The sequence below is a fragment of the Metopolophium dirhodum genome, chromosome 1 (assembly GCF_019925205.1).
Source record: "Metopolophium dirhodum isolate CAU chromosome 1, ASM1992520v1, whole genome shotgun sequence".
Classification (NCBI taxonomy): Eukaryota; Metazoa; Arthropoda; class Insecta; order Hemiptera; family Aphididae; genus Metopolophium; species Metopolophium dirhodum.
Window position 1 is genome coordinate 35,774,600 of NC_083560.1, and position 72,089 is coordinate 35,846,688.

At 28.2% G+C, this 72,089-nt stretch overlaps 2 protein-coding genes and 2 pseudogenes across 2 annotated transcripts; 3 read left to right on the forward strand and 1 right to left on the reverse strand.

The window, feature by feature from the left end:
• Window positions 1-2,355: 2,355 nt before the first annotated feature.
• On the forward strand, window positions 2,356-7,759 carry LOC132937250 (uncharacterized; annotated as a pseudogene).
• A 16,714-nt stretch (window positions 7,760-24,473) lies between these two features.
• LOC132937259 (uncharacterized) lies at window positions 24,474-29,876 on the reverse strand (annotated as a pseudogene).
• Window positions 29,877-43,830: 13,954 nt separating this feature from the next.
• On the forward strand, window positions 43,831-48,465 carry LOC132937264 (chitobiosyldiphosphodolichol beta-mannosyltransferase-like). Its single transcript, XM_061004109.1, is given in 8 exon segments — window positions 43,831-43,851; window positions 44,798-44,963; window positions 46,761-47,103; window positions 47,180-47,394; window positions 47,605-47,766; window positions 47,836-47,950; window positions 48,272-48,367; window positions 48,369-48,465. Coding segments are annotated over 8 exon segments (1,215 nt in total).
• Window positions 48,466-57,749: 9,284 nt separating this feature from the next.
• Window positions 57,750-58,196, forward strand: LOC132934121 (uncharacterized). Its single transcript, XM_061000395.1, has one exon. The coding sequence runs from the start codon at window positions 57,750-57,752 to the stop codon at window positions 58,194-58,196; it is 447 nt and encodes a 148-aa protein (XP_060856378.1).
• Window positions 58,197-72,089: the final 13,893 nt, after the last annotated feature.

Here is a 72,089-nt window from a genome sequence, read left to right on the forward strand (position 1 = left end):
GGCGTAGATAATTTAAGTTAGGGGTGTAGGGTTCCATCCCGACTCAGGACTTCGTGAAGTCAAAGTCGTAAACTTGTTTTGTGTAATTGTCATGCTTTTTTTTTTTTATCGTGATTAAAGGTCTTTGATTACAAAGGTTATTAGCTTAAACGTTTAATATTCTCATTTATTTTACAAATTGTTTTACATTATTTATGAGATTTAAGAGGTATATTATACAATATTTTTTTATTTTTAATCGTTTTTTTTTTTACAATAGGTTTATGAGATCGGTGAAGTTAAAGAAATTTAAAATATCATTTGTGTTGACTTCACTTAGCGCTTCCTCCGTGTATGTGGGGGAAGCCCTAAGCTTGTGTCGTTATTTATCCTACACGGGGCAGTAGAGTTTGAGGTGTTCTATTGTCAGTGATACTTCACATTGATGGCAAGTTGGCTGTTATTCTCGGTAAAATAGATGGATTAAATACAGGGACTGGAACCTTGATGATTTTTACAGGATGGTTCCTAGAAAAACTAAAATTTATTTTTCAGTTTCTTTTCGGTTCTTAAAAAAAAAAACTAATTAATCTATTTATGTATCTCATTGTGTAACAGATTCAGAGGACGAAAATATATAATTCATTAATAAATACATGCAGGTTCTTAAAAAACAAAAACTAATTAATCTATTTATGTATCTCATTCTGTAAAAGATTCAGAGGACGAAAATATATAATTCATGGTCAATACTATGGTTGAATAATAGTGGCCCAAGTTGAACTAAAAAGGTAAAACGTAAATTACAGAAATGCATGCAGGATTATAATAATTTATAATATAGAGTACCTTCAAAGGCCAAACATGAGGCAGTTTTTAAATTATATTGTAAACAACTTTAAGATTAATTAACCTATACATATTATTTTAAATTTAAAATTTTTTTTTTTTTTAGTTAAGTTTTGAGTTATTGATTTCTGTTGCATTTTGACCATACAAATTATTCTTTCCAATGTTTTTTTTTTATTTTACTGCTTAATGAATTTCAACAACATGGGGCATTCATGTTTTTCTTATGAACAACTTCTTACTCTATTACTCAAAATAACTGGGGGGGCACTAAGTTAAATTTTTAAAAATACCTACTAGACTATTTAGTATATAATATCAACATATAATAAAAAAAAAATAAAAAAAGTCTTGATGACCAATTAAATAATTATTATGTAAATAACATTAAAAAATACAAATAACAATAATACATTCTTGTTATGTATTAAATAATAAGTAGGTAACTTTTTTGTTTACCAATTAAATAAGTAGGTAGGTATTAGAATATGTAAACAACATAGAGTAGTCAATTCAACACACACCCGAACATACAACAGAATATTAATTGTATCACATTAATTAATTGATAAGAGATTTTTATGATGGTAAAACTAAAAGATAATATTTTTGGCCCAAGTTGACCTCGAGTTGGCCCGTTTGACGGTGGTAAATATTACACACATTCAAACATTATTTTTTAGTACTCATCAATTTGTACATAAAACATCTCCTTCTATGAGTATTAGTGTAAGTTTTCGAATTTGACCAAATAAATAGATATTAAACATAAAATTAATTAATAACAATTAATAGTTACGTTTAAAATTTGATGCTGCGACACTACCCACTAAAATGATTTTAAATGTTGTTAACAACACGTGATTTGTTTCACATTAATTAATTGACAAGAGACTGTAAATATACTGTAATATTGTGTAGCTAGTAGGTAGGTACATAATATTATTTTAACGGCATAATACCCTCGACAAGCGACTAAATAAGGTAGATAGGTAATAACATATAAGTGATCTTCTCTAGTGCCTCTGGCACCCAATTGAGTACCCACATAGTACATAATATATTATTATGAATTTGGTACATATCATTCCAGTGAAGTATTTTTCCAGCGTTATATTTTCTAATGTAAGGTATATTTATGTTATTTTGTAAGGTTTTTTTATTACCTACATTCCCGTATAATATTTTACTGTGTACCTAATAATTTCTGGATTATTACCTAAGTACGCAATACTTTCCCGATTATTTTTATTCCGGTTACATACTTTCCAGATTTATTAATTACTGCGTAATAATTATTGTTCGTTTGTAATTTTTCTCGTGTTAATGTGTAATGTTTTAAATCATAAAATCGTACCTACGCCATACGTGGAGGTGGAAAAAACAAACTTCTAATATTGGGGACCATTTGGTAATTTGTAACTATGAACCGATGAAACGAACAAAAGTATCCGTTACGGATTTATAATAATCCAAGACCGTGATTTTATAGTTATATATAGTTATGTTGTGTCTACCGGTGTTGTTATGACCGTGACCGTTACGTGGTACGGGATGCCGGTAGGACACTACTTTTTACCAAGATCAGAATTTATATATAAAAAAAGGTAAGTAAGCAAAGACGCACGTTGTGTAGATAGTTAGCCTTATATTTTGAACATGAACAATAAAATATAATAATTCGGGGAAACAAAAATAAAAAAACAGTGAATTGTAATTCTCTACCTTCAACCATAGAACATTATGAAACTTTAATATTCTAAGCTTTAATACAAGCTTGTCTTATACCTTTATAGAAGGTAGATAATTAATTGTTTATAATATAATAAGAACTTATACACTAAAAAATTAATATCTGAAAAAAAAATACTTACAATAACATTGAATAAATATCTTAAAATATATACTATCCGTGATCCGTCTATCCATTATACATTCATATCGTACAAAATTAAAAAATAAAAAACAAAAAAAATTGAATTTAATATTATATTTATATTTTATAATACTTTTGTCGCACCATTATCAACAAGAATGATGTTGTAAGCTTGGCGGTAAGACAAGGAGTTACGAACAATTTCAAGGCCATGAACAATTCTGGACTCATTAACATTGGACGCCCGAGAGTGTCGCTTCTATAATATTCTATGGTGTCACTTCTATAATATCATAATATTCTGTGGTTATATAGTTCCGCTTATCGCTAGTCGGTTGTCTTATGTTTTTGTATTTTTCGGGATAGAATATTATTTTTTTTCATTTTTACCGTGTGTCTGGCTAAATAATAAAAAGGTTATTTTCAAACATTAATTTTTAATATTATAAATAATATCTCATCAAATTTGTGACTGTGAAATCAAAAAGCTATGTTTTTCTTGGTTTTGTTCGTGTGCTTTGTACAGTACTCGGCGAGATTGCAGTAGACATATTATATTATATGTATTATACTTTAAGCATACTATACCTTTGAAAAATACGACACGCGATACCTAACCACTCTACTATTCTATGGGAATTAATTACCACGAGAAAACTTACTCCTCGAAACAAAATCATCGGTCTATAGGAGACAGGAATACAGTGTGTCGTATACATTCCAAAACTGAGTGATCGAGGCCACGTCCATTGATCGAATTCTTTTTTCTGAGTTCCAACTGCATGCAATACAGATAAGTATCTGCTGATAAGGCTAACTTCAATATCTGACTTGTCAAATTGGTCTTGGCGGTTGCACTTTTATATTAATTATTTTTAATTTATTTTTGATAATAATATATAACACTCTACGTTTTGAAAATGCATAAGTGTATAGTGTGGGATAATACATCTAATAACACCAAAGCCAATAGTCCAGTAGTTCTTTACCATGAGTATCAATTGGTTCTAGAAATTTACTAGCTGATTTTTTTATAATATTATTTACGTGGTTCATTATCCTGGTGCGGGATATTGTAAAATATTTTTGAACCTGTTTAGCCTAATAATTTCTACTTTGTGTTTATTTTCCTAATCTGACATTAGCAATTTATTGTTTTCATTGATATTATATGTTATAGAGAATGGTTTAAAGTTTTAGGAATTGATCGTTGTCATGAATGGCAACATATAATATGTAGTGATCATTTTTTAAAAGAAAACTATAAGCCAGGAAAAAGGTGATTTTTATTATATAATGCTATTCCCCAACCTTATGATCGAAATGGATTTCCTTCTAAGTAACATTTCTTGATCACTATAATTAAATTTTTCATCTTCAATAGTATTTTTATTTTTATATATTTATGCTACTCAAAGTAATGATGTTGAAACTGGAAATAATGTTATTTTACCAATGGAACAAAATATTATAAGGTGAGTTAATGAAAATTGTATTTCACTAGTTTTGTTTTTACATTTATTTAAAAATCTAGAAAATAGGCTTATTGTGATGAAAGTGATTACATAGAATCTGAATTTTACAAAGAGGAACATATTGAAAATGCTTTTGTAAATAATTTTAAATCACCAGGACGGTCTTCTAGACTGACTAAAATCAATGAGGATAATGTGTCGGTCAGTAAATAAGTATTGATATTTTTAATAAACATGGTCAATACAGTCTGATATCTTTATACTTTTTATGATTTTCCATGCTTTCCTTGTTGAATATGAAGGGCCTTGGTCTTCAACGTCCTGGTATCTCTTCTTTAGTAATTTTTAGTGCTTCTAATTAGACATCAGTAATATTTTTGTCCACTTATATTTATAAAAGAGTTAGTAGTTTGACCACCAATGTGTGTACTCTTTTTGGAAAACTCTCGTGATATAATTCTAGTGTATTGTTTGGAAATATCTACTATAAATAATCGGAGATTTGTGTGATTGTAAAATTTAAAATCAGAATGGTCAACTAATAACGCCCAAACAAAGCCATGTGTATATTTACTATAAGGAAATAATCATCTTGTAAGCTGTTAATTGTATCATAATATAAGAATAAATATGTACACACAACTTGTTTTGCATCATAGGTATACTGTACGGCCAAAGAGGTACTGAGAATTATTGATTGTAAAATATCAATAATTATTCTTAGCTAACACCTGAACAACAGTTGGGAAAGGTTAGCTGGGTTATCAAGTATTCTATAGTAGCGAGTAACATTCTGATTCTATGTTATTCACAACCAGTACTATGTAGTTCATTATTTTGGTTACAAAGACATAGAGGGATATATACCCTCTAGTTTCTACAAAAAATAGTCTTTAGACTATCCTAAATATATAGACTCCATACAAACCAAACTATTGAATGTTATATCACTAAAATATATATTTAGCTCATATTATATTTTAATTTGTACTTTATAATTGGCAACCTACCTGTTCCCAATATAAATATATTTTTTTTAATATGAATAATTTGTTTAAATTTTAAAGGACAATACTTTAGGATCTGTATTACGATGTTCCGTTAAAAACTGCTTTAACAGGCATTCAGAGAATCTTAGTCTCTTTGTCTATCGTTTTCACGTCTTCACGCTAAGAAAAAAGTGGATAGAAAAATGTTGAATAAAAAAAGATTCTACTAAAATAGTAAAACGTGGTACAAGAGTTAGTAGTACTTATATTGAATTACAATGTTTCATGGATACTGCATTAAAAAACAGATTAAAACCAGGCGCAGTTCTATCATTATTTCTAGATTATGGTAAGAAAAAATTAATTATTTGTTATTTTATTTTGTATTAACTTTTTAATTATTGATTAGCATTCTATTATTATAGTTGAAGTAATGTGGTATCACCCGTATTAGACAATACGCGGTAAACCAACTATCCGCCTTACCCTCGTATTCTCTAGTTAATGACACTGTCTAAAGTTAATTAGAATGGCACTGTTAAGTCGTTGAGGTACGATGGTATGCGCTTGTCAATTCTTAGTTCGTTCCTATCTAGTTGAAATGACTCAAAGATTACATATACCTTGGCACTATTCAGTTTAATAATATTTCATTGACACATAGTACGTATATCCCGGCGCTGTTCCTATAAAAGGTAAGAACGTAAGAATGACTAAAATAATGTTTAACTCGGGTTTTCAGGTCGGAAACACTTTTATTGTATTAAAACAAACATAAATAAAACACTTAACAAATTCAGATCGCCTAGCCCGTACTACGATCGGCGTTTCACACGCACGTCGTAGCTACGTCCTCGCCGAATCACTCGGCGACATCGGGGCCGTGCCTGCGCGTACGGCGGTGTTATATAGAAAATATTATTGTCGCCTCAGCACATTATTGCTTCGCTGGCCTGACCTATGTCAATAATTTACAATTTAAAATATTCCCACCTATATTACATATATATTGAATAATATTATTTTGACGACTGTCTGCAATATACGACAGTAAATACAAGGTTTTATTCATTTATTTATTTTGCTATATAATGTAATAACAAAAAGAAAAAATGAACAATATAATAAACTTTTTAAGATTTAATATAAGAAAGAAGATCGAATAAAGCAAATCCATGCAGTAAAAACACTAGTTCATAACCACAATTCCCTTTTCTTTTTGTTGGATAAACATGCTTAAAATAGTTATTGTTCCTCTTAAATCAGTTAATCCAAGATAATGATTTGGGAATGTCCTTTTAAATAATCTTTCTCTGATGTCATATTTCTTTTTTATAATAAAATTGTATTTGAAATCTATATAATAATTTAAAATTTAAATTCATTTTTTCAATACATTAGCACCTGATGCTTCGCCAGTGTCAATTAATGAGGTGTGTATTGAGTACATGTGAAGATCAATTCATAAGTCCAATAGATAATGAAGCTGCTGAACAGTCGTCGTCAGAAAAAAAAGAATGTACAAGGTAATATGTAAAAATTCTTAGCACATAGTCATAAAGTGAGTATGCATACGGGCCTTAATTTTATTTTGTCAATTAGCTATTAAAGGTCTGAATATAATATTAAACCTATCTAATCTACCAACTAAAATATATCTATCTACAAAATTATTTTATCAAGAAATTTAACAGAAATATTAGTATTATGATAGTATAATTCTATAAATGTAAGACATTATATACTCAACAGTCAATTTTAAACAAATTTTTATATAGCAATCTTCTTATTTTGTTGTTCTTCGAAAACTATTAACCGTAGGTACTAGAATTTTTCATCAAATGTTTATTTAATAATTTCTATACTTGAAACAGTGGTTGATTAAAATCATCCATATTTCTGAAGTTTAAATTTATATTTTAAACAGGATCTAATTAGAATTAAGTTTGAGTAGTTACTTTATAGAAACTAATTGATAATAGAAAACTAGGTATGTGGCACAAAAATATCAATGTGCAACAGACAAATAAAAAATAAAACTGTGCGTTACATAACTAAAATAAATTTTAACTTATAATTTAAATCCAACATTGAAATCAAATACTGAAAATATAATAACCTTTCAGATAATACAGCTTAAACTTCCATGAGAATTGAAGATTTTACATTGGATATACACGGTTTTATATTTGAAATGTCCAAGGAAGTTGTACTTCATAGACTAATAGTTTATATTGGAAGAGTGAACATCTTCATACACAAAACGCAACAGGGTTTTATCAACAAGACACTAATAATGTATCTGTGAAGAAAGTTAATTTTTATAATAATCTTGTGCCAACTTTACAAATATATGGCAAGAAATACGAACATAAAACGGCTATTACAATAAAGAAAGAGTCATGTGATCTTTTAGAAAAATTCATAGTATTGAAAAATGTTATGTTAAGGGTGGATTTGTCTTTCAACAATGTATAGAATATTTTGAAAATTGTTTACTTAATATGTTTACTGGCTGTCAAGGGTTGGTAAAAGATCGAGATTTGCAAAGAATTTTCAGATTGAGTTTACTGGAGGATCTTAATTCCTAAAATAAGACACTTGTTCTTTGAAAAACTATTAAGGTTTTTAAAATATATTTTGTAAAATATTATACCATATAGGTACACGGTAATTCACCAAGCATACTAACCCCGTTTTTTCTTTGCCGATGCAGTTAATCGAAATAGCATTTTTTGAATCATTAAATATATTAATATATTATAAACTTAAATGTTATTAGGGTAACCTCGTCATTAACAACAATAATAATATAACTATTTACTTTACACGTTTGTATACGCGCCACTTCCAATTTTTATTTTATCAGAGGCTAAAATGTATATAGGATTCAAGACCAACACCATATTATAAGCCCGAGGGTAGTTTACTGTTCAATGTTGATATAGGTATTGTTCCACAAGATCACATTTAAAAATTTCAGTAAAAATTTTAAATAAATAAATATGAACACTAATTCCTTTCCATTGGAAATCAAAAAAATCTAAAAAATATTATATAAATCATTCATAGTAGTCAGTTTTACATTATTAATGAGAGGCTAACATTTGGACTAGCTTATAGTCTGTTAATTGTTATATAATATCAAATATTGTACCAAGTATAATAAAATATGGATTTGCATATCAATATAATTGATTTATAAACACCACATAGGTATATTGAATAGATTTGGAACTGAAAAATAATCACACTCAGTACACCAATATAGTGTTACGACATGACACACACAGTCGACATATTTTTATTTTGTATTATTTTCATTATTTGGTATAGTTTGTTTTAATATGTAAGATTAATTATAAAATTCAATGATAATTTAGGTACTTTGAAACGTACCTATTTGTGTGAAAAGTGCATGTCGCGTTGTTACTAAATTAAAATGTATTAAAATATTTGCGAAAAATTTTCACGCCAGTAAAAAAAGTTCACTTGGGGTGCCAAGTTCATGTTCGACTTAGTCGTATCGTCTCCAAACTAGTGTCACCTTTTTGAATATGAATTGCAACAATTACCAACACTTTGAAATGCCAAAACGGCCAAGTTTAGTGGTTTCAGCCGGTTTAGTGTTTTTTGTCTGTAATCGTTGTTATTATATCAAATACTTGATATAATAATTGAGATAGGTTAGGCTTATACTATTTATACTATATACGTACGACAATTCAACGGATAAACCAAAACTATCGATTTCGTGAAATAAACACAATTTCAAATTCACAATAACTTATAATAATTTAAAAATTTGAGTAAAAAAAAATCGAATTCTCAAAAATCCATGAATATGCAATTATATGCACTATGTTCAAAATATGCAAAAATGTGCAGAAAAAAATTTGTTCTATTTAAACGAGAATAAGCCAAATCGTGGACAAATCCGGCAACCAATCAATTTGGACTTAAGGAAAAAAACATACAAATGCATATAAATCCTAGCCCTAATGATCTCTATTCATTCTCTTTACGGTTTTACACTACTAACTACTGTAACTGGTTAATTTATAGAATATTGTGCATCGCCAACAAGAATAAATCTTTTTCTTTTTAAAATTATTTTTTTATTAACCTGTACGTTTTTGATTTGTATACTTGTTATACTTATAATATAAACTTATCTGTACATAGGCCCTCGACGTTTCTTTAATATATTTATTTAAATTACTCCATTTTAAATGAAATGTGTCCCTATTAGCAAAGATAATTGTTAATATTTTTATTCAAAATTTCAGATAATAGATACTATACAATATTGTTATAAAGTAATATTAACAGTAACCCTTATAACATTTCCGTCTATAATATTGTTGTATAATATTTTCTGTGCATAAACAATATAATAACTATTTTTATAAATTATTATTTACTAATTATAATGTTTAATATTTGTGATTTTTTTTTATAAAATTAATTTTTACAAAATAGAAAAAAAATTTACTTAACGTGGCAATAAAATTAATTAACTCGTAAGTTACTGAATAATATAAGATAAAAAGTAACTCGTTAATTAGCTTGGTTAAAAGTAACTTAATTTTAACTTATTAACTTGTTAATGCCCAGCCTTGCTTTTTGGACTACAAATAAAATTGTATTGGTTTTTATAGAAAAAAAAAAACTAAAAAGGTGGTTAAGTGGATGTTGCTCTGCTGTACAGTTAGTTACATGTGGGCCACTGTCAGAGACGTATTTAAGAATTTTACGCACCAGGTAAGAAAAAAAACGCCCCCTCCCAACCTGTGTGTAAAAAACACATGATAGTAAAACCACTGCATTCTTCGCTACACTCATAGTCGGAAAGGTATATTAGGTATACATAAAAAAATTAATTTACATCGAAGCAAATATTACAGAATTATTATAATAGGTATATTTATTATTAATTCTACAAAAAACCTCAATATAAGATAATTGACAACATTTTAATAAAGAATATTATTATACATATATATAAAATAATACATTTTTCCATGTATAGAAAATGATAATATAAACAACAGTGAATAAAAATACAGCCAATTGGGGGGGGGGGGGGGTCCCACTTCCCCACGAGTACGCCACTGGTACTTTAGGTACTTTGATAAGTACCTATTTATGAGAACTTTACATGTCGCGTTGATAACTAAAATACAATTTATTAAAAAATTTGCAACCACTTGTTTATTTTCTGAAACATAATTTATAGAGTTTCGTTTTAATATTGCCCTTTTTAAAATCAAATTGGTATTTGGTATTTGATCAGGTATAATTGGATCATCTCTTAGAATTTTAATTCGTCTAGAATTAAGACAAATTAATTCTATTATTAATAACAATCAATTTTATAATGTAATTGAAAGAATTCATGCTTTTATTATAATTTTTTTTATAACAATACCAATTGAAAAAAAAATATTGAATTGTAAAACGCATATGAAATAGTGAAAAAAAAATACTACTGTGGGGGGGGGGGGGGTCCAACCTCCCCAAGAGTATGCCACTGGTCTGTTAGAAATGTTTTTTTTTGCAAAATTCAATAAAATAGTGTAGGTAGACACCTAATTTGGGTCTACCTTGTTAAACGATAAAGAATTTAATGTGCTTCTGTTGGATTTGCTCTACAAAAAAACCACTATAAAGTTGGTTTATAAAAAATTAAGCTTTTTCTTTATAAAACAGAAATACAAGATTATTGGGGAAGATAGACTATGTAATATTATAGTGTTATTTACTACGTAATACAAGTTTTGGTCAAAAGTTTATTAATTAATTGCCTCGGTCCTGTCATTTTCAACGCTTTGCCAATTAATGTAAAAAGAAGAATAATTATTAATGATAAAATTAACATAAAAAAATTGTATAAATAATGTTTTATTTAGGTAGTGAATTATGGCACTGTTTATTATTAGAAAAATGTATACTTTTTGTATCTAATATCCCTTTGTTAATTTTACAGTGTTTGATAGTAGTTGTTTTATTTAAGTTATTAATGAAATCACATATGTTGTACTGTTACTCCCTACACTTATGTCTTCAACATTACTAATAAGTAATTTATATTTTAATGCAAAAGGTACGGCATCTGAATTATTATAATACTTACAGTGGTAACAGTCTTACTTTTTGATTGGTTTTGTGTAAAAAAATTTATTTTTTTGTAAGCAAATGTTTAGATAAATGTTTAAATATCCTAACAAAAGGAGTGTTATTATTATTATTACTATTATAATATAATTGAATTTATTGAATTGCCTATAATTCTTATTTCTTACTTACAAATATAAAACTTTCCGTGTTTATTTGCTAGAAATAAAATTTTTTTTTATTACTGGGACTAGTTAAGTTTTTATCATGTTTAAAATATTTTACGTTTTAAATTAAAAATCATATTATAATAATAAACACACCGAATATATCTTGAACCTTGAAATAAACATATTATTTTATAATGCACGCTTTAAATCAATACCGTAATTATTTTTTTAATGGGTAAAATTAATCTATTTATTCCGTTTTTTGATGAACTAAATGCTGAGTCATTATATTTATTAATAGTAATGCAATAGAATTCACTTTTGGTCAATTAAATTACCATATCTTATATTCGTACTTTGTAATACTACTATGTATAGTTTCGACTTTTGTACCGAGGTCTGTGACTAATAAGTTGTCAAATAATTACGATCCCTTCCAACATTTTCTGACACCTAATTTAGGTTAATGTCGCATTAACACGTTCACTGTCCGATGACCCATATGTGGTTCATGGTTTATTTCTTGATTAGTCCCTATTGAAAATTGATAAACAGTACGCGCTAGTCCAATTCGATAAGATTATTTTTGATTATATTTGGAGTGCCAGAGTAAGCTACATCTATAAACAATGATAAATACAAACCAGTGATATTTAAAAATAGCATGACCTGTATGTGGTTCATGGACTTGAAATCAATACTTTTTTTTGTTTATAGTTCATGAACCGTATGTGGTACATGTTAAATTGTTACTTAAAATATGCGTATATTATTATTTTTACATGGGATTTCCTCGGATACTATTTAAAATGTTGGTTCTTGTCTTTGACGTACAGTTGTATAGTATTACAGTAGAACGAAAACACATTAGTTGTGTACGTGGTCTTATTATTGAAACAACTATATCGTCGAAATCGCATAATAATTTAAGCGTGGACGATATTGAACGTGAATTGGAGGATAGTGACACAGAAAAAATCGAAAATGGCTTCCAGTAGAAGTAAATGAAAAAAAATTGAAAAAGGGCAGTTTATAGCAAGACAGAAAGAATTTATTACAATTTTAAAATGGCATGACAAAAGAGATGTTTTGATGTTATCTACTTGCCATGAGATCAATTTCAAAATACAGGAAACACAGATAGAAAAGGAAATGTATTTATTTATTTATTCATTAATACGGACAAAAGTCCAATTCACAATATATTTGTATAGATTACAATAATATAATATAATTTAAAATAATAAAATATAACATAATAATAGATGAAACGATTAATATATAGAATAATAGGAATAATAATAATAATAATAATAACAAAAACAAAAATGATTTTGGATTACAATAACACAAAACAGGGAATCGATGTTTCAGATCAACTAAGCAGTTATTATAATCCACAACGAAAAGCCAAGAGCTTGGTACAACAAACTTGCTATGGAATTACTATTTGGGATAACAGTAGTAAATAGTATGATTATTTTCAACAAAGAAGTAAACAAAAAACTAACTTTACTTTCGTTTAATGGTCTTTATAAAACTCATTATAAATATAATGAGTCATTATATTTATTAATAGTTATGCAATAGAATTCACTTTTGGTCAATTAAATTACCATATCTTATATTCGTACATTGTAATACTACTATGTATAGTTTCGACTTTTGTACCGAGGTCTGTGACTATTAAGTTGTCAAATAATTACGATCCCTTCCAACATTTTCTGACACATATTTTAGGTTAATGTCGCATTAATCATATAATAGTCACACGGACATGTAACAGTTGCCCCCAAAAGTACCTTTTAGATTCTGAGCGAAGCGATGAATGTATTGATTTTACAATGATGTGTGTTTTTTTTTTTTATTTTTTTTTTAATTTTTTAATTTTTTAATTTTTTTTTTTATTTTTGTGTCTGTCATCACCTTTTATGACAGTAAAAGTGCTTGGATTTTCTTCAATAGTAACTTTTCTGATAGGAAAGTGAATCTAGTTGGTACTTTGAGTGGTCAAAAGTAAAAATTTCCCAGTAGTTTTCACAAGCGACGTGAAAAACAAAAGAAAAATTAAGGAAAAACGGGAATTTTTACGCAAAATCTGTTTTCGAGAAAATCGATTTTTGTTTTTGGTGTAACTCTAAAACAAATGACCGTAGGGACATGAAATTTTGACTGAATGTTTATATTAGCAGATATTTTGACTCTTTTTGAGCTGTTTACAGCCATTGTCAGTTTTCAATTTTTTTAGTTTTTTTTTCTATAAATATCAATAAAATTTTATCTGTTGAGTAAAAAAGCTTGAAAATTTAATAGAAGGCTCCTAGGTTATTGTTTCAATGGCAGATGAAAAAAATTAAAAATCCTTAGTCACAGTTTTTAATTATAAGCATTTAAAGTTAAAATTTTGACAACATTTATCAAATTTATAATTTATTAATTATTTTGTGGTTAAAAATTTATAAATTTTTAACTTTTATGGCTAAGGATTGAAAATTTAAAACAAGGCTCCACGTAAATAGGTTATATATAAATTACTTTATTCACAATAATATCATCAAATATACTTGGTAAAATCATAGGCTAAGAACAAGACATTCTAATGCAAGACATGCCATCATATTATGATGAGTAAACCGAGAGTTGAGTTATTTGTAAGTAATTATAATTAATATATTTAATCACTTTTTAAGTGATGTTTTATGTAAATGGACTAGGCCTATAGGGGAAACCATGTAAAAAAAAAACGCGCCCAGCTTCTACCTCAATGGTGGTGTGGAAACGAATGCATTTTCATTATTGTTATGTAATCGTAATTTTCTAAATGGTGAATACTGCAAGTGAAATTACATATTATAAATATTAAAAAAAAAATTTTGTAGACAATATTCTCCTCTACAATTTTTATTTGAAACATTTTTTGTACGACAAGCTCAAAGCGAGATAATAACGCAAAGGCTGTTTGTTTTTAGTGAAAAAAAACAAATTTCTTTAAAAGTAAGTACTTTGTAGGCTTTATAGCTCAAAGACTATAGCTCTTACGTGAAAATGTCATATATTCTTTTTTGTAGAGAATTACCTCCTCTACATTTTTTGTTTGAAACATTTTATCGTACAACCAGCAACAAGCGAGATATTAAAAAAAGGCTATTTTCATGACCTTTGACCTCGAATAACCTTTGACGCGCACGTGATTTCGTGGTCGACTTTTTACACATTGTTTATGACGACGTCATTAAGGTGTATGCCAAATTTCAGCTTGATGGGATTTTTTCCGCAGTGAAAGTCTAATTCGACTGGGCTAATTATATATTGTATATATATATATTTTTTTTTACACTTGATTCAGTTTATTTATTACATGTAAATATTTTTTATTACATACATTATTTTTTTTTTATAAATATAAAATATATAAATAGTGGAAAAAACATAGTCTTATTCAAAGTAATACATTATAACGCAACACAGTAAGGGTATCGAGAATTGTAGTGTCTGTTCGCAGTGATTCGAATACTAAGTTGCATGGCATTACTTGCTCATGCCCCTCTTCCTCGTTACGCCATTCTATGTATATGGATAATATTGTGTGTATTACCCCTATTCGTATCCTATTTAGGGGATACCCTATATTCCTATTGGCCTGCATGATGTGGATTTTCAGGCACGGTGGTATCTGGCTGTCCCTATTGGATGTTACTATATGAGTTGCCTCATATAGTACTAAGCGCAACTGTTCCATAAATTGAACTAGCTCTCTTAACGTGACCATGTTCTCCTACAGAATATTTTATAAAGAAGTTACTTCCACTCTAGGCACAATTATTGTATGACTACTGTATCAACGGTTAGTATATATTTTGAATAGTTTATAAGTTATTATCAGACCTAATATTATACTTAATATAATAATTATTTTAGTATGCATACCACTGGTTGATTTTAATATATTTTTATCTTTTTCCTCTTGGACAGCGTTTTTCAACTCCTCGATGGTTTTGGAAAAGTCACTAATGTCGTTTAGCTTGACTACCGGATTTTGGTATAATAATTTTTTTGACATCGAGGAGGGCTATAGGCTATATAACATTACGCTACAACCAATCAATAGAAGTGTTCAAACGGGGATTTTGAGATTTACGATGGAAATATTTGTTTATAAATGGTTGCTATTGGTTAAAGTCAAATCGAATTTTTGCTCAATTCCCACCAGGGTGGCTAAGTTGCACTTACTGCAGTGGGTTACACCAAAAAAGAGGTGAACAATCACAATTTTTTTGTTATTTCTTATGGGCCAAAAGTGCGCAGGATCAGCTATATAACATTTCTTTCTGTCCAACTTTTTTTTGGAATTTGGTTTTTTTTATTCATCGTTTTTTAGTACGGTTAGGTTAGGATTATGTATTAATTGATTATATTAATCTACCGTATTAAATCAAAATAAACTTTGTATAACTTTGATAGTTTAGAGTTAAATCATACACTTCCGTTCAAACAGCGCTGGGTCCGTGATCTACTACAAGTAGATTGCTTACCTGATAATATACTGCTTCACGGGAATCAGAATTTTTATTCCAGGCAACGGGAAAGGTAAGATACATTTTGAACACCATACACCAAATATTAAATAACGAATTGAACAAAGTTAGAGTCATATATAGAATAAATTGGTACATTTAACGGGCAACAAAGTCCACAGGATCAGCTAGTTATAAATAAAAATAATGAAAATTAAAACGTGTTAGGACTTTTTGTCCGACAGTCAAAACAAATAATGAAACATTACTTTCTGTCCAACTTTTTTCAAAACTGATTTTTTGTCCCTTGCGAAAATTCGTATAACGATATGAATACATAATACGTCTTATAAAAATATGTTATATATGTTTTGTGTGATGGGAATAGGTGATGGAGAGTAGGGGAAATGCGCAGAAGGCGCCAGATTATAAAGGAAGTAACTAGTTATGATGGCGTGCTTCTCGTAACTTTTATCCTACTACTGAATATCATTAGTTGAGTACCGAATTGATAATTTGTCTTCGATTGTAAAACATATTATGTATATTCAATTACCTACCTCGTGTTGTATTGAGCAAGACGTGTAGATTCTCGTTGGAATGTGTACGTCTCTGATTGATATGAGTCGATGCACGTTATTACGCTTAATGATTTACACAACAATAACCTGTTGTCAAAATAGACGAAATAGTAAGTTAACTTTTTGAAGAAAGATTAGTTTCGTGCCAAAAGAAAGACTGGTCGGTGTTGTGTGGTATTGCTGCGGGCGCCGTCGACGTGCGGTCATCTGTGTTGATCTGTCGTGTTCCGCTGAGTGTACTACTGTAATGAGTCTATTGTCTGTGCGTGGCGTTTATATAAGGAAGCGATTGTCTTATCCCCACTCAATTGTTATAGCGTAACGTCAGAATTGATTGTTCGCGTTTTTTTATGTGAATTGCGCGTATTCATGTTGTGTTTTCGAATATTGTCATTGGGTTTTTAGCAATATTGATACGATAAGGGTGTTTCGCACGTTGGGTGCTATCTTATTATTCTTTTTGCGCATAGTTTTAGCAGTGATCTCAGGTTGTTCGACCGAATGTCGCATAGTGAGCATGTGCGTACATTTTATGTCGTATTTTGCACATTGTCATTGGCTTTTTGGCACTATTTGTACGAATACGGTGTTTTGTTATGTCATATGTTCGCGAGTGTTTTCACCGTCCCTTTGTACAATATTTTAGGATTAATATTTTAAGTGATTGTTACATTGTGCGTATGCTCGGAGGATGTGTTTCTGTCGTGTACGTTAAACTTGCTTAGTATAGTGATGAATGAAATATTTGGTATTACGACTTTGTAAGTTAGTATAGTATTTATATAGGTTCATGTATGTAAGTGCTGTAATGAATTTTTATTGAGATGTTGTTCTGATTTGCGCCACGATATATGTTTGCTATTTTTATTCTCCCCTCGTGTAATTTCAGCATTGGTTTTCTGTTGCTTAGGTGCTTGTGTAAATATCTAGATGGTTATTTGTTCATCTTTTATCTTATCTAGATAAATAGTTACAAGGTATCTAAACGTTCATCTTAGATAATTTTTTTACTAATCTAAATACATTCATCTAGATACATGTTTTATTGATAAAAATCACGAAATCTTACAAACCCATTTTAAATATATATACAGATTCTCAAACCGAGTTTATGGTTTATAAATAATCTACTTATTTTTATTTATATCATTATTATTGTTATGTCTCTAGTGCCCAACTAAAATATACCTAAATTTAAAACCCATTTTAAATAAAAATTGTATCTTTTTTTTATGTAGATAAAAAAATATTTATCTTTATCTAAATAAATATTAGTTTAGTTATCATTTATATGTATCTAGTTACATTTGATTTGCATTATCTTTATTTTTATCTAAATACTTATCTTATCCGAACACTGCGCGTGAGAGTATTTCCTGTAAAACGTGGTTTTGAGCAAAATATCTATTTTTTACAATTGCGTACATTATCGGAAGCCGTTTTTGACTTGTGGGTGGACGCAAGGGATGGAGTCATCAACTTATTTTTAAAAAATTTAGCGTAACCCTACTACTTTTTATAAGGGGGGACGCATGGGACTCTTCATAATTCTGAAAATGTATCAAAATGCGCGAGATACCAATTACAATCATGATTTGTCTTATGGATTAGTTAATATTAACCAATTATTACTAAACAGTTAATTTATTTATTTTATTATCCTGTTTAGTTCATTATTATTGAAGACTATAATAAATATATTAGGTACCTAGACCTTAATGTCTTATATTAACTTTTATTTTTTTTATTGAATATTAAGATATAAATATTTTTGTATGATTTAAAAAGGGGAAATAGGGGATGTGGGGGCACTGCTCAATACCGTTTAACAAGAGGTGGGGGACGCTCTTTTTTTTAAAAGTAAACAAAGTCCCCCAATTTAATTTTTCCAAATCGAGCGCTGCTTGTAAATATAGGATTGGTAAGGTTAAGTTAGGTACGTTCTTATAGTTGTATAGCTAGGACAATATAATATACAATAAGAAACAACAGTGTGAATAGGGTGTTGCCCAGTTGCCCCCCACGGCTGTTATTGGGATTTTAAAAATATACCAGTTGCCCTCAACCAAATGTACCAGTTGCCCTCAATGAAATGTACCAGTTGCCCTCACTTGTTAATATACACGCGATTACAATATTACAGGCTATATATAAAGGGGAGGTAAATATACAAATAATAAATAAAATTATTTATAAAAAATTTGTAAAATAGTATAAAATGAAAGAAAAAAATGCATATGCTTGGAATTATATATACCTACTTAATAATTTATTTTGTAATAATTACTTACAAAATATTATGAATACAATAGCCAATAAAATAATAAATATTATAATTATGTGGCAATCAATGTGATAATTTGTTAACAAAAAATTAGTATACTTAGAATTATACCTAAAAAATAATATGAAGAAGTCAATGAAATTATAATTATTATAATTTATAATTAATTGAAAACCAAAAAAATGTGTTTGTGTTCGATAACCGATTTTAAAAGCACCGTTTCATCTCCACTCACAAACAGCTTTGACGTACACGACTTTAATGTATATCGCCATTTCACACCCGCTTGTGTAATGCGATCTTTCTAAAATGTAAAATTATTTCAAACTAACAAAACCTTGCCCTTTTCACTATACACTCGCGTAATATTTTCCATCATGGTAACAACGTCAGTGCTTTTCGTCTACTAAAATGTACCTATCAAAGACGTAGGTATACGTCGATTCATATAATAATTTCTAACAACCATAAAAATACTAATAAATATAGGTTTAATAAATGATAATAACTACCGTATTCCAATAAACCCTAATATTATTGTCGTTACTCGATGTCCATGAATTTGACCCACCCACTTTCTATGATAAGACCCAAAGTTAGCAAATAGTTAGCAAATAATAGCAAATTTACTATAGACGTTAGCAAATCATTATTGAGGCAGTTATAAGCATTATTTATTTGGGTGGGCCAAGTTCAGGTAACCCACCCACTTTGTCCGATCGTCTCCAAACAAACGCCGGTAGTTAGCAAACAGTTAGCAAATAATAGCAAATCAATTTTTGAAGTTAGCAAATCAAAATTCTATTTTTGGCCGATTTTAGAAAAAAAATTCCAGCCCACCCACTTTGTCCGATCGTCTCCAAACAAACGCCGGTAGTTAGCAAACAGTTAGCAAATAATAGCCTAAATAATGATTTGCTAACTTCTATAGTAAATTTGCTATTATTTGCTAACTATTTGCTAACTTTGGGTCTTATCATAGAAAGTGGGTGGGTCAAATTCATGGACATCGTTACTCGTTACCTACGTGATAAATCGGCTATCCACTTAGACGCTTCTAAATTTACGTGTTTTGGTAAAATCCTCGCTTTGCACCAAGTAGGCTATTATAATTAATACGATTTTCATTTTATCCATAATATTTGAATAATAAATTATATTTATTATTTATTACAAAATACAATATCATATATGATTGCAAATATCAAAATTTGATTCTATAATTTTACTAATTTTACGATTTTACATTATTTTTATTTGTATATTTACCTCCCCTATTTGACGGGCTATATATTGTAATCGTGTATATATTAAGATATTAGGGCAACTGGTACATTCGGTTGGGGGGAACGGGTACATTTGGTGGAGGTCAACTGGTACATTATGCTCTAGGTAGTTTGGGTGGAATTGGTATAAAAAAAGGTACTTTTGGGGGCAACTGTTACATGTCCGTGTGACTATTATATGATTAATGCGACATTAACCTAAAATATGTGTCAGAAAATGTTGGAAGGGATCGTAATTATTTGACAACTTATTAGTCACAGACCTCGGTACAAAAGTCGAAACTATACATAGTAGTATTACAAAGTACGAATATAAGATATGGTAATTTAATTGACCAAAAGTGAATTCTATTGCATTACTATTAATAAATATAATGACTCAGCATTTAGTTCATCAAAAAACGGAATAAATAGATTAATTTTACCCATTAAAAAAATAATTACGGTATTGATTTAAAGCGTGCATTATAAAATAATATGTTTATTTCAAGGTTCAAGATATATTCGGTGTGTTTATTATTATAATATGATTTTTAATTTAAAACGTAAAATATTTTAAACATGATAAAAACTTAACTAGTCCCAGTAATAAAAAAAAATTTTATTTCTAGCAAATAAACACGGAAAGTTTTATATTTGTAAGTAAGAAATAAGAATTATAGGCAATTCAATAAATTCAATTATATTATAATAGTAATAATAATAATAACACTCCTTTTGTTAGGATATTTAAACATTTATCTAAACATTTGCTTACAAAAAAATAAATTTTTTTACACAAAACCAATCAAAAAGTAAGACTGTTACCACTGTAAGTATTATAATAATTCAGATGCCGTACCTTTTGCATTAAAATATAAATTACTTATTAGTAATGTTGAAGACATAAGTGTAGGGAGTAACAGTACAACATATGTGATTTCATTAATAACTTAAATAAAACAACTACTATCAAACACTGTAAAATTAACAAAGGGATATTAGATACAAAAAGTATACATTTTTCTAATAATAAACAGTGCCATAATTCACTACCTAAATAAAACATTATTTATACAATTTTTTTATGTTAATTTTATCATTAATAATTATTCTTCTTTTTACATTAATTGGCAAAGCGTTGAAAATGACAGGACCGAGGCAATTAATTAATAAACTTTTGACCAAAACTTGTATTACGTAGTAAATAACACTATAATATTACATAGTCTATCTTCCCCAATAATCTTGTATTTCTGTTTTATAAAGAAAAAGCTTAATTTTTTATAAACCAACTTTATAGTGGTTTTTTTGTAGAGCAAATCCAACAGAAGCACATTAAATTCTTTATCGTTTAACAAGGTAGACCCAAATTAGGTGTCTACCTACACTATTTTATTGAATTTTGCAAAAAAAACATTTCTAACAGACCAGTGGCATACTCTTGGGGAGGTTGGACCCCCCCCCCCCCCCACAGTAGTATTTTTTTTTCACTATTTCATATGCGTTTTACAATTCAATATTTTTTTTTCAATTGGTATTGTTATAAAAAAAATTATAATAAAAGCATGAATTCTTTCAATTACATTATAAAATTGATTGTTATTAATAATAGAATTAATTTGTCTTAATTCTAGACGAATTAAAATTCTAAGAGATGATCCAATTATACCTGATCAAATACCAAATACCAATTTGATTTTAAAAAGGGCAATATTAAAACGAAACTCTATAAATTATGTTTCAGAAAATAAACAAGTGGTTGCAAATTTTTTAATAAATTGTATTTTAGTTATCAACGCGACATGTAAAGTTCTCATAAATAGGTACTTATCAAAGTACCTAAAGTACCAGTGGCGTACTCGTGGGGAAGTGGGACCCCCCCCCCCCAATTGGCTGTATTTTTATTCACTGTTGTTTATATTATCATTTTCTATACATGGAAAAATGTATTATTTTATATATATGTATAATAATATTCTTTATTAAAATGTTGTCAATTATCTTATATTGAGGTTTTTTGTAGAATTAATAATAAATATACCTATTATAATAATTCTGTAATATTTGCTTCGATGTAAATTAATTTTTTTATGTATACCTAATATACCTTTCCGACTATGAGTGTAGCGAAGAATGCAGTGGTTTTACTATCATGTGTTTTTTACACACAGGTTGGGAGGGGGCGTTTTTTTTCTTACCTGGTGCGTAAAATTCTTAAATACGTCTCTGACAGTGGCCCACATGTAACTAACTGTACAGCAGAGCAACATCCACTTAACCACCTTTTTAGTTTTTTTTTTTCTATAAAAACCAATACAATTTTATTTGTAGTCCAAAAAGCAAGGCTGGGCATTAACAAGTTAATAAGTTAAAATTAAGTTACTTTTAACCAAGCTAATTAACGAGTTACTTTTTATCTTATATTATTCAGTAACTTACGAGTTAATTAATTTTATTGCCACGTTAAGTAAATTTTTTTTCTATTTTGTAAAAATTAATTTTATAAAAAAAAATCACAAATATTAAACATTATAATTAGTAAATAATAATTTATAAAAATAGTTATTATATTGTTTATGCACAGAAAATATTATACAACAATATTATAGACGGAAATGTTATAAGGGTTACTGTTAATATTACTTTATAACAATATTGTATAGTATCTATTATCTGAAATTTTGAATAAAAATATTAACAATTATCTTTGCTAATAGGGACACATTTCATTTAAAATGGAGTAATTTAAATAAATATATTAAAGAAACGTCGAGGGCCTATGTACAGATAAGTTTATATTATAAGTATAACAAGTATACAAATCAAAAACGTACAGGTTAATAAAAAAATAATTTTAAAAAGAAAAAGATTTATTCTTGTTGGCGATGCACAATATTCTATAAATTAACCAGTTACAGTAGTTAGTAGTGTAAAACCGTAAAGAGAATGAATAGAGATCATTAGGGCTAGGATTTATATGCATTTGTATGTTTTTTTCCTTAAGTCCAAATTGATTGGTTGCCGGATTTGTCCACGATTTGGCTTATTCTCGTTTAAATAGAACAAATTTTTTTCTGCACATTTTTGCATATTTTGAACATAGTGCATATAATTGCATATTCATGGATTTTTGAGAATTCGATTTTTTTTTACTCAAATTTTTAAATTATTATAAGTTATTGTGAATTTGAAATGGTGTTTATTTCACGAAATCGATAGTTTTGGTTTATCCGTTGAATTGTCGTACGTATATAGTATAAATAGTATAAGCCTAACCTATCTCAATTCTTATATCAAGTATTTGATATAATAACAACGATTACAGACAAAAAACACTAAACCGGCTGAAACCACTAAACTTGGCCGTTTTGGCATTTCAAAGTGTTGGTAATTGTTGCAATTCATATTCAAAAAGGTGACACTAGTTTGGAGACGATACGACTAAGTCGAACATGAACTTGGCACCCCAAGTGAACTTTTTTTACTGGCGTGAAAATTTTTCGCAAATATTTTAATACATTTTAATTTAGTAACAACGCGACATGCACTTTTCACACAAATAGGTACGTTTCAAAGTACCTAAATTATCATTGAATTTTATAATTAATCTTACATATTAAAACAAACTATACCAAATAATGAAAATAATACAAAATAAAAATATGTCGACTGTGTGTGTCATGTCGTAACACTATATTGGTGTACTGAGTGTGATTATTTTTCAGTTCCAAATCTATTCAATATACCTATGTGGTGTTTATAAATCAATTATATTGATATGCAAATCCATATTTTATTATACTTGGTACAATATTTGATATTATATAACAATTAACAGACTATAAGCTAGTCCAAATGTTAGCCTCTCATTAATAATGTAAAACTGACTACTATGAATGATTTATATAATATTTTTTAGATTTTTTTGATTTCCAATGGAAAGGAATTAGTGTTCATATTTATTTATTTAAAATTTTTACTGAAATTTTTAAATGTGATCTTGTGGAACAATACCTATATCAACATTGAACAGTAAACTACCCTCGGGCTTATAATATGGTGTTGGTCTTGAATCCTATATACATTTTAGCCTCTGATAAAATAAAAATTGGAAGTGGCGCGTATACAAACGTGTAAAGTAAATAGTTATATTATTATTGTTGTTAATGACGAGGTTACCCTAATAACATTTAAGTTTATAATATATTAATATATTTAATGATTCAAAAAATGCTATTTCGATTAACTGCATCGGCAAAGAAAAAACGGGGTTAGTATGCTTGGTGAATTACCGTGTACCTATATGGTATAATATTTTACAAAATATATTTTAAAAACCTTAATAGTTTTTCAAAGAACAAGTGTCTTATTTTAGGAATTAAGATCCTCCAGTAAACTCAATCTGAAAATTCTTTGCAAATCTCGATCTTTTACCAACCCTTGACAGCCAGTAAACATATTAAGTAAACAATTTTCAAAATATTCTATACATTGTTGAAAGACAAATCCACCCTTAACATAACATTTTTCAATACTATGAATTTTTCTAAAAGATCACATGACTCTTTCTTTATTGTAATAGCCGTTTTATGTTCGTATTTCTTGCCATATATTTGTAAAGTTGGCACAAGATTATTATAAAAATTAACTTTCTTCACAGATACATTATTAGTGTCTTGTTGATAAAACCCTGTTGCGTTTTGTGTATGAAGATGTTCACTCTTCCAATATAAACTATTAGTCTATGAAGTACAACTTCCTTGGACATTTCAAATATAAAACCGTGTATATCCAATGTAAAATCTTCAATTCTCATGGAAGTTTAAGCTGTATTATCTGAAAGGTTATTATATTTTCAGTATTTGATTTCAATGTTGGATTTAAATTATAAGTTAAAATTTATTTTAGTTATGTAACGCACAGTTTTATTTTTTATTTGTCTGTTGCACATTGATATTTTTGTGCCACATACCTAGTTTTCTATTATCAATTAGTTTCTATAAAGTAACTACTCAAACTTAATTCTAATTAGATCCTGTTTAAAATATAAATTTAAACTTCAGAAATATGGATGATTTTAATCAACCACTGTTTCAAGTATAGAAATTATTAAATAAACATTTGATGAAAAATTCTAGTACCTACGGTTAATAGTTTTCGAAGAACAACAAAATAAGAAGATTGCTATATAAAAATTTGTTTAAAATTGACTGTTGAGTATATAATGTCTTACATTTATAGAATTATACTATCATAATACTAATATTTCTGTTACATTTCTTGATAAAATAATTTTGTAGATAGATATATTTTAGTTGGTAGATTAGATAGGTTTAATATTATATTCAGACCTTTAATAGCTAATTGACAAAATAAAATTAAGGCCCGTATGCATACTCACTTTATGACTATGTGCTAAGAATTTTTACATATTACCTTGTACATTCTTTTTTTTCTGACGACGACTGTTCAGCAGCTTCATTATCTATTGGACTTATGAATTGATCTTCACATGTACTCAATACACACCTCATTAATTGACACTGGCGAAGCATCAGGTGCTAATGTATTGAAAAAATGAATTTAAATTTTAAATTATTATATAGATTTCAAATACAATTTTATTATAAAAAAGAAATATGACATCAGAGAAAGATTATTTAAAAGGACATTCCCAAATCATTATCTTGGATTAACTGATTTAAGAGGAACAATAACTATTTTAAGCATGTTTATCCAACAAAAAGAAAAGGGAATTGTGGTTATGAACTAGTGTTTTTACTGCATGGATTTGCTTTATTCGATCTTCTTTCTTATATTAAATCTTAAAAAGTTTATTATATTGTTCATTTTTTCTTTTTGTTATTACATTATATAGCAAAATAAATAAATGAATAAAACCTTGTATTTACTGTCGTATATTGCAGACAGTCGTCAAAATAATATTATTCAATATATATGTAATATAGGTGGGAATATTTTAAATTGTAAATTATTGACATAGGTCAGGCCAGCGAAGCAATAATGTGCTGAGGCGACAATAATATTTTCTATATAACACCGCCGTACGCGCAGGCACGGCCCCGATGTCGCCGAGTGATTCGGCGAGGACGTAGCTACGACGTGCGTGTGAAACGCCGATCGTAGTACGGGCTAGGCGATCTGAATTTGTTAAGTGTTTTATTTATGTTTGTTTTAATACAATAAAAGTGTTTCCGACCTGAAAACCCGAGTTAAACATTATTTTAGTCATTCTTACGTTCTTACCTTTTATAGGAACAGCGCCGGGATATACGTACTATGTGTCAATGAAATATTATTAAACTGAATAGTGCCAAGGTATATGTAATCTTTGAGTCATTTCAACTAGATAGGAACGAACTAAGAATTGACAAGCGCATACCATCGTACCTCAACGACTTAACAGTGCCATTCTAATTAACTTTAGACAGTGTCATTAACTAGAGAATACGAGGGTAAGGCGGATAGTTGGTTTACCGCGTATTGTCTAATACGGGTGATACCACATTACTTCAACTATAATAATAGAATGCTAATCAATAATTAAAAAGTTAATACAAAATAAAATAACAAATAATTAATTTTTTCTTACCATAATCTAGAAATAATGATAGAACTGCGCCTGGTTTTAATCTGTTTTTTAATGCAGTATCCATGAAACATTGTAATTCAATATAAGTACTACTAACTCTTGTACCACGTTTTACTATTTTAGTAGAATCTTTTTTTATTCAACATTTTTCTATCCACTTTTTTCTTAGCGTGAAGACGTGAAAACGATAGACAAAGAGACTAAGATTCTCTGAATGCCTGTTAAAGCAGTTTTTAACGGAACATCGTAATACAGATCCTAAAGTATTGTCCTTTAAAATTTAAACAAATTATTCATATTAAAAAAAATATATTTATATTGGGAATAGGTAGGTTGCCAATTATAAAGTACAAATTAAAATATAATATGAGCTAAATATATATTTTAGTGATATAACATTCAATAGTTTGGTTTGTATGGAGTCTATATATTTAGGATAGTCTAAAGACTATTTTTTGTAGAAACTAGAGGGTATATATCCCTCTATGTCTTTGTAACCAAAATAATGAACTACATAGTACTGGTTGTGAATAACATAGAATCAGAATGTTACTCGCTACTATAGAATACTTGATAACCCAGCTAACCTTTCCCAACTGTTGTTCAGGTGTTAGCTAAGAATAATTATTGATATTTTACAATCAATAATTCTCAGTACCTCTTTGGCCGTACAGTATACCTATGATGCAAAACAAGTTGTGTGTACATATTTATTCTTATATTATGATACAATTAACAGCTTACAAGATGATTATTTCCTTATAGTAAATATACACATGGCTTTGTTTGGGCGTTATTAGTTGACCATTCTGATTTTAAATTTTACAATCACACAAATCTCCGATTATTTATAGTAGATATTTCCAAACAATACACTAGAATTATATCCCGAGAGTTTTCCAAAAAGAGTACACACATTGGTGGTCAAACTACTAACTCTTTTATAAATATAAGTGGACAAAAATATTACTGATGTCTAATTAGAAGCACTAAAAATTACTAAAGAAGAGATACCAGGACGTTGAAGACCAAGGCCCTTCATATTCAACAAGGAAAGCATGGAAAATCATAAAAAGTATAAAGATATCAGACTGTATTGACCATGTTTATTAAAAATATCAATACTTATTTACTGACCGACACATTATCCTCATTGATTTTAGTCAGTCTAGAAGACCGTCCTGGTGATTTAAAATTATTTACAAAAGCATTTTCAATATGTTCCTCTTTGTAAAATTCAGATTCTATGTAATCACTTTCATCACAATAAGCCTATTTTCTAGATTTTTAAATAAATGTAAAAACAAAACTAGTGAAATACAATTTTCATTAACTCACCTTATAATATTTTGTTCCATTGGTAAAATAACATTATTTCCAGTTTCAACATCATTACTTTGAGTAGCATAAATATATAAAAATAAAAATACTATTGAAGATGAAAAATTTAATTATAGTGATCAAGAAATGTTACTTAGAAGGAAATCCATTTCGATCATAAGGTTGGGGAATAGCATTATATAATAAAAATCACCTTTTTCCTGGCTTATAGTTTTCTTTTAAAAAATGATCACTACATATTATATGTTGCCATTCATGACAACGATCAATTCCTAAAACTTTAAACCATTCTCTATAACATATAATATCAATGAAAACAATAAATTGCTAATGTCAGATTAGGAAAATAAACACAAAGTAGAAATTATTAGGCTAAACAGGTTCAAAAATATTTTACAATATCCCGCACCAGGATAATGAACCACGTAAATAATATTATAAAAAAATCAGCTAGTAAATTTCTAGAACCAATTGATACTCATGGTAAAGAACTACTGGACTATTGGCTTTGGTGTTATTAGATGTATTATCCCACACTATACACTTATGCATTTTCAAAACGTAGAGTGTTATATATTATTATCAAAAATAAATTAAAAATAATTAATATAAAAGTGCAACCGCCAAGACCAATTTGACAAGTCAGATATTGAAGTTAGCCTTATCAGCAGATACTTATCTGTATTGCATGCAGTTGGAACTCAGAAAAAAGAATTCGATCAATGGACGTGGCCTCGATCACTCAGTTTTGGAATGTATACGACACACTGTATTCCTGTCTCCTATAGACCGATGATTTTGTTTCGAGGAGTAAGTTTTCTCGTGGTAATTAATTCCCATAGAATAGTAGAGTGGTTAGGTATCGCGTGTCGTATTTTTCAAAGGTATAGTATGCTTAAAGTATAATACATATAATATAATATGTCTACTGCAATCTCGCCGAGTACTGTACAAAGCACACGAACAAAACCAAGAAAAACATAGCTTTTTGATTTCACAGTCACAAATTTGATGAGATATTATTTATAATATTAAAAATTAATGTTTGAAAATAACCTTTTTATTATTTAGCCAGACACACGGTAAAAATGAAAAAAAATAATATTCTATCCCGAAAAATACAAAAACATAAGACAACCGACTAGCGATAAGCGGAACTATATAACCACAGAATATTATGATATTATAGAAGTGACACCATAGAATATTATAGAAGCGACACTCTCGGGCGTCCAATGTTAATGAGTCCAGAATTGTTCATGGCCTTGAAATTGTTCGTAACTCCTTGTCTTACCGCCAAGCTTACAACATCATTCTTGTTGATAATGGTGCGACAAAAGTATTATAAAATATAAATATAATATTAAATTCAATTTTTTTTGTTTTTTATTTTTTAATTTTGTACGATATGAATGTATAATGGATAGACGGATCACGGATAGTATATATTTTAAGATATTTATTCAATGTTATTGTAAGTATTTTTTTTCAGATATTAATTTTTTAGTGTATAAGTTCTTATTATATTATAAACAATTAATTATCTACCTTCTATAAAGGTATAAGACAAGCTTGTATTAAAGCTTAGAATATTAAAGTTTCATAATGTTCTATGGTTGAAGGTAGAGAATTACAATTCACTGTTTTTTTATTTTTGTTTCCCCGAATTATTATATTTTATTGTTCATGTTCAAAATATAAGGCTAACTATCTACACAACGTGCGTCTTTGCTTACTTACCTTTTTTTATATATAAATTCTGATCTTGGTAAAAAGTAGTGTCCTACCGGCATCCCGTACCACGTAACGGTCACGGTCATAACAACACCGGTAGACACAACATAACTATATATAACTATAAAATCACGGTCTTGGATTATTATAAATCCGTAACGGATACTTTTGTTCGTTTCATCGGTTCATAGTTACAAATTACCAAATGGTCCCCAATATTAGAAGTTTGTTTTTTCCACCTCCACGTATGGCGTAGGTACGATTTTATGATTTAAAACATTACACATTAACACGAGAAAAATTACAAACGAACAATAATTATTACGCAGTAATTAATAAATCTGGAAAGTATGTAACCGGAATAAAAATAATCGGGAAAGTATTGCGTACTTAGGTAATAATCCAGAAATTATTAGGTACACAGTAAAATATTATACGGGAATGTAGGTAATAAAAAAACCTTACAAAATAACATAAATATACCTTACATTAGAAAATATAACGCTGGAAAAATACTTCACTGGAATGATATGTACCAAATTCATAATAATATATTATGTACTATGTGGGTACTCAATTGGGTGCCAGAGGCACTAGAGAAGATCACTTATATGTTATTACCTATCTACCTTATTTAGTCGCTTGTCGAGGGTATTATGCCGTTAAAATAATATTATGTACCTACCTACTAGCTACACAATATTACAGTATATTTACAGTCTCTTGTCAATTAATTAATGTGAAACAAATCACGTGTTGTTAACAACATTTAAAATCATTTTAGTGGGTAGTGTCGCAGCATCAAATTTTAAACGTAACTATTAATTGTTATTAATTAATTTTATGTTTAATATCTATTTATTTGGTCAAATTCGAAAACTTACACTAATACTCATAGAAGGAGATGTTTTATGTACAAATTGATGAGTACTAAAAAATAATGTTTGAATGTGTGTAATATTTACCACCGTCAAACGGGCCAACTCGAGGTCAACTTGGGCCAAAAATATTATCTTTTAGTTTTACCATCATAAAAATCTCTTATCAATTAATTAATGTGATACAATTAATATTCTGTTGTATGTTCGGGTGTGTGTTGAATTGACTACTCTATGTTGTTTACATATTCTAATACCTACCTACTTATTTAATTGGTAAACAAAAAAGTTACCTACTTATTATTTAATACATAACAAGAATGTATTATTGTTATTTGTATTTTTAATGTTATTTACATAATAATTATTTAATTGGTCATCAAGACTTTTTTTTATTTTTTTTTTATTATAATATGTTGATATTATATACTAAATAGTCTAGTAGGTATTTTTAAAAATTTAACTTAGTGCCCTCCCAGTTATTTTGAGTAATAGAGTAAGAAGTTGTTCATAAGAAAAACATGAATGCCCCATGTTGTTGAAATTCATTAAGCAGTAAAATAAAAAAAAAACATTGGAAGGAATAATTTGTATGGTCAAAATGCAACAGAAATCAATAACTCAAAACTTAACTAAAAAAAAAAAAAAATTTTAAATTTAAAATAATATGTATAGGTTAATTAATCTTAAAGTTGTTTACAATATAATTTAAAAACTGCCTCATGTTTGGCCTTTGAAGGTACTCTATATTATTAATTATTATAATCCTGCATGCATTTCTGTAATTTACGTTTTACCTTTTTAGTTCAACTTGGGCCACTATTATTCAACCATAGTATTGACCATTATATATTTTCGTCCTCTGAATAATCTTTTACAGAATGAGATACATAGATAGATTAATTAGTTTTTGTTTTTTAAGAACCGAAAAGAAACTGAAAAATAAATTTTAGTTTTTCTAGGAACCATTCTGTAAAAATCATCAAGGTTCCAGTCCCTGTATTTAACCCATCTATTTTACCGAGATTAACAGCCAACTTGCCATCAATGTGAAGTATCACTGACAATAGAACACCTCAAACTCTACTGCCCCGTGTAGGATAAATAATGACACAAGCTTAGGGCTTCCCCCACAAACACGGAGAAAGCGCTAAGTGAAGTCAACACAAATGATATTTTGAATTTCTTTAACTTCGCCGATCTTATAAAACTATTGTAAAAAAAAAATAATAAATAATGTAAAACAATTTGTAAAATAGATGAGATTGTAAAACGTTTAAGCTAATAACCTTTGCAATCAAAGACCTTCAATAACGATAAAAAAAAAAAAGCATGACAATTACACAGAACAAATATATAACTTTGACTTCACGAAGTTTATGAGAAACCTATTGTAAAAAAAAAACGATTAAAAATAAAAAAAGATTGTATAATATACCTCTTAAATCTCATAAATAATGTAAAACAATTTGTAAAATAAATGAGAATATTAAACGTTTAAGCTAATAACCTTTGTAATCAAAGACCTTTAATCACGATAAAAAAAAAAAGCATGACAATTAAACAAAACAAGTTTACGACTTTGACTTCACGAAGTCGATACAGTCACAACTGTTTTTAAAATAAATACAAAATAATATGGCAGTATAGTACAACCGTATATAATACATCTATATATATAAAATGTACGCTGTGGGATAAGTGGTTCCGGAGTTATGGCCTCATAATAGTGCACACACACCCAATGGCCTATGTTGCCGCGGGTTACCCAATAAATAAAAAAAAAAAAATAGTGCACACCTGGTGACATGGCCAAAAACAACAACAACGTCTGTACAATTATTTTTCTCTCTATATATAACCCATAGCAACCATTAAAATTTCTATCGTAAATCTCAAAATTCCTGTTTGAGCATCTATCGGAGGTGATCACTTCCCTTATTAAATTAGCCTATGACACTCACAAAGATTGTGGCTTTGTATTGGTGAAAGAGTTTTTGAAATCGGTTCAGTAGTTTCGGAGTTTATCCCGAACATACAAACAAACGCTATCATTTTATATATTAGTATAGATTATAGATATAGATAAAAATGAATGTTTGTGTGTAGATTAGACCTCTGGGAAGAAGATAGGCTAATTTAAAAAGTGTTAAATATGTTTTTTTTTATTCATCGGATTTTAGTACGGATGCTTTAGGCTTTTGTATTAATTAATCATATTAATCCTCCGTAGGTGGAATTAAGTAAAAATGACAAACTTGGTACAATTTTGATACTTTAGAGTTAAATCATACACTTACGTACAAACAACACGGGGTCCACGATCTACCGCAGGTAGATTGCCTCCCTGATAATATACTGCAGCGAATTAGAATTTTTATTCCGGGCAACAGAAAAGTTAAGATAAATTTTAAACACCATACACCATACACCGAATATTAAATAACGAATTGAACAAAGTTTGAGTCATATAGAATTGGTACATTTAACGGTGAACGAAGTGCCAGCCGGCATATATTATAATATAACTAGTTGTATAGTACGACCGTGCATTGCACATATTATATACATAAGTAGGTTCCTACATAAAAGGACCGCATGCATGTTTAGACGACATATCTAAGGATAATGTCCTAATGGAATAACAGAAGAATAATCTGGAAAGTGTCGACGTAGGTGTTGCTGGAATTGAATAATGGAGGTCTATCGTCTTAAAAGTGAATAAAATAATACACGTAATGTGAGAATAAAGTCAAGTGATGATAATTATTACTAAACTGTATCCGTCATACTGACGAATTCCGGTGGTTAACAAGAAAAAAATAACCAAACAACAATCGATACATTTTGTAAACCTATAGGTATTATATGAGTAGTTTACATAATAACCACGATTACAGACAAAAAACACAATAACCGATGGCCTAACCTAACCTAACCTAACCGATGGCGTCACCATAATACTAATAATTAATAAAGAAACAAAACGTGGGTAATGAACGATCCATATTGACCATATTATCGATAAAAAATACTTAATTGTATACGATATAGGTAGTAATATTAGCGACTATTACTCCCTAGTAAGTATATAAATTATACAAAATAAGATTACCACATTGAGTTCACGTAGTTTTTAGTATCACGACTGTTTTATAGTGAATATATTATAATATTACATAGAAATATACCTCAAACGGAAAATACGTTTTATGTGCACTAATGTAATTTTTTAACTCCAAAATGCTATCGAGAATATTTAAAATTATATTATATGTGTCATCATGAGACCCACATTGACTTACGGTTGTGAAGCTTGAACGACAACTGCGATAACGGAGAGTACGCAAAGAACATTCGAAAACAAGATATGGGAAAAAAATATGTGGCATAGAGCTCATGGCACTGGTAACTAATTTCAACAAAGGTCAAAGAATCCAATGACTAGGCCATATCTTACTCATTATCTGACAACGACCATCTAAGTGTGGCTTTGAATGGAAACCTCAAAAATATAATCAAAGTTGGAAAGTCGGAAAAATTCACAACAAAATATTCTAAAAATAAACCCTAAATCACCCCTGATTATAATATGCTGCGTTTATATTACAATAGGTATTGCAAAAAAGATTCTCAGAGATGTAATATAGCAGTTGTTTTGTGAAATGTCAAGTTTAATATTAGTACCTATAAGTATCGTGGAGATGTTGTAGGCACCGTTAATATCCCTACCTGTGAAGTTACTGAATGCGATGTCGCAAAAAAATGTTCTATGTTTTATCACATTGTAACTTTCATAGCAATCCTATAGAGTAACACGAGACTTCCCTACTTCAGCGCACTGACTTCACTGAGAGTACACAAAGTGGAGTCCGGAAAAATAGGAATAAAATATTTAAATCTTATCAAATTACACCGATGACCTGAGTCGGGATGGAACCCTACACCCCTAACTTAAATTATCTACGCCTCACCTACAGGGACACGCTATCAAGATACCTCAATAGAAATAACATAGTGTATAACTCGTATAGGTATTAGGTAATAGTCAGGTGTTTGGAACGTGGTATACTTATGATTTATAGACTTAAAGTTTATACATTGTTGAAAAAAGTAGGTAGGTAGGTATAAAACTTATATGCCACCCACCTACTAAGTACTAATTATTACCAAGCAACATACAGTAAGTAATTAATCCAATCAACTTTATTTGTTAGTTTGTTATGTAGTTATAATAATATGGTTATCACTTATCAAACTAAATGTATGCAAGTTCATACAATAACAATTATTAATTTCAATTTTTTAAAAAATTAAATTCTTTATTAATATTTAGTTTAGGTTAGGAAAACTTTAAATTAGGTACAGAAATGATTAATTATTATTAGCATTAAGGAAACAGATTATTTATTATTTAGTATACCTTAGTAGGTATACCTTAAGAGCTGACATAAGAATAGTAAGTTAGGTAATTATAGATATAAGGCAGGTACTCATATCTTTTTTTATTATTCATGGAGTAGAGCGATAGCAATGGATTGGCTACCTGTTGAGTGTTGGTATATATAAACATTTATTTTTCAAACAGTCCAAGTCAATTAATTTTGAAGAAATATGATTATTATTGTTAATATAAAATTATTTAATTAAGCAAGATGGAATGCGATCTTGATCCATAATACAATAATTTTATGGAGTTACAATAAGATGTAATTATATTTATGTATTTTTATTTATATTAAATTTTTGGATGTCTCGATGATTACACAACGAGCTCCACAATAGGTTGTCGTTTTTTTATAGTTTCTATTTTTAGATTTTTTCGATGATTATCTCACAACGACGAGATGTCAAGATATCTCTGGGACATCACATTCGACAATTGCATTATATCTAATTGATAGATCGATACGACTCTGCATACAATAACACCCATAGTAGTCGAATAGTAATTTCTATTTGTTATTTCAAATTTAAATCGCATAGAAATCACTTTGTGACATCTCAGAGAATATAATTATAACCACTTTTTTTTATATCATCTATGTAAAATTAAATAGTAGTAATTATGCGATGTCACATTTGAGACTTAAAAATACAGTCCCTGAGATATCGAAATCACCTTTATGCACATAGGGATACGTTGAATATAATTATATAATTATTTATCTATATTATCTTGATTTTCTATCAAAGCTTACGCGACCACCTACATATATAGGCATTATGCGTAAAGTTTACTAGTATACCTAATAATATATTGCTAAAAAATTAATTTCAGATCGTTATTAGATAAACCTTAACTTTTAAGGTGGTCGATGACGGTTTTTACAATTTTCCATAATTCTATAAAATGTTTAAATTATATTTTATATTTTAATTTCAACCATTATTATAATACTTATCCACTTATCTTCTGTAAACATTTCGATTTTGATTATTTTTTATTTAAAAGAAGAGAATTTTCTCAGGTTGTATCAATGCCTGAATATTCATTTTACTTTAAGCAGTGCTAGAAAAATACATTTGACAAATAAAAATTTCGTGCAATATTCAAATGAATATTTTGATTTCTATAATTATAATTTTGAAAATCAGGCGAATCGACCTGCAAAATGTTCTCTTCTTTTAAATAAAAAAAACTGACAAAATCCGACTATTCTTGAAGGCATGAGAGTTTTTCCTATAAGACACGTTTTTGTACTAAAAACGCACTGGCTGCAACGCCTTTAATATACAATACAAATAAATATGATAAAAATGTCTCATAATGGTTGAATGACGGTGATCGACGTAAACAATGATTTATAGAGACGTTATTTTTATCCATGTTGTAACTAGAATGCATACCCGAGGAGTGTTGATTTAACAATTCACAATGTGTAATTTTACCACATGATAAGGCATAATAACATTAAACATTGTAAACAATAAATATTAAATTAATTTTACCCATACCTTATAAAATCTGTTATTTCCATTAGTTTACTTATTCGTTTTAACTCCATCGTGGCCTCGTGTCTTGTACCATTTTGATTTAAAAGTGCAAAAATATAGTGTAAAAAGTAATATTCGATACTTATCTACAAACTAATTTACTTATAAATTATGGACCAGGCCGATAACGAAAACATACAATATATTGAGGTAAGTACCTATATAATACAAGACATTATGAATTTAAATACTGGTTTAATTTGTTCAATTAGTTATTTTAATTTATTTGTCTCAAACCTCTTCTTAAACTTATAGCAGTTTTTTGAAGATCAAAGATATACTGATAGTATTTCTGGAAGTATACATAATTAAAATGAAGATTACATCATTACCCCTTTGAATGTAGCAAAAAACAATAATAATATAAGTGCTAGTGCAAGTAGTTCTAATAGATATTCTACATATTCTCCACATCCCAAGTGTGGTGTATATAAGCCAAGTCTATACAATTTATCAATTTTTGTTGAGTCTTTCTTACAGGTAGAGGTATAGTAAGAACTATCATCGGACGACCTTGTTCTTGAATTATGTGTATAAACATTAGTTCGTTTACCTTTAAAACAATAACCAATTATAATTCGATTCCAGCCGTGCCTACGTCTACACTTTCCAGATTATTCTTCAGTTATTAATCAGGAAATTATCTTCAGACTAGACGTGTATGCAATGACGCACTTACTTTGTGTTTTTGTTGTACTTATGCAGTGCCGGATCTAAGTCTCGGGAGGCCGGCGTGCAACTACCAATTGGAGGCCCCTTAAAAAAAAAAAATTGTTCGACAAAACACTTATCTATTTATTAAATAAACTAAAAACACAAAATTTAAATACCATTATTTAATAGGTATATTATGAAATTATACATTCACTCACTGTTCTCATACCTATACTATACCACGCTTAAATATGATGTATTAATCATTAATGTATGCTTCTATTCTAGTATAATATAAATTAAGAATAAATATAATTTATATGATAATGGCTGTATATTCTCTATATCTTCCTAAAACGAAAGGACACAAATATGATAATCGGTAACAATTACCTGAATTGAATTCAAAATTATTCATCAATCCTTTAAATTTTTTTAATTCATTGTTTTGGAAATTTTTCTCCACCTTTTAGATGCACCACTTTCAAATTGTCTGTTACAGTGCGTTCTCAGTAATTTTCTATGGGTCGGGTTCTGAACATTTACTAGAATTCAATCTGCCCCCTTTTTTATAGAAAAAAAAAACCTTAAAAAAAATGGAAACTGAAAATGTCCGTTAACAGCTCAAAATAAGTCAAAATATTTGGTAAATGTTATGGTGTATAGAAAATTCTAATATAAAAATTCAGTCAAAATGTCATGTACCTACGGTCATTTTTTTTAGAGTTGCACCACAAACCAAAATCGATTTTTTCAAAAACAGATTTTGCGTAAAAATTCCCGTTTTTTCTTAATTTTTCTTTTGTTATTCACTTCATTATAAAATCAATACATTCATTGCTTCGCTCAGAATCTAAAATTAAAAAAAATAATTATAATATAGGTTTAGAATGCTTGTTGTCAATGATACATAGTGACCTCGTAGATAATATTTTAAATAAATATAATGACTCGACATTTAGTTCATCAAAAAACGGAATAAATAGATTAATTTTACCCATTAAAAAAATAATTACGTTATTGATTTAAAGCGTGCATTATAAAATAATATGTTAATTTCAAGGTTCAAGGTATTTTCAGCGTGTTTATTATTTTAATATATTTTGTAACTTATAACGTACAACATTTTAAACATGATTAAAAACCTAACTAGTCCCAATAATAAAAAAAAATTTTAATTCTAGCAATTAAACACAGAAAGTTTTATATTTGTAAGTAAGAAATAAGAATTATAGGCAATTCAATAAATTCAATTATATTATAATAGTAATAATAATAATAACACTCCTTTTGTTAGAATATTTAAACATTTGCTTACAAAAATAAATTTGTTTACACAAAACCAATCAAAAAGTAAAATTGTTACCGCTGTAGGTATTATAATAATTCAGATGCCGTACCTTTTGCATTAAAATATAAATTACTTATTAGTAATGTTGAAGACTAACTAATTTAAAACAAAAATTAGTTAAACATAATCTTGTTTAGGTTTTGTACGTAAGGTCACTTAAATAATTATTGCAATTCCCATTAATTTTAAATGTGTGGTAAGTAATTAAATTACAAAACGTATGTTTATACCTATTTGGACGGTAATACCAATGTAACATATTTTTATAAGGCTTTAAAGAAATCCAAAATGACGCAGCAATCGTATTCTGAATGAAATAACTAATGCATTTTTAACGGTTTCAGAGACATTCCAAAGTAAAACTTTCAAGCTAATAAACATTGCACTCGGAACCTTCTTCAATAAAAATAAAAAAAAAGCATGACAATTATACAAAATAAGTATACAACTTTGACTTCACGAAATCGATACACTCACAACTGTTTTAAAATACCCACACAATATAATATGGTAGTATAGTACAACCATACATAAATATATAATACATTCAATATATATTATACGTGTATAATAATTAGTGTTTAAATTTCATAAAATTTAAAAAATTAAATATTTCAGTATTTTACTATATTTTATTTTATTTTATTTTATTTTTAAATAAGTTTTATATTTACATATAATTGTCATAAATCACCTTCATAAATGTATGGTTGTACTATATAGTGAAATATTTCATACTTCAAACACTAATAATAATGAGTCTTTGTTGTACCTATGCATAAATACAACAAGGACACAAAGTAAGTGCGTCATCGCATACACGTCAAGTCTGAAGATAATTTCCTGATTGAATAATTGAAGAATAACCTGGAAAGTGTAGAAGTAGATACAGCTGAAATCGAATTATAATGGGTTATTGTTTTAAAGGTAAACGAACTAATGTTTATACACATAATTCAAGAACAAGGTCGTCCGATGATGGTTCTTACTATACCTCTACCTGTTATTATTTAGTTCTATAAAAAACCGAAAAGAAATCGAAACCTAAATTTTAGTTTTTCTAGGAACCAAACCAGAAACGATTGCCAGCAATGAGTCTTTGTTGTACTTATGCATAAGTACAGTGCCGGAACAAATATTATTATTTTAAGATGTTACTGACAAATGACAACCATTTTTTTGGACGGTTTGGAATTTAGATAATACTATATTTATCTTTGTTATTGTTTGTATACTATTTTCGTATAATCGTTTTATTTAATCTCAGTGTCTCTCGCAGTCGCGCTACTCCAGTAGCTTGCTGGACAAACTACCTAATAAGATAACTGTGGTTATATTTATTAATTGATTAGTATAAATGGATTATGATTTACGTACATGCCTTGGTGCAGTGTTATTGGTTTCGGATATGTTATTTTGTACTTTTGTCAGTTTTATTTTTTGCGTACCTATTATTATCCCCGATAATCTTGTCTTTCTGTTTTATAAAGAAAAAGCTTAATTTTTTATATACAAACATTATAGTGGTTTTTTTGTAGAGCAAATCTAACGGGAGCACATTTAATTCTTTATAGTTAAACGAGGTAGAATAAATTAGGTATTTACCTAATATATTTTATTGAATTTTGAAAAAAAAAACGATTTTCGATTAAGTGATCAAATTAATATAATAAATAAAAATAAATGAAAGTATTGAATTTACAATGATGTGTTTTTTTTTATTTTTTTTTTTGTTCGTGTACACGATAAGTAGTCGAAATAATGCTTTGATTTTCAACTTTAGTATCTTTTTCGATGGCAAAGTGAATCTAATTGGTTTATTATTATGAGGTCAAATCCCCATACTCTAATCAGTGTTAAAAAGCGCCGAGACAAAAAAAAATAAGGACAACCGGGAATTTTCACACTAAATCGGTTTTTGACCAAATCGATTTTGGTTTTTGGTGTAACTCTAAAACAATGACCACAGATGCTTGAAACTTTTACTGGTTGTTTATATTATCATTTTCTATACATGGAAAAATGAATTATTAATATTATTTGGATTTATTTTGAACTGTTTATGGACATTTTCGGTTTCCAATTTTGTTTATTTTTTTTTTTTCTATGAATGTCAATAAAATTGTATTTGTTCTGTTAAAAAGCTTGAAAATGTAATACAAGGCTCTTAATATATTGTTATAATTACATTTGAAACATTTTAAAAATAAATAGGCACAATTTGTTTATAAGCATTTAAAGTTCACATTTTGACAAAATGTAATAATTATTTTGTTAGTAAAAGTTTATAAAATGTTAAACTTTTATAGTTTAGGATTGAAAATTTAAAACAAGGCTCCACGTAAATAGGTTATATATAAATTACTTTATTTACAATAATATCATCATCAAATATACTTGGTACCTATATTATATTTATAATAAAATGTGTTATAACGATTTACGAATGATGACAGTAAACCCAAAATTAATTAATATCAACAGTCATCGTGTGACGTTCAGTTTATTACTATAGAATTTATAATCAATTACCTAGCTAATAGCTATTGCATACTAGGTACTAGGTAGTACTCAGTACTCATTAGTCACAGAAGTCGCTCAGTAGTTTAATTAAAATAATAATAATAATAGTAAAATACAAATATTATTGCTATATAGTACCTAATACCTATTAACGACGATATTTGACAGAATCGATGAAAGCAAAATGGAAACTGATAAGATATTACATGGGCTCGTATGGCCGTTGACATGTACACAAACCACTGTCTTAGATACAATCGGTCAAATTGCATTAAGAATTTTTCTTTCATTCCCTATATCAAATTGTTCTAATGAGAGAACTTTTTCTGTATTAAAAAGGTAAAGTCCTATTTGAGATCTAGAACAACAGATAAGAGCTAAATTGTTTGTTTAACACAACAGTTAAATTATGATGATATCATTGATACCTTTTTCTAATGAAAAAGCACGACGTAAACATTTTTAATTTTAACATATATCTATAATATTCTTCATTAAAATGTTGTACATTATCCTACATTGAGTTTTTTTTAGAATTAATAATAAATATACCAACTATAATAATTATGTAATATTTGCTTCGATGTAAATTATTATTTTTATGTATACCTAATATTCCTTGCTGACTATGAGTGGAGCGAAGAATGCAGTGGTTTCAATATCATGTGTTTTTTACACACTGGTAGGGAGGGGGGCGTTTTTTTTCTTACCTGGGACGTAAGATTCCTAAATACGTCTCTAACAGTGGCCCACATGTAACCTACTGTACAGCAGAGCGACATCCACTTAACCACCTTTTTAGTTTTTTTTTTTCTATAAAAACCAATACAATTTTATTTGTAGTCCAAAAAGCAAGGCTGGGCATTAACAAGTTAATATGTTAAAATTATTTTACTTTTAACCAAGTTAATTAACGAGTTAATTTTTTTCTTATATTGTTCAGTAAATTACGAGTTAATTCATTTTATTGCAACGGTAAGTAAATTTTTTTTCTAAGCCACAGGTCTACAATAAATTCAATTTTGTAAAAATAAATGTTATAAAAAAAAAATCAGAAATATATTAATTAGTAAATAATAATTTATAATAATAGTTATTATATTGCATATTCACAGAAAATATTAAATAACTATATTATAGTCGAAAACTATATAAGGGTTACTGTTATATTACTTTCTTACAATATTGTATCGCACCCATTGTATGAAATTTTGAATAAAAATATTAACTATCAACTTAGCTAAAAGGGACACATCACATTCAAAATGGAGTCATTTAAATAAACATATTAAAGATACGTCGCGGGCTGTGATAACAGGCCGCGGGCCTATGTACAGATAAGTTTATATTATAAGTATAACAAGTATACAAATAAAAAACGTATAGGTTAATAAAAAATTAATTTTAAAAAGAAGAATTACTTTTTTATTAATTTTAATTAATTTTACTTTTGATATTCATTCGATATATCAAATACAGCTCACTAGGTACTGACTACTAAAATGGTAAAATATATAAGAACACAACATTTGTAAATATTATGACGATGGGGGGTGTGGGGCCGAGCCCCCACTATTGAATTCTAGTAAATATTCAGAATCCGACCCATGGAAAATTACTGAGAACGCCACTGTAACAGACAATTTGAAAGTGGTGCATCTAAAAGGTGGAGAAAAATTTCCAAAACAATGAATTAAAAAAATATAAAGGATTAATGAATAATTTTGAATTCAATTCAAGTAATTGTACCCAATTATCATATTTGTGTTCATATTTATTCTTAATTTATATTATACTAGCATAGAAGCATAAATTAATGATTAATACATCATATCTAAGCGTGGTATAGAATAGGTTTAAGAACAGTGAGTGAATATTGTATAATTTCATAATTTACCTATTTAAATTTTGTGTTTTGGTTTGTTTAATAAATAGATAAGTGTTATGTCGAACAATTTATTTTTTAGGGGGCCTCCAATTGGTATTTGCACCTTGGCCTCCCGAGACTTAGATCCGGCACTGCATAAGTACAACAAAAACACAAAGTAAGTGCGTTATTGCATACACATCTAGTCTAAAGATGAGCTGCGTGAAATGGCCCCCCCTGTCTTATATTTTTTATACTAGACAGGGAATTTATTTGCAAATATTAGCGAATTTTATTTCTACTGGCGTGAAAAATGTTTTGAATATTTTTCAATTAGTGTTACAAATTGTTTCAATTATTTGCAAAAATATAGTATTAGTTCACGCTCGTGGAATAAAAGTAGAGCAGATGATGAATAATATATAATATCCGCGAAATGTCAAATATCATAACATTTTAAGCATGACTATGTCACTGCATGTATTCATTAATTAATTATATTTCGTCATCTGAAATTATTACAGAACAAGATACATAAATAGAGTAATTAGTTTTTATTTTTTTTATGAACCGAAAAATTAATTTAAATTTTCTCGGAACCGAACTGTAAAAATCATCAAGGTTCCTGTCCCTGTATTTAATCCATCTATTTAACCAAGAATAACAGCCAACTTGCCATCAATGTGAAGTGTCACTGACAATAGACCACCTCACACTCCATTGCCCCATGTAAGATATATTACGGCATATCCTAAGCTTCCCCCACCAACATGGTGGAAGCGCTAAGTGAAGTAAACACAAATGATATTTTGAATTTCTTTAACTTCGCCGATCTTATAAAACTATTGTAAAAAAAAAATAATAAATAATGTAAAACAATTTGTAAAATAGATGAGATTGTAAAACGTTTAAGCTAATAACCTTTGCAATCAAAGACCTTCAATAACGATAAAAAAAAAAAAGCATGACAATTACACAGAACAAATATATAACTTTGACTTCACGAAGTCGATACAGTCACAACAGTTTTAAAATAAATACAAAATAATATGGCAGTACAGTACAATCGTATATAATACGTCATATAATATATATGACAAATGTATAATAATGAGTCTTTTTTGTACCAATGCATAAGTACAACAAAGACACAAATTATTAAGCACGTCATCGCATACACGTCTAGTCTAAAGATATATTTCCTGATTGAATAACTGAAGAATAATCTTGAAAGTGTAAACGTAGGCACGGCTGGAATCAAATTATAATGGGTAATTGTTAATAAATCTACACGGAATGCCAGAATAAAGTCGTCGGATGATAATATTATTACTATACCTGCACAGCTGTATCTATACCTAAACCAGATGATTAACAAAAAAAAGAAAAACCCAAAAACAATCGATAAATTGTGTAATTCTAATATTTTTAGAAATTTTTATTTATTAATAAGGTTGATTATAATAGATGCAATTGAAGCTGCTTAAGTCTGGTTGAGTCAGACAGGTTCATCTTCTGACTTTGAAGAAGTTATTAAACACTGGGAACTTACTTACGATATAAGGAAAACAGAAATCCATGGTTCCGACATTTCAAAACTTAATTTGTCTGAAATTTTTAAATCCTGGCCTATTTTATGTGGCCCAAAAGGATATGTTCTGGTAATTTTTCAAATAAATATAATAAATCATGGCACAAAATTAGTTAGTATCTTTATTCAAGATTTATGTTTTTAAGGATTTGAAGATTTTTAGCATTAAGAATCTTTTACATGACTGGCCAACATTTATAAAAAAGTGGACTTATTTTTCAAATAATTTACTGAGCCTACGTAGAAATTCAGTGAAGGATAACTACGGTAAAGACTTATTGAAACAACTCGATGTTGTACAACTCAGTGGAAGTGAGTATAAAATATAAATCCATCAATTAAAATAATATTTTTACATAAAATGTACCTGACTGTTTTAATTTTTAGACTGTTGTCAATTCTGAGTTTCCAGCACCATTGTACAAGTTTCCTTAAGAATTAGTCCCAGTTTGTTTTAATGCTTCTTGGCTTAAATTTAAAGGAGTTTATTATAAAAAAGGCTTACTTATGGTTATTGATGTAAATCTTGATGGCTGTATTTTTGGGGAAATAATGCTTGTAGGGAAATCTAGGAACCCTTATTTTATACTCAGTCCAATTTTAAGCATAGGTTTTGATCCACATTACCATGCATATGAAATTGAAAATACTAAAGAAATAAATATTTCAAATAATATTGGCTGTTATATTAATGAATTACCTGATTCAACACCAACTGTGGCTAGAGTTCTAGAGAATGGTAAAATGTATGCTACTTTAAAATATGCATTGTAAATTGTAAACATTATTTTTATAATTAGTATTTATTAATAAAACTATATATAATAACTATTTATAATATACTTATCGTTCTAAATTTGTAAAAAAATATTGAATTTAAATAAATGTTTAAACTTGTGTTTGTTTATTACACAGATATAAAAAAATTATAATAAGCATGGTCATAATTCAGTATTCACCACAATAGTGTTAAAAGTTGAAATTTATTAAATTTATTTTTCAAACAAATGTTTTCTATAAAAAATTAAAAATTATTTTGACTATAGAGCTTATGACTGATTTAAATGAATTTAAGGTTAGATTCACTATACACAAAATCTAATTTAACATTTAATGAAGTGTAATTTTAAAACTTGCTGTTGTCAAAACAAAACCAATATATGTCAGCTCACTCCTGTAATAAATTAATTTGACGTAAGTGATGACACTGATAACTACTGATAATGTTATTACAATGTGTTGGATGTAGTAAAATCACAAAATTCAGAGGTTAAATCAGAGGTGAATAATAGGTAAAAAAAAAAAAGGTGGGTAAGTGGATGTCGCTCTGCTGTACAGTAGGTTACATATGAATGTATAAATAAATGTATCAATAATTGTATAAGAAAAATGATTCTGAGCGAAAACGGTCAGTCAAGTATGGTCATACCATAAATTTTTAATGGTGGATAACATCTTTTGCGAAAAATCGAGAAACAAATGCAGTTAAGTTCTCCCCCGCAGTTTTGAATTTTTTTTATCATAACTTATGTAGCCATCCTGTTGAAAACTATGGTGCAATTTGTGTACTTTGTCACTCGGAATTATAATTATAGCCATTTAAATTTCATCGATATACCATTATAACGCGCACAGCCACAGCGTACTGTTGCACGTATATATATTATCGTAGTATTGGGTACCGGGTATGTTTTATTCGTATAGTATACAAATACTACGATAATTTATAGTTAATCTAACCTAATTTATATACAGCAAGACTATGTATAACATTATATATTAAGTTACCGTATAACAGTTAGTCATTTCCTACGCCTATCGGCTTCGATCGCCAAAGTTGAAGTTCTATGATCTATGAACCAAATTCTGATTGCACTATTGTTATTGACTCGCCAAGTTACAGAAATTAAAATAAAAATTCAAAATGACAAAAGGATAACTAAATTGCATTTATACCAAAATGTATTAAACTTAACCAAGTCCGTCGTTGTTTACACTTCACGTCTTTCCTCCTTTTGTGGCCTAGACAATAGTGACTTTTTTTGGTGTAACTTATATTTGATTAAAGCCACATGACTATGATATGTACGTTTTATTTTTATTCTACAGATGTTCCACGGACAATAGCATTCCTGTTCAAAGTTGTATGGCAAACACTGACTCTGTTTTGGGCCATATTGGTGAAACGCAAATCCAATATTGTTCTATTTCAAAATCCACCTGCGATTCCAACACTCACTGTTTGCTGGTTTTACTGTGTGCTTGTCAATGCAAAATTTATAATAGACTGGCATAATTATGCATACTCAATACTTGCCCTAGCTTTGGGTTCTAATGCACCCCTGGTAAAACTCTCCTTATTCTACGAGCACACTTTTGGCAGACTGGCTGATTTTAATCTATGTGTTACCAAAGCAATGAAAGATGACCTGCATAATAAATGGAATATCGAGTAAGTTTTTAAACTGTCATAATATTTCTGTTTTTGAAATTGTCAACAAAATATCTATGTTGTGCACCTATTTTAGAGCAACGGCCCTGTATGATCGCCCAGGACCACAGTTTAAAACAATTACATTATTTGAAAAACATAATTTACTTGAAAAAATGAATTTAAATGATTTTACTGAGCTATCAGAATCTGGAGAGGTGCAATTAAAACCCGACCGACCTAGTCTACTTGTATCCAGTACTAGCTGGACCCCAGATGAAGATTTTTCGATTCTATTGAAAGCTCTACAAAGTATACACACAATTACCTACATATATTACTGATTTATGAATTGAATGGATCACTATGTTAAATTAATTTGTTATTCTTAACTTTATCTTGTACTATGGAAGTGGTTCTGGGTAATTGTTGAGGAATATTTGTCCATGTGTATGTTTGAATCTCTATTTATTTTAAGAGATAACTAGGTTACCACAATATAATTTACATTTATTATTTCAGAATACGATGAAAGTAATGATATCTACCCAAAACTAATTTGTATTATCACCGGGCGAGGTCCATTAAAGTGTCACTATCAACATATGATCTTAGAATTGAAGTGGAAAAAAGTTTCAATCATTACACCTTGGCTTGAAAATAATGACTATCCACTTATTTTAGGTAAAATTATAGGATTATTTAAATAAGGTAAATTATTTTTTGTATAATATATTTATTGAATAATTTCAGCGTGTGGTGATCTTGGTGTATGCTTACATGTCTCCTCGAGCGGTTTGGACTTGCCTATGAAAGTGATTGATATGTACGGTGTTGGTTTACCTGTTTGTGCGTATGATTTCAAATGGTAATTAATAATAATTATTTAATAGATAATTTATATATACTATACTCGTGCCATTGAGAAAGCGCTACTGGGCGGCGCCCACAACTTACCCGATCTCGCGCATTCCCACCACTAAATCTGCTCATACGCTAGCCGCCGTCAGCTCTGGCCACTAACTATAGGGTAGAGTGGAAGAAATTTGGGTACGAAAACGCGGAGCTCGGTCATTTAGATGCACCAACGAGTAGCGCTTTCTCGATGGTACTAGTATAGAATTCTTGTTTTGCAGGAATAAATGTAATCATTTTTTTTTAGATCTTAAGAAATGTTTATTTGTTTCAGCTTAAATGAATTGGTACGACACAATGAAAATGGTCTTGTATTCTCCAATGAAAATCAACTTGCATTGCACATTATGACGTGGTTTTAAAACTATCCTTAGATTTTGCAAAGAAATTGATAATTTTAGGGCGATAGATTGGCATACAAACTGGATGATAAACGCGTATCCAATTTTTTCGAACAACGATAAATAATTTCCATTTGTTTTCGTTATTTTTTTTTTATTTAATAACTTCAATACATTTTAATTCCTTCATATAATGTTATACTGTATGTATAAATATATAATTAATTTCAATCATGCATTCATATAATGAATTAGTTACAAATCTTTATTCATTCCCAAGCAGTATTTCTGAAAACATAATTTCCAAAATCTGTATGTGATTGTAGAAAAAAATAAAAACAAAAAATATACCTTACATATAAATAAATATATTATTTTGTATTCTTAATAATTTTTTAATGACAAATAAGTTAAAAATAAAATAAAAATGTCCAGTCTCATGCTATTATTAAATTGTTTTTGCATAACAGCATGTTATTTTATAAATAAAGTTGAATTATTACGATAAAATATCTACTTTATGATATCTATAATTTGTATACCAGAAGTAATTTGAATATCTAATAGAGTATATCAAATTGTTGTAGGATAAGTGATATAATATTTAGTGTGAATATTTAAGATAAAAATATAAGTTGATTATACAATTTTTTAATGTATGTGTAATTATACTTTTAAGGTTTTTTTGGCTTTTACATATTTAACTTTTTAATGATGTCTGATATTAGTTAAATTATATGTGAAATTCTCGTAATGCCTATTAATGTGATTATATTTTATATATTAATAAATAAAAATATTAATGAAAATCCCAACTTAGTACTTAATTTAGTAATGAATTATATTGAAGAGGATGTCATTATTATGTTTCTTTTCTCACAAGCCTAAGCGCAATATAGATAAAACGCATTCATGTAGAATTATTTATTTTTTTATAAATAGTTTTTGAGTTATCATAGAATAAAACCACCTATTTAAAAATTATAGAGGATAATATTATTGAAGGTTTGACGTATAGGTTTTATATTTTATTATTATTAGAGTTTTTATTTAACTTAAATGTAAAAAATTTAATTTTTTAAATCTAAATGAATATATTTAATTGTTTAGAGACAATATTTAGATAAAAAGATATGTCAAATGAGATACACTGAAAAATGTTATTCTCCATAACTTTTGTTAGAAGTGATTTTACTCTAAAATAACTCAACATTTTTAAAAAAATTTTTTGTGAAGAAACACATAGTACGCTGACATTCTCTGTGAATTGTCAAGAGGATGTGGCACCCGTATGTGTTGTCTCCGTCTTACAAATGCATAACATACCAAATTTTACACTTAGCAGATCAAGTTTAGCCATTAGTTTAAAAATTAAAGTGAATTGACCTCTTATAATCATGGTCTTTTTATGATATTTTATTTTTTATGCAAGATAAGTATTTTAAAATTATAAATAATAATTTCTAGATAATTTACAGTTTATAATCTAATTTTTAAACTAATGGAGCTAAACGTGTCCTGCTGAGCGTAAACTTTGGTATGTTGCACACTTGAAATATGGAGACGATACATGCAGGTACCACGTCCTCTAACATAAAATATAATTACATATACAAAACCATTTTGAATATAATTTATCCAAACTCATTTAATATTTTGATCAAAAGTTTTGGTTTCTTACATTTTCACAAACGGTTGTAAAGTTACGAAGTTACCAAGTGTTAATCAAACCGTGTTTTTCAACAAAAAAAAAAACCCAATACATACATTTTTTTATCCGTTTTTGAATTAAAAACTATATACACTCATTTATTTTATTATTCACACATTTGGTCATTATTCTATCATTCAAATTCTTAAAAATAATTTACACATTTTATTACTTTATATTGGTAACTTTAAAAAAGAAAAAACCAATTTTCTTATTTTACCAACATTGATGTGACAATAACTACTGCAATCAAAAATTACCTTTTGACAACTTTACAATTAATTTTGTAATAATGAATAAGCATGATAGTCTATTTACTAGCTGTTGCAATGAATTTTGTAAAGGTACGTAATATGTTTATGTTTATAATCAGTTTTGGGTAAATTAATTTTAATAAGTAATGAAGTTATGTTACTCGTTACTTCAAATATTTTTATTTAAATTACATTTGCGTTAACTAAAATTATTTTTATTACGTTACATTACTTTTTCATTAATAAAGTAGTGCGTTACAAATAACGTTACTTTATTTATTTATTTATTTTTTTAAACTATTCAATTCATATGATTCAATTATTATGTATATATTTTACAATCATAGACCTAGTGATAATAGACCTATTATAGTATTATGTACAAATGTACAATCATCTCACCTATATCATATATGACTATTGACTATATAGTTATTTTTCTGGATTTTTACGCTAAATCGGTTTTCGACAAAACCGATTTTGATTTTTGGTGTAACTCTAAAATAAATGACCGACCGTAGATATACGAAACTTTCACTGAACGTTTATATTAGCATTTTCTATACACGATAAAAATATATAGTTACTCTGAACGGCAATCATAATTCTGCGAAATCTGTGAAATCGTGACCAGTTCACGAACAGGATATGATAGCGCCATCTAGCACTCCAGTGCGCGTTCTTAGTCTGACAATCGCTAAACTTAGAACAGATGTTTTCCGTTCGGCCTTATCACGGATAGGGACCGAATATCGTATATATATACATCTGGTAATTCACTTTAACTTTGGAGGTCTGCTGTGTGACAACCGTCCGAAAAAGTCGTATGACAACTATACACCATGCACTCAATTAAGACACTTTAGTCAAAACTCCGTCCGGCTGCCCCACCGACCCAGGACACCGGACCGGGTCTAAAATCGATTAACGTACGAACGTACGATTCGATACTTTCCACACATATGTGATGTGTATCGAAGGGTCTTATCACGTTTGTCCACAAAATCTCGACCTCCACAAAATTTTTGCCATTTTTATTCAACTAGGTATTAAAATGTTCGACTCTCCTTATTGTAATTAATTTTTTTTCATTCATGAAAGGTATATTAAAATGCGTTACTATGCGTTCTACTGATGAAAAACAAATGTTTATACCTTAAAAATTTAAAAATTTAACGAATCATCTGTAACGAACCCAATAATACACATGATAATATATTATTGTGATCGTTTCACCTTCGTATACATTTGGCAACATAAAAACTAGATGAACAATAACATATAGAAAGTTGGCCAAATAAATCAAAGTCATATATCCTTTAGAAAACCTATGGGAATATAATGAGAGGGCAATGCGATATTGAAACCGCATTTCAATAGATCCTACGACTTCAATTAAATCATAAATGTATGAATATAATATTTAGATATTGTTCTGAAATATACATATACATAGTATCTGATTAGTGACGGATGGCGTATAACATATATTGCAAACACGATAACAGGACACAATCCTTGAATGACCAGGCGTGGGAATGAATTGATGATTAACCTGTGACTACACAATACGACGCGGCGTACGTAAATACATACGTACGCATATGATATATAGAATAAATGATGAGAATAAATGTCGAGTTAAATAAATTAAATATTCTTAAATGATATTGGTAATTATTGAATATATATGAATAAAGAATCGGGTAGTTCAGATATTGAAAGTAGTTCTTCGGATGAATCGATAGAACAAGTTAAAAATAAAAAATTAGAAAAAGAAGTAGTAAGAAAAAATAGGAAACAAAAAAAAAATTACTATATAATAACAATATGAGGGTAATTTTGTAATGAGTATGTTATAGTAATTTAAATTAATTTAATTACAGAGGAAGAAGTAAAATTTAAAATTAGGTGGGGGAAATAGCATTATGTCAGCTGATCGATACTTTTAAATTATGATCGGTGAAATAATGTTATGTCCCATGCATAAATAAAAAATCTACGAAATAGAAAATAGAAATCGATTCAGATGGAAATCGGATTGGAATGTAATACTGTGCCAAGTAATCTAATAAAAAAAAAAAAAAATATATTAGATTTTGATTAGTGGTACAATATTATATTTCGTGCGAGATAATATCTTCGAAAAAAAAAAATATATATATATATAAACATTTGATCAATTGGTGATACATTTAATAGTTGTGAATATAAACGAACTTTTGAATGGATCATACAATCGTTCAAATGGATTTAACAAATCTCAATAAGAAAAATATACATTATTTAATATCTTGATAAAGTCAAAGAAAGGATAAATAAAGATAAAATCATTTTAATGCTGGTCTACACCACAAACACAACTTTGATTAAATAGTATGTTTGAGTGATAGGTCCGCATTAAATAAGATAAATTCAAACGATATTGTAAAAAAAAAAAAAAGAGGAATAGCGATTAACAAACTAAAATTAGATAAAAAGAATTTAGAAATATTAAAATGGAAGATATATATATAAACAAGGGGTAAAGAAAAAAAAATAAATATATGCATAAGAAATAGGAAAACATGTGGGAAATAAAGGTAAAATAGAGAACTAAGGTAAAAAAAAAAAAAAATATATATATGATATTAAATTTATTAATTAATATTGTTAACACGGTGTTGGAAATGAAATACAGAAATACATAAGGAAAGTATATATATATTATGTAAACAAAAAGAAAAAATTGTAATAACTTTAAGCATTGATATTATAAATACTAACACTAAAATAAGTGATATTGTGAAAAAAAAATATATATATGTCATTAGCATAAATTAACATAGATAATAATCAATAATGATATATTGTAATAGTAATTGTAATCTAACAAAAAGTTAACAAATGATAAATGAATTGTTTAAATACTAAATTGTACTTAATGTTGAAAATCAATGTAACAAAAATATATTGTGGATTGCACGTATATTTTTGAATACAAAAGAGAATATTTCGAAATAATGTAACCAAAATATGTAATTGTAAAATGATAATTATTGTAAACATGATTGTAATAACTTATAAATGTAAAATTGTAAATTAGGGAAGGTGCTTGTACTGAATAGTAAGAAATCAGCCACATTATAATGTTTAGACAGTAAAATATGACTTTAAGAGGGGAGGTGTAACGCACCCAATAATACACATGATAATATATTATTGTGATCGTTTTGCTTTCGTTTTGTATCTGATTAGTGACGGATGGCGTATAACATATATTGCAAACACGATAACAGGACACAATCCTTGAATGACCAAGCGTGGGAATGTATTGATGATTAATTAAACAACGTCCTGTGAAATCCGCAGATATGTCGAAAGACTAGGGGGAAGTGGGAGAGCAGAGAGCCCTATAAAACCATACCCGAAACGGCCTGTAGATTAGACGTGAAACACCACAGCACAGGCGAGCACCTTCACGAATGACCACGCAACAACTTGTCAAATTGTACTTAGAGTATTTTCAATAAACAACTAACTTTTCAACCAGTCTAAATTATTTATCAACTCTACCTGAAGAAATCCTCTACAATCAGTCTTGCTACCTGTAACTTTGTGAACTAAGCAGTTAACCCAATTGCTAGATCATAACACATCTAAATTATTGTGATGTAAGTGTAACACAATATTATATACCTAGTCTGTTTTTTTAAAAAATATTGTACCTTTTGTTTCTATTCTTTATGATTATATAGGTAATAATAATACTATTAAAAAATGGATGTTTGTCTGTCTGTCTGTAATGAATATACTTAAGAACTACTCGACAGTTTTCAAAATAAAAGTTATAATATCAATAGATTCATTAATTATTTTACGATATTTAAATTTATATTCAATATTATATTATAATATGAGCATTTAGCCATATATTATTATAATTAATATATGCGTTTACGCGCCGTAATGAGATTTTAACATAAGGGTAGTGACGCGTTTATTGTAATAATTTACACTATCATAACTTACATACAAATTAAAACATCATGAAATAGCCACAACGTTGCTACAAAGTTAATGTTAAAAAGGTAAGTAAAAGATGGTATTAAATTTGAATTCAATGATATAATATCATTGTATACGAAAAATGATTCTTAGTGGTAAGGTGACGGTTTGTCACTGTGGATATTTTATATTATATTTATATAGTTATTAGTTGTTACTTATTATTAGAACGGTTGCCAGTAAGTTGAATTCATATTATAAAATTACAACAAAATAATTAAAATCGTTATTCTTCGTTATTTAATATGTTATTTCATCCAAATTTAAACATAAAATAGCTATAAAAAAAAACTGTGTTATTATATTTTTGAGATTTTTTGATTACAGAATAACATACCTACGTGGAACCTTGCTGTAATATTTCAATCCTTAGCTATAAAAGTTGAACATATTATACATTTTTAACTACAAAAGAAGAAAAAAACTAAAAAAATGATGTACTTGAAGACATTTTTTTTTTGATTAAGGTGGATAACCTTATAAGGAATCTTGTATTATATTTTAGAATCTTAGATTTAAAAAGAAAAAAATGTATGAATTTCTAACTCAAAATAATTTGCACATTTTTGTGATTTTAATGTAATTGTCAAAATTTGAACTTTAAATGCTTATAAAAAAAATTGTGACATTTATAGGAAAAAAAACTAATACAATTGGAAACTGAAAATCAAAACAAATCAAATATTTTGAAAATTTGTTTATAGAAAATGCTAATACAAACAACCAGTAAAAATTTTAAAATGGGTAATATGGGGGAGTACATTGTACAAGTATACAAGACGGTACGGCATGATATTTATCGTTGTATTAAAACTAAACACATCTTCCAACAGTGACTTATTCAAAAACAATAGGTACCTACTACCTACACTCGATAGTCGACACCTAATAAATAAGAGAGCGGTTACGCCTACTACCCCACTTTTAGATTCTGAGCGAAGCGATGAATGTATTGATTTTACAATGATGTGTTTTTTTTAAATATTTTTTTGTGTCTGTTATCACCTTTTAGGACAGTAAAAGTGCTTGGATTTTTTTCAACAGTAACTTTTCTAATAAGAAATGAATCTAGTTGGTACTTTTGAAGGTCGAAAGTAAAAATTTCTCAGGAGTTTTACGCAAAATCTGTTTTGATTTTTGTTGCAACTCTTAAACAAATGACCGTAGGTACATGAAATTTTGACTGAATGTTTATATTAGCATTTTCTATACACCATAACATTTTCCAAATATTTTGACTTATTTTGAGCTGTTTACGGACATTTTCAGTTTCCATTTTTTTTAGTTTTTTTTTCTATAAATATCAATACAATTTTATCTGTTGGGTAAAAAAGTTTGAAAATTTAATAGAAGGCTCGTAGGTTATTGCTTCGAAGGCAGATGAAAAAATTTAAAAATCCTTAGTCACAGTTTTTATTTACAACCATTTAAAGTTCTAATCTTGACAAAAGACGGAAAATCACGAAAATTAGCAAATTATTTTGAGTTGAAAATCCATAAAAATTTTTCTTTTTAAATCTAAGATTTCAAAATGTAATACAAGATTATCCATAAGTTTGTCATAAATTTAAAGGCTCCTGATATATCGTTCTAATAGCAGTTAAAAAATATTAAAAATACATAAGCACAATTTTTTTTTATAAGCATTTAAAGTTCAAATTTTGACAAAATGTATAATTTAATAATTAATTTGTAGTTAAAAAATATAAATCTTTTGGCTTTTGCAAATACTATAAAACAATTAATAAAAAAAAATAGGGTAATTTGGTGTCGCTCTGATGTACAGTAGATTACAAGTAGGTCACTATATTTGATTGTGTTAAATTTGATTTCAATGATGTAAACCATTGTGTACAAAAAATGATTCTGAGAAAAGCCGGTCTGTCGGCCTATAATATTACTAAATATTTTTGGTAGTATGATTGTGGTTTAAGTAGGTAATTTATTTTACTATAAGTCAATGATATAACAGTTGTTTAAATTGATTTTTTCCAAAAAAATTACATTCGAAAATGTCATTGTGTGTATGAAATATAATAATATATCTAAAATTTCTTATACCCATCTACAAATAACATTTTTACATTACAACAAAAGATTTAAAATCATTACTCTCGGTTTTAATATGTAATTTTGTCTACATTTTTACATACAATTTCTGTACAGAATGACTCCGCTCGGTTTCTAAAATAGTCAGTACAAACCTCGATCACTACAAAAATAATAATATAGTAAACATCAGATTGTTATATAGCCTATAGGTACCTGCTTACCCAACTATAGTGGATTTCTATTATATTTTTAATAGGTATAAGGATAAGAAAATATAAATAATAAAAATAATAACTTAACATAATATAATATATTATATACAATAATTTGTAATAATGAGTTGACAAAAGAAAAATTTTTCGCATACATCGTTGTTTAAGAAAACGTAATTTTTATTAAACTATAATTATTATTGTAAAGTGATTGGATGTTTAAATTCACTATTTTTTTAAATTAACATATTTAAAAGAAAGATTTGTTCTTCTATATTTTTGAACTTACTCTTATATTATTGGAGGAACAACATATTGCACTTAAATAATACAATTTTATTATTATAAATTTTATGGTTTTCATCATCTACATCTCTATTTATAATAATATGTATGACTTTGTAACGAGTTTCTTAATTTCAGCCCCATTAACACAAACTAATGGTTCATCATTAATAAGATTGAATTCAGTTTTTATTTAAATAAGGTTTAAGGTCCCACACGAAAATTTATTCAGACTTAGGACTGACAACTTAAACGTAGTCTAGTATTTAAAACTTTAATAAATAAAGGTCCAAATTGGCTCACTTATTAGTACAAAACCACCGATAAGAAAAACCCAAAATACCTGATGAAATATAACATTTAAGGTGCCGATTATTTAATTTTCCCTACATTTATATGATCCATAGACCTCATGCATTGTTTGTTGTGTTCTGGTCCATTATCGAAAGCAGATATTCTGTCGTTTAATTATTTCAAGGGAAAAAGTTTTACTTCTTTTAAGTGGCTTTTTAAACTAAAACTCTTAATGTATTCAGCACAGCCATCCAACAAATCATGAATAATATATACATCATAATAATTTCATTCAAATATAATTTAGGTAATATTAATAAAATTAATTACATTTTTTAAAAAAATATTAAATTTAATAAAATATTTTGTATTTTTGGACTATATGTCCAACTTTTTTAAAAATTGACTTTTTGACAGATTACCTTATTCTACATATTTAATATGTATGCATTGCATGTTTACAGACGCTCACTCGACACATTGCGACTCGTACGAATATCAGGCGAACTGCTTGGGATATTTACACAACATGTGCTGTACCTACCTGCCAATAAAAATGAAAGCAATATATTCTGTGGTTTTTTACATATCGTTAGCTATTGCATTATGTTCACCCAATGTTTCCATGTTTTGTGGAAACGATAAACAGATCGAAGATTTACAAACGGCGTTAATGACACAGGAATCTATTTACACGGTAATGACAACACTGAGCGCAATACCTGTAACCGGTGCGGCGTTAACGTTGGCGCAAGTGATGATATCTGGCCAGTTTGCTTTGCATTTGAATGGTGTATTTGAAGAAATGGGCAGTTCATTGAATAAGGATCATATAGACTACGGACAGTGTTCAACAATCTTGGAAGAAATCGTAACAGCATCCACAATCATCAGGTCAACTAGTCATGGGTTCTCTTTCGTGTCATTGATACCGGGTTTAGGTTTGGCACTTTTACCTCCGAGGTTAGGTGGATCGATAACTGCTATGTTACTTATAAAATAAAGATTAGCATTTTGGCAAAAGACCGGTTGCCAATATGCTACAACAAGAGATTGTAATTTATAGGAGAATCAATAAATATATCTTAATAATATGATTTGATTGTAAACAATAATAATAGTTTTATCATAAAATAAATATTCTAAATTATACTGTATTATGATTGATTTAATTTATGTTAGAAGTTAGTAAATCTACTTTTCACGTGTATATTCTTAACTATTTAATTTAGAACACTGGTTGTATACAGTATCATAGTAGTCAGTACAAAACGTATATCCGTATTATTATATAATTATTTTTATTTATTATGATGTCCTAGTTGCATTTCTTGATCTGAGAATAGTTTGGTTTAAAAGTTTAGATAATATGTATAATATAAGACCATGTGGTGATTCCACTTAGGTACTGATCAGATATATATATTATTATTTTCACGACGCGAACGTTTGTATTCATAGGCAATATTATATTATAATGGTCAGGTCATTAGTCTCGGATGTAAGAATGAAATGAATGGAATATTTTATAAATTAATAGGTAATGATAATTCAATCTATTCTGTATTTGTATATTAAAGCTGTAAAAGCATAAGACCCTGGTCCAAATAGTATTTATGACTGTCGTGGTCAAACACCTTTAGAGTTTTACCACGGATAGATTTTTTAATATATTAATCTCATATAATTATTCTTCTTTCATTTACTAAATATATTTGATTTTTAGTTGTAGTTAAGTAAGTTAAGTGGTAACATCAAATTCCTTTTTCAGCTTCGTGATTGCAGACTCTTAGTACATCTTTAGGTGGGTAAGTTAATTTTCCTTTGCTCTATATGGAAATCAAACACGTAAGATGTCCAGTTGATTCTGTAAAAGCATCACAGCAGCTAGTACCTACAATGAATAACTAAGTCCGGGGATATAACTTGTAGTGTCTTCTACTAGTTGATTTGAATTGATCAGTCTATTACAAAAGTCTTCAAAATTTTTTGAATAGAATTTGATATATTTATATGTGGGCATGTGGCCGAACATAACTTTAAAATTACTGTAGTCTGTAAGCTATTAATTATTGAAAACACTCTCCTGTAGAATTAATAATTTTTGATAAAGGTACGTTCCTCTGGTACTATCAGTAGGTACTATATTACTAACACAATAGGCAACAAGAAATCTTGTCTAATTGTGACAAAATCATTGTATATCTGTTTTCGAAAATTTTCTGCTGTCCTAAATGTGCTGCCCGTGGCGATTGCCATTTTTCCTGTACCCTAAATTCGCCACTGGGTATAGGTAGTTAAAATCATCATTTACGAGTTTTGGTCTAAAAGGAGTTGAAATTATATGAAATATAATAACATTTATGATATAATTTTTCGTGACTTCGGGAGGATCTTTTATTTATATAGCAGGGGTCATCAAATGGTGGCCAACAGACAAGAAAAAATAAAATAAAAACCCACAATATTAGGTATAAGGTTCTAGAGTTGAATTTTAATTTTTTTTTTCATTGGTTTTACCGACGTTAGCAAATTTTACGGCTCTTGAACAACTTCCAGATTTTAGTCAATCAAAAATATTAATTGGTTACCCCTGGTGTGTAGTATATAGGTACTAGATTTCTAGTACAAACTGTCCTGGTTGTGAAATGTACATTCTACCAGTGCGTATAAAATGTCCACGTTATAAAATGTGTACACTTTATCTGGCCGTACAAAATGTCCGCGATTTGAATTTTTATAGTTCGACCGTACAATGTGACCTAGAAATCTGGAACTATGTATTTTCGTCTCTAGATTTTAAAATACTAACAATATATAATTGTTTCCATTTCCCAAAGAAAAACCCATAAAGTATAGGTAACGATGTAGGTACTTATTTGAAACAGCTTATGTAACTTAACCACAAGTAATTTTAATTTAGTGATAACATTATGAATTAATCATGATTAAATAAGTATGTCTTTTTTAGTTTAAATTATATTATTTTTTTAATGTATAGCCATCCCGGCCGGCGTGTCCGTGAGATTCACAGCAGTATATTTATCATGTAGACAATTTACTTGCGTTAAGATCACAGACCCCGTGTGGTTTGTATGTTAGTGCATCATTTAACTCTAAAGTATCAAAGTTCTACCAGATTTGTAGTTTTTACTTAATTTAACCTACGGTGAATTAATAAAATCCTAACCTAAACATATTTAAATCTGATGGATAAAAAAAAGTGGGTGTCGCTCTTCTGTACAGTAAGTTACAAGGGCCTCCCGTGGTGAGTTAGATTCACAATTAGACCAGGCCTATTGGTATTCACATGTACCTACCTAAAAAATACAGATACTAGCATATTCTTATGTGAAGCGATTGGAGACCAACTTAAAAGAAATATAATATATATCATTTCGTTATAATTTTAACTTCGAATGCTCATTAAAAACTTCTATGGATTTACGATTACGCTATTTACGCTTTGGAATTCCAGTAATAAATACTTATGAAGAACCTTGTATTAAATTGTCAAGCTTTTCATGTATTATTAACAACTGTCAATCATTGAAAAATAATTATTAGTTAGATTTCAATAGATGAGAAACCTCTCTACCATGCAATTTATGTAAATTATATTAATACATTTATATTATTGAAATGAATTTCTGAATACAATTATAATTCTATAAAAATGATATAACATAATATTCTCCTGAATCCTATTATGTGATGCAATTGGATGGTAACAAATTATTCAAAGATAAATTGTTTATTTGTTAGGTAACATATTCAAGGGGCCTGAACGTGACCTGCTTTTTTCCTCAAATATATGCCGTTCGGGAAAAACTTTTACGCCTCGTAGTAATCGATATTTTTATTTTTGTTTTTGGAAAATGGAATTCTAGGCTTTTCTATTTCTAGGCGACCATATAAAGGAATTTGAATAAGACCAATTCGTTCAATCTTTTCATATTTTTATTCTATGTTTGTTTTAAGCAATGAAAATAAAATTCGGTCCTGAAAAAATGATCCTGTTTCTAACAAAAAATAATTAATGAAATCAGTCCACTCGACGATCCCCGTATGAGTTTATCCTGTAAAGGGTGTTTTGAGCAAAAATCACACTTTTCATTTTTGGTCGACGGTGCTGTTGACATGTGCCTACAATGCATGTACAGAAAATGTGTAGATAGAATACAATCACACGCACACTAATCATCATTGACGACTGACACAAGCCATGGACGGCGGCACCGATATTACATTTTTCCTAAATCTTGCCCCTTATTACTGACACATGAACAGGCTCCTTAACTTTTTTTGTTTTGTGTTCGTATTAATAATTTAATGTGCCTATAACATATTATAACAAGAAAAAGAAAACCAAATAACAATCGATACATTTTGTAAACCTATATGACGTATAAAATAACATAATAACAACGATTACAGACAAAAAATATAATCAACCTCACACTAATGATCATTGACCACTAACACAAATGCCATGGGCAGCGGAACCGAAATTACATCTTTCCTAAATCTTGCCCCTTATACACACGAACAGGCTCCTTAACGTTTTTTGTTTTGTTTTCTTATGAATAATTTATAACATTGTGCCTATAACATTATATCTTTTTTGTTATACTTAATATATTGTTAGGATAATTATAATTTAATTTAGAATTATGTCCGTTACCTATACAAATAAATATATAACTAATATTACCACAATTGACCAATTACGAGGATATGAACCAATTCTATATCACCTGCTGAGTATGTTCAACATTTGATTAACATTTATAATTGTATATGACAATTTTTAGGTATATAACCGGAGCTGACATCTCCATAATGCGATATTTCTATCAATAAATTATCACGCTCGTAAATTATAGTGCACATTTTGTCACCCCTCGATTATTGAGAAAAGTATAGGGAATTTTTAACCTATTATAGACCTCTGAAAAGTATTAACTATATCACATTTTCTACCATAAAACCATCCCCGTAGTTTAAAATCGAAATATTTTTTATCGTGTATAATAAACACTGTATATACATTCTGAAAAACGATTGTATGCATACATTTGTGAAATATCACATAAGTTTAAAATCTATTCTATCGACGATTTGCTTAAAAAAAAACCAAAAGTTTTAATAGAAACATAGTAAATTTACCCTCAACCAGAAAATGAATCATTAGCAGTATATAAACGAAACAAATGTTTTCACGATGAACTAGTCGAATTAGGATGGAAGTATTACTGATCACAATCTATATAAATCATTGTTTACGTCGATAAGCGTCATTCGACCATTATGAGACATTTTTATCATATTTATTTGTATTGTATATTAAAGGCGTTGCAGCCAGTGCGTTTTTAGTACAAAAACGTGTCTTATAGGAAAAACTCTCATGCCTTCAAGAATAGTCGGATTTTGTCAGTTTTTTTTATTTAAAAGAAGAAAACATTTTGCAGGTCGATTCGCCTGATTTTCAAAATTATAACTATAGAAATCAAAATATACATTTGAATAATGCACAACATTTTTATTTGTCAAATGTATTTTTCTAGCACTGCTTAAAGTAAAATGAATATTCAGGCATTGATACAACCTGAGAAAATTATCTTCTTTTAAATAAAAAATAATCAAAATCGAAATGTTTTCCTGTGATGCCATTTTTGTTATTAATTGTTAAAATTGTAAAAACCGTCATCGACAACCTTAAGGTTAATTTAAGGTTTATCTAATAACGATCTGAAATTAATTTTTTAGCAATATATTATTAGGTATACTCGTAAACGGTACGCATAATGCATATATAGGTAGTCGCGTAAGCTTTAATAGAAAATCAAGATAATATAGATAAATTATATAATGATATTCAACGTATCGCTGTGTGCATATAGGTGATTTCGATACCTCAGGGACTGTATTTTTAAGTCTCTAATGTGACATCGCATAACTACTACTATTTAATTTTAAATAGATGTTTTAAAAAAAAAGTGTTCATAATTATATTCTCTGAGATGTCACAAAGTGATTTCTATGCGATTTAAATTTGAAATAACAAATAGAAATTACTATTCGACTACTATGGGTGTTATTGTATGCGAAGTCGTATCGATCTATTAATTAGATATAATGCAATTGTCGAATGTGATGTCCCAGAGATATCGTGACATCTCGTCGTTGTGAGATAATCATCGGCAAAATCTAAAAACAGAGACTATAAAAAAACCACAACCTATTAGGGAGTACGTTGTGTAATCATTGAGACATCCCAAAATTTAATATAAATAAAAATACATAAATATAAATACATCTTATTGTAACTCCATCAAATTATTGTATTATGTATCAAGATCCCATTCCATCTTGCTTAATTAAATAATTTTATATTAACAATAATAATCATAGTAGTTATATCTTCTAAGGTATACTAATAATAAATAATCTGATTTCTTAATGCTAATAATAATTAATCATTTCTGTACCTAATTGAAAGTTTTGATAATTCCTAAATGTTAATAAAGAATTTAATTTTTTAAAAAATTTAAATTAGGTAATAATTGTTTTATTTTATTTATGTATGATTGTATGAACTTGCATACATTTAGTTTGATAAGTGATAACCAAATTATTATATCTACATAACAAACTAACAAATAAAGTTGATTGGATTAATTACTTACTGCATGTTGCTTGGTAATAATTAGTACTTAGTAGGTAGGTGGCAGATAAGTTTTATACCTACCAAACTAGTACCTACTTTATTCAACAATGTATAAACTAGAAGTCTATAAATCATAAGTATACCTATACCAGTATTGTTGTTAATAATACATATATATATACATATTAAATATTTCATTATAATACTTTTACCACGTATCAAACACCTGACTATTACCTAATACCTATACGAGTTATACACTATGTTATTTCTATTGAGGTATCTTGATGCGTGTCCCTGTAGGTAAGGCGTAGGTAATTTAAATTAGGCGTGTAGGGTTCGATCCCGACTCAGGTCGTTGGTGTGATTTGATAAGACGGGGTATTTTGTTGTGAATTTTTCCGAATTTCCAACTTTGATTATATTTTTGAGGTTTCCATTCAAAAGCCACCCTAAGATGGTCGTTGTCTTCTCTTCTTAAGATAATATTGCCTAGTCATTGGATTTTTTGACCTTTGATGAAATTAGTTACCAGTGCCATCGTTTCTTGTAGTTCCCTATTGTATCTTCTTCGTCAACTTCCCGTATTCGTGTCAAACACAGAGCCACACATTTTTTTTCCCATATATTGTTTTCGAATGTTCTTTCCATGCGTACTCTCCGTTATCGCCGTTGTAGTTCAAGCTTCACAACCGTAAGTCAATGTGGGTCTTATGATTGACACATATAATATAATTTTAAATCTTCTCGATAGCATTTTGGAGTTAAAAAATTACATTATTGCACATAAAACGTATTTTCCGTATTAGGTATATTTCTATGTAATATTATAATATATTCACTTTAAAACAGTCGTGACTTTATCAACTCAAAGTGAACTCAAAGTGGTAATCTTATTTTGTATAATTTATATACTTACTAGGTAGGTATAGTCGCTAATATTACTATATCATCTATGCTATCGGTTTGTAGTACGACCTTCTTGGGGAATCGAGCGTCAGGCGTAAGTCATGTAGATGTGAATGCTTGAGTGTGTGTGTGTGTGACGGTCGTCGCGCAGACTACCAACATACGCGGCGGCGGAGGCGGCGGACGTAGAGATGTGGAATTTACCGGTAAACAATTTTCGGTAAATTTACCGGTAAAATTTACGTACATTTACGTAAAATTCAGTAAATTGGTAAATTTTGAAAAACAAAAGTTTTAGGTGTAATTTTTTTCAATTTTCAAATAATGCTTAAATACTAAATTTCTTACCTTCATCAAGTTTTTATGAACTGTTCAAATGTTGGAAAAATATTTATTTTCCTTTTTTACCTACCAGTCTATCAAACCTATTCCTATATGACAATTGAGTAATGAATATTGGTCTATACTCTATATCTAAAATTTTAAATGAATTTTTGAGTCTTTGGAACACATATTTGAGTCTTTCACATAAATTGCAATAAGACGTAATAACACTAATAACACTGATAAGACGTGATAACCGACAATTAATTTTAAAACGAGGAATTAAACAACGAAAATATAAATCATGCTTACTCCTGCATGTTTAATACAGTACAAGTGAAACGTGTAACTGTGTAAGTGTGTTGTGTGTAACAACTAACAACTAACAGTCACATAGAACAAGTAACGACAGAACGAGAATATGGTCAGTGTTTACTTTTAAATTAATGTATAAATAGATTATAAACTAAAACATATAATAGTGTTTGCATTTTATTGATGTACTCACGTATTGGATACACTGGCTTTGGGTAAAACCACTAAAACCGTTGATTCTAAACAATAGTATTTATAATTATCTATGATAAAATTTATTCCACTTGTAAAAACATTGGAAATGATATAAAATATAATAATATAAAACTTTTATTTCTTACCTAAACTTTGTAGATTTGTATTTTTCTGATAGAACAGGTCATGACGGTTAAGAAAGTATAATTTTTGTCGTGGTACCAAAGATTTTTTTTTCCCAAATTATTTCGAAAAAATGTAAATTGTGATAATCCAAAATATCGTAATATTAGCCGGTTAATATTTGAACGTAAGCTTAATTTTCCTTTGTTTTTCACCTAAACCTTATGAATTTATATTTTGATGATAGACCATTTTATGACGAATACATACTTATGATTTTTGTCATAGTACTAAAGTTATTTTATTTTTTTAATTACTACGAAAAAAAAATTTTTTATGACCAACCAAAATATCGTAATTTTCACCCCATTTTTCGGTCTTAGGGTTGATGGAAATTTTCCAACAGTAAAATGTGACTAAGGATACCATTCTGAACATTAAAAAAATAATATCAAGTCGATATGTGCAATATTAAAGAAAATAGGTTTAAATAGATTTTTGTTAAGTCCAGGCTGCTTACACATAGCTGTGAATACGTTATTTCTTGACTCTGCGCACCAAAAGTAGTAGAAAAACTTTATTTCTCAACTAAACTATATAAATTTATATTTTCCTGATAGATAATATCACGCTGAATCATTATATATACAAAACTCACCTTAACTTCAAATATTTTTCAAGAAATAACATTTTGAACGTAAATATTTGGCATTTTTTCATCGTTTTTGCGGGTTATTTTATGTTTGAACATAAGCTTATAAAACTTTTATTTCTTACCTAAACTTTGTAGATTTGTATTTTTCTGATAGACCAGGTCATGACGGCTAAGAAAGTATAATTTTTGTCGTGGTACTAAAGATTTTTTTTTCCCAAATTATTTCGAAAAAATGTAAATTGTGATAATCCAAAATATCGTAATATTAGCCGGTTAATATTTGAACGTAAGCTTAATTTTCCTTTGTTTTTCACCTAAACCTTATGAATTTATATTTTGATGATAGACCATTTTATGACGAATACATACTTATGATTTTTGTCATAGTACTAAAGTTATTTTATTTTTTTAATTACTACGAAAAAAAAATTTTTTATGACCAACCAAAATATCGTAATTTTCACCCCATTTTTCGGTCTTAGGGTTGATGGAAATTTTCCAACAGTAAAATGTGACTAAGGATACCATTCTGAACATTAAAAAAATAATATCAAGTCGATATGTGCAATATTAAAGAAAATAGGTTTAAATAGATTTTTGTTAAGTCCAGGCTGCTTACACATAGCTGTGAATACGTTATTTCTTGACTCTGCGCACCAAAAGTAGTAGAAAAACTTTATTTCTCAACTAAACTATATAAATTTATATTTTCCTGATAGATAATATCACGCTGAATCATTATATATACAAAACTCACCTTAACTTCAAATATTTTTCAAGAAATAACATTTTGAACGTAAATATTTGGCATTTTTTCATCGTTTTTGCGGGTTATTTTATGTTTGAACATAAGCTTATAAAACTTTTATTTCTTACCTAAACTTTGTAGATTTGTATTTTTCTGATAGACCAGGTCATGACGGCTAAGAAAGTATAATTTTTGTCGTGGTACTAAAGATTTTTTTTTCATAAATTACTTCGAAAAAATGTATATTGTGATAATCCAAAATATCGTAATATTAGCCGGTTAATATTTGATCGTAAGCTTAATTTTCCTTTGTTTTTCACCTAAACCTTATGAATTTATATTTTTATGATAGACCATTTTATGACGAATACATACTTATGATTTTTGTCATAGTACTAAAGTTATTTTACTTTTTTAATTACTCCGAAAAAAAAATTTTTTATGACCAACCAAAATATCGTAATTTTCACCCCATTTTTCGGTCTAAGGGTTGATGGAAATTTTCCAACAGTAAAATGTGACTAAGGATACCATTCTGAACGTAAAAAAAAATAAATATCAAGTCGATATGTGCAATATTAAAGAAAATAGGTTTAAAGAGATTTTTGTTAAGTCCAGGCTGCTTACACATAGCTGTGAATACGTTATTTCTTGACTCTGCGCACCAAAAGTAGTAGAAAAACTTTATTTCTCAACTAAACTATATAAATTTATATTTTCCTGATAGATAATATCACGCTGAATCATTATATATACAAAACTCACCTTAACTTCAAATATTTTTCAAGAAATAACATTTTGAACGTAAATATTTGGCATTTTTTCATCGTTTTTGCGGGTTATTTTATGTTTGAACATAAGCTTATAAAACTTTTATTTCTTACCTAAACTTTGTAGATTTGTATTTTTCTGATAGACCAGGTCATGACGGCTAAGAAAGTATAATTTTTGTCGTGGTACTAAAGATTTTTTTTTCATAAATTACTTTGAAAAAATGTATATTGTGATAATCCAAAATATCGTAATATTAGCCGGTTAATATTTGATCGTAAGCTTAATTTTCCTTTGTTTTTCACCTAAACCTTATGAATTTATATTTTTATGATAGACCATTTTATGACGAATACATACTTATGATTTTTTAAGCCTGACTTATATATACGTAATAATACACAAAAAAAAATTTTAAATATTAATTACTACTACTTCTACTACTATAACTTATTATGAAGAAGAAGAAAATCAGTTTTGCTTTATTTTGTTTATTTTTTATAAAAATCTTTTTTTTCATATTCTAATATTATTTTCTTTAGTTTTTCCTTAAATTTATTTATTTTTTGATTCGACACGTGTTTCCTATACAAAAAAATTTATTGAAATCAATTAAATATTTAATATAACAGTTATTTATTTAAATAATTTTTTACATTGTATTCATATTCTTTAATTAATTTTCTGTGAAGTTTTGTAAGGTCCTTAGCCTTCCACTTCAGTGGTTCAAACCTGCCATTATTTACCTGCGTTCTAAACTTCCCATCATTTTTCTTGGGATATTTGAATGGGGTTTCATCTGCCGAAGCTGGAAATATCACGGTTACTGATTCTTTGTCACATTTTATGACAAGAGCTGCATAATATGGATGGCTATTTGTTGTTACGTTAACCACCGATATTTCTTCAAAATCGAAATCATTCTAAAAGGTAAGAAAGAGCTGTAGAGATATCTCATATACAATATGATAAATTACTAATATACAGTATACTTACATCACAATGATTGACGACGATTCAATAACATTTTTCAACCATCTACTCAAGTTTTAAACGAAATGGTAATTTTAATATCAATTGTAACAGATGCGGCTGGTCCTAATAGGAATAGGCGTGGCAATCCAGAATCTTGTAAGCAATATTATATATTAATAGGCTAATGGTATAATAAACTTGTGTTCATAATGTTTTCTGCATATAATTTAAATTAAATCATTTCTTTTTAGGCAGACCTCTATTAACTTGCCAAGAAACTAGAAATGTACAACAACAAAATATGCCTAACGAAGTCGAAAGTTGTAAGCTTTATGTAAAATTAAATAATATTATTCTTGAGCAGATAAAATTATGATAAAATGGAGAGTTTTTATGTTGTAATCATTTAAATTAAATCATTTCTATTTAGGCACACCGCATCTAGCAATCAGACCAGAAACGAGTAATGAACCGGAAGAAGACGAATGTTGTAAGCTTTAAATAAAAATGATATAATATTATTTTGCTATGGACAAAAGCTAATGTATATATCTTCTTAGACAGCCCACCAGTAACGAGGCAACAAACACTAAAAGAAAGATGTAAATTATAAACTTATAATATTGTTCTAGAGCATAGGCATTAACAATTTTTTTTTTTTAGACAGCCCGCTAGTAACGAGGCGACGATTCAGGAAGAACTAATGAAACACAATTTTAAACACATATTGTATATACTTTTAATACTTCAAGAAATTAAATAAACCAAATTTGCAAAAATAAAAATTACGTTATTTCTTAACTCTGCGGACGATATATAGTAGAAAAACTATATTTCCCAACCGAACTTTATGAAGTTGTATTTTCCTGATAGAAAGAATCATAACGAAAATTATTATGTGCAAAGTGCTTATGTACTTAGAATATTTTGGTAGAAGTAAGTATTTGAACATAATAAAACAGTAGATTTTACTAATAAACAGTAGATTTTACTAATAAACGGTAATTTTACCATCTACTTTTTGAACTTTTTTATATAGCTATAAAAACTTAAATATTTTTCCCAAGTCTATGATGTTATTTTTTTCTGGTAGAACGAATTATAACGAAAATTATTATGTGCAATTTGCTTATGTACTTAAAATATTTTGGAAGTAATCATTTTTTGAACATAAAAAACCGTTGATTTTACTAATAAACGGTAATTTTACCATCTACTTTTTGAACATGACGCTCTGAAAACTTAAATATTTTTCCCAAGTCTATGATGTTATTTTTTCCTGATAGATCGAATTATAACGAAAATTATTATGTGCAATGTGCTTATGTACTTAGAATATTTTGGAAGAAATCATTTTTTGAACATAATAAAAGGGTAGATTTTACAAATATCCCATAGTTTTACCAACCTTTTTTTGATCATAGCTCTATAACAACTTAAATATTTTTCCCAAGTCTATGATCTAAAATTTACTTAACGTGGCAATAAAATTAATTAGTTACTGAATAATAAAAGAAAAAAAGTAACTCGTTAATTAACTTCGTTAAAAGTAACTTAATTTTAACTTATTAACTTGTTAATTCACTGCCTTGCTTTTTGGACTACAAACAAAATTATATTGATTTTTATAGAAAAAAAAAATTAAAAGTTGGGTAAGTGGATGTCACTCTGCCTCTCATAACCTGTGTGTAAAAAACACATGATAGTGAAACCACTGCATTCTTCACTACACTCATAGTCGGAAAGGTATATTAGGTATACATAAAAATAATAATTTACATCGAAGCAAATATTACATAATTATTATAGTTGGTATATTTATTATTAATTCTAAAAAAACTCAATGTAGGATAATTTACAACATTTTAATAAAGAATATTATAGATATATGTTAAAATTAAAAATGTTTACGTCGTGCTTTTTCATTAGAAAAAGGTATCAATGATATCATCATAATTTAACTGTTGTGTTAAACAAACAATTTAGCTCTTATCTGTTGTTCTAGATCTCAAATAGGACTTTACCTTTTTAATACAGAAAAAGATCTCTCAGCAGAACAATTTGATATAGGGAATGAAAGAAAAATTCTTAATGCAATTTGACCGATTGTATCTAAGACAGTGGTTTGTGTACATGTCAACGGCCATACGAGCCCATGTAATATCTTATCAGTTTCCATTTTGCTTTCATCGATTCTGTGTCACACTGTCACTCCATTCTCAAACTAAAATATTATATTTTTCTATGTCCTAGTAGGAATTATAAATGCATGTTTCGTGACAAATGAAAACAAAAAATCATCTAACCTGGGGCACAAGCCCCCCTGCCCCCCACCCTAAATACGTCACTGGCCACTGTAATGGATGGTGTTAAATTTGAATTCAATGATAAAATATCATTGTATAAGAAGAACGATTCTGAGTGAAAACGGTCAGTCAGCCTATGATATTAGGTACCAAGTATATTTGATGATAATATTATTGTAAATAAAGTAATTTATATATAACCTATTTACGCGGAGCCTTGTTTTAAATTTTCAATCCTTAGCTATAAAAGTTTAACATTTTATAAACTTTGACTAACAAAATAATTATTACATTTTGTCAAAATGTGAACTTTCAATGCTTATAAACAAATTGGGCCTATTTATTTTTAAAATTTTTCAAATGTAATTATAACAATATATAAAGAGCCTTGTATTACATTTTCAAGCTTTTTAACAGAACAAATACAATTTTATTGACATTCATAGAAAAAAAAAAAATAAACAAAATTGGAAACCGAAAATGTCCATAAACAGTTCAAAATAAATCCAAATAATATTAATAATACATTTTTTCATGTATAGAAAATGATAATATAAACAACCAGTAAAAGCTTCAAGCATCTACGGTCATTGTTTTAGAGTTACACCAAAAACCAAAATCGATTTGGTCAAAAACCGATTTAGTGTGAAAATTCCCGGTTGTCCTTATTTTTTTTTTGTCTCGGCGCTTTTTAACACTAATTAGAATATGGGGGATTTGACCTCATAATAATAAACCAATTAGATTCACTTTGCCATCGAAAAAGATACTAAAGTTGAAAATCAAAGCATTATTTCGACTACTTATCGTGTACACGAACAAAAAAAAAAATAAAAAAAAAAACACATCATTGTAAATTCAATACTTTCATTTATTTTTATTTATTATATTAATTTGATCACTTA

Bases quoted from the DNA above. Each gene is read 5' to 3' on its own strand.
- LOC132934121 (XM_061000395.1), top strand. From the start codon at position 57,750: ATGAAAGCAATATATTCTGTGGTTTTTTACATATCGTTAGCTATTGCA.